At 56.0% G+C, this 70030-nt stretch overlaps 2 protein-coding genes across 7 annotated transcripts; one reads left to right on the top strand and one right to left on the bottom strand.

The window, feature by feature from the left end:
- Window positions 1-11536: 11536 nt before the first annotated feature.
- LRP3 (LDL receptor related protein 3) lies at window positions 11537-23642 on the top strand. 3 transcript variants are annotated; one of them, XM_065925759.1, is made up of 7 exons: window positions 11537-11909; window positions 13800-13847; window positions 19128-19302; window positions 20631-20845; window positions 21265-22381; window positions 22616-22748; window positions 22965-23314. In XM_065925759.1, the coding sequence occupies exons 1-7, from the start codon at window positions 11837-11839 to the stop codon at window positions 23166-23168; spliced, it is 1965 nt and encodes a 654-aa protein (XP_065781831.1). In that variant the 5' UTR covers window positions 11537-11836; the 3' UTR covers window positions 23169-23314. The 3 variants fall into 3 exon arrangements, with proteins under 3 accessions (XP_065781831.1, XP_065781829.1, XP_065781830.1); XM_065925757.1 differs by having other exon boundaries at window positions 11539-11909; window positions 22984-23642; XM_065925758.1 differs by having other exon boundaries at window positions 11539-11909; window positions 19164-19302; window positions 22984-23642.
- Window positions 23643-24641: 999 nt separating this feature from the next.
- Window positions 24642-40318, bottom strand: SLC7A10 (solute carrier family 7 member 10). Of its 4 annotated transcripts, none has more exons than XM_065925761.1 (11): window positions 40082-40318; window positions 30828-31032; window positions 28586-28737; window positions 27971-28096; window positions 27746-27899; window positions 26910-27033; window positions 26722-26825; window positions 26277-26373; window positions 25939-26088; window positions 25184-25361; window positions 24642-24899 (listed from the first exon to the last, which is right to left on the bottom strand). In XM_065925761.1, exons 1-11 carry the CDS (start codon window positions 40227-40229, stop codon window positions 24706-24708), a joined length of 1632 nt encoding a protein of 543 aa, XP_065781833.1. In that variant the 5' UTR covers window positions 40230-40318; the 3' UTR covers window positions 24642-24705. The 4 variants fall into 4 exon arrangements, with proteins under 4 accessions (XP_065781833.1, XP_065781834.1, XP_065781835.1 ...); XM_065925763.1 differs by having other exon boundaries at window positions 24693-24949; XM_065925762.1 differs by lacking the exon at window positions 26722-26825 and having other exon boundaries at window positions 24642-24949.
- Window positions 40319-70030: the final 29712 nt, after the last annotated feature.

Below are 70030 nucleotides of genomic sequence, written 5' to 3' on the forward strand. Positions count from 1 at the left end.
GGTACCTGTGATAGTCACATTCACGGTAGAGGAAAGTAGAATGGGGGTTGTCAGGGCAGTGGGGGCGGGAGGATGGGGAGTTATGTTTACTGCGTACGTGGATGCAGTTTGGGAAGAAATCCTGAAGCTGGATGATGGTGATAGTTTAGTGCCACTGAATTGTACACTTAAAAATGGTTAAAATGGGGAACTTCCCTGGTGGTCTAGTGGCTAAGACTCTGTGCTCCCAATGCAAGGGGCCTGGGGTTCAATCCCTGGTCAGGGAACTAGATTCCACATGTCGCAACTAAGGATCCCACGGGCCACAACTAAGACCTGCACAGTCAGATAAATCAATAAAAGCTTCTAAAAATGGTTAGAATGGCTCATTGACAAACAGCAAGGTCCTACTGTATAGCCCAGAGAACCATACTCGATATCCTATGATAAACCATAATGGAAAAGAATATTCAAAAAAGAATGTATATGTATGTGTGACTGAATCACTTTGCTGTATAGTAGTAATTAACAACATTGTAAATCGACTATCCTTCAATTAAAAAAAACTTTAAAAAGGTTAAAATGCCCCTCCAGGGACAGAACCCTGTGTCTCCTGCCTCTCATTTGTAGAAAAGCTTTAGCCTCTGAGACCCATTCTGAGTTCCAAAGAGCAAATTGAATCAAGGAAATGAAAAAAATACAGAAACAAAGGAAAATAGTTAGCAAGACAAAATTAATAATAGTTTAGCCCGAGAACAAAGTCAAGGACCTTTAGTTCCCTCCTCAAGGGCCGTAGGTAATATTCTGAGCCATAAACTCAGTTGTTTCACAGATACTAAAACCCCCTACCAGGTAGAAGTTGACTGCATGCTGACCACAAGCATGTAGACTCCAGACTGGTTGGAACCAGAAGGTTGATGAACCTGATTCTCTCAGCAGCAGCCAATCAGAAGAATGGCCACCAGCTGATCAGGTACCCTCTGACCCTCAACCCTAGTGTTATCTTTGAAACCCTTCCCCAGGAGCCTTTGGGGAAGGCTATTTTTCTTTTGAGCATGAGCTGCCCATTCTCCTTGCTTGGCCCCATGTGGAATGCCTTGCAAAAATGCTGTGCTTTCCCTCACCACAGCCTGGTGTCACTAGATTGGCTTTACTGGGCACAGGTGAGTGGACCTAGTTTGGTTTGGTAACACCAACCCTTCTTCCCCCACTTCCCCCACCCTCCCTGCTCTGTAACCAGGGCCTGCGAGCGTGGTGATTGGCTGATCTTAGTTGTCTGCATGTCAGTGCTTGCATAAGTGGGACAGGGAGTGTCACTAATAGACCTCTGTGCTTCCAGCAATGGCTGGGGGCAGAGCATCCTCAAAAGGAGACTGTGGCTGGGACCAGGAAGGGAGAACCATCTAACCCTGGCAGCTGCCCACGTGGCAACAAACTTCCAGAGCTTGGGAACTTTTCACAATCTGCCACAATCTGTCTCCAAACCTTTGCCTCACTACCTCCTTGTATTCATATCTCAGCTTGAAGGCCATCTTGGTGCATCCCTCTGGCAGGCCATCGAAGATCCCTCCATCCTGATCCCACATCTTATTTTCCCTGAGGTACATATCTTCACCTGAGGGTGTTGTATTCACTCACCTGCATGTTTAGGGTCACTTCTCTGTTGGTCCTTGTATTAGTCACCTAGAGCTGCCATAACAAAATCCCATGGACTGGGGAAACTCAACAGCAGATATTTGTTCTCCCACAATACTAGAGGCTGGAAATCCAAGATCAAGGTGTCAGCAGGTTTTCTCACAGCTTCCCTCAGAGGAGGAGGGTGGGAGAGAGCAGTCCAAGATGCGTGAAGGCCATTATCTTGGAAGTGGCATCCATCACTTTTGCTATTCATGGAAGAGAATCACTAGGTCCAGTCCACCTTCAAAGGGAGCAGGGATGGGGACACTCAGAGGAGCATGACTGTCAGGAGTCTGGGATCATTAGGGACCACTGTGGACACAGACACCCTGATGCCGAGCTATGGAGAAAACTCTCATTGTGCATCCCCCACCATTTAGAAACCATAATAGGTGTCAGCATTCTTGGCAATAGCAAAACACTGCTTTAACAGCCTGAATGTCCCTCCGTATGAAATGCACATCCATGCATGCCAAGTTGCTTCAGTCATGACCAACTCTTTGCGACCACATGGACTGTAGCCCACCAGGCTCCTCTGTCCATGGAATTCTCCAGGCAAGAATACTAGAGTGAGTTGCCATGCCCTGCTCCAGGGCATCTTCCCAACCTAGGGATCGAACCTGAGTCTCTTGCATTGCAGGTGGATTCTTTACCACTGATTCACCAGGGAAGCCCATGAAATGCACACATAAGTATAAATAGAATAATAATAAGTTAAAAGAAATTGTGTTTGTTTGGGTCCTTTGAGAAGCAGCCACGAAGATGAGCTTAGATCTGCAAGGTAATTACTGAGGGAAATGCCTGAACAATAAAAGGGGAGGGAGCTGGAGAATGAGGAGACAGCCTGCAGGTCAGATGCAGACCTTCACCTGGGAAGGAGAAGTGGGTGGATGGCAAGAGGCTCTGTATGGCCAGGCTGAGTAACAGTTGCCCCTTAGAAGAGCCCCCATCCCACTTCATCTTGCAGCAGTGGAACGGCATTAGCACCCCAACTATGCTCAGCCCCTGGCTGGGAGCAGCGTGCAGGAAGTGTGGCATGGGACCTGTCCATTTTCATGGCTCCCAGGTGAATAAACTAGGTCTGAGCATATCAATGTGGATAGATCTTGTAGATATAACACTGGGTGGAAAGCAAGTTGTCAGAGAATAACCACTTATGTAAAATACAAAATGGAGAGGGTGAGACGAATCGAGAGAGTAGCATGACATACACACCCTATTGTGTAAAGGAGCTAGTGGGAAGCTATTGCATAGTATAGGGAGCTCGGCTCGGTGGTCTGTGATGACCCAGAATGGTGGGATGTGGGGGTGCGAGGGAAGCTCAGTAGGGGGGGATGTATGTATACACGTGACTGATTCAGAAGCTAACACAACACTGTAAAGCAATTATATTCCAATTAAAAAAAGAACTCAGAAAAAAACCAAATATGATACATTGGTCATGGGTATATACTATGTAGTGAAAGTATAAAAATGAAGAGTAAATATATACAAGACTCAGGCTGGGTTAGTGATGGGGAATGGGATGCGGCAGGATTCTCTGGAGGTGATGGCTGATTCCAAGGGATGCTGGGTGGACTCCTTTCCTCTGGAGGGGATTTATGGAATGAAAGATTGGGGACATGATGAAAGAGTAGTTCTGTAGGCAACCCGAGCCAGGCTGTCACCTGCTTCAACCCAAGTCAGTCAGCATCTGCTAATCACCTACTAGGTAGGTGTGGGCAGAATTGCCCTGGATGATTAGGATATAAAAGGTAGTTAATACCTCTAGGAAGGAACGGACAGCTTAAGGACACATATAGCCATGAAAATAAGCTTGTAAATTACAAGAGGAGGATGTGCTCAGTCCCAGAACCCTGTTTAAGATATAGAAGAAGCAGTGAGGTGGGAGAGAGTTTTATCTTCCTCTGGGAGGATAGACAGAGGATTGTTGGCCTGGGTTCTGGGTTCTGAAAACTGAATAGGAGTTTTTCTGAAGGGAGTTGCAGTTGGATAATGGCTAGTATTAATATTTACTGAGTGCTTACTCTGTGCTGGGTACTGTTGTGAGTGACTTGCAGGTATTAATGCTTTGAGCTCTTACAATGATCTAGAAAGGTAGGTACTGTTGTGGTCATATTTACAGAGAAGGAAACCAAGATTCATAGCACTTACACCTGCTTACGTGGGGAGTCCATGGGGAGACAGGTTGAATTCTCCGCAGGTTGACTCCAAAACTTCTGTGCTTAATCATGTCCATCTTCCTGCTTGTGGGATGTGGGATGCGTGGAATGACTTCTAGTGGGACTGGGATGATCCTGATCAGGGCTGTTGCATCCTGCCATAAATACTTGCTGTTGTTCAGTTCCTCAGTCATGTCTGATGCTTTGCAACCCCAAGGACTGCAGCATGCCAGGCTTCCCTGTCGTTCACTATCTCCTAGAGTTTGCTCAGACTCAAGTCCATTGAGTCAGTGATGCCATCCAACCATCTCATCCTCTATCACCCCCTTCTCCTCCAGCCCTCAATCTTTCCCAGCATCAGGGTCTTTTCCAATGAGTCAGCTCTTCATATCTGGTGGCCAAAGTATTGGAGCTTCAGCTTCCACACCAGCCCTTCCGAGGAATATTCAGGGCTGATTTCCTTTAGGATTGACTGGTTTGATCTCCTTGCCGTCCAAAGGCCATAAATACAATTGAACCACAATGCTAGGATCCTCCTCCCTCTTCAGTTCTTCTCCAGTGTTTCTCACTTGATTGAAGAGAAAAATCTTTGCTTTGAAGCTGGTATGTCTTTTTTTAAGTTTTTTTTTTTTTTTTTTTTTTTTTTTTAATGTGGATCATTTTTAAAGTCTTTATTGAATCTGTTACAAGAGAGCTTCTGTTTTATATTTTAGGTTTTGGTTTTTTTTTTTTTTTTTCGACACAAGGTATGTGGGATCTCAGCTCCCCGACCAGGGATCTAACTCATACTTCCTGCTCTGGAAGGTGAAGTCTTTACTGCTGGACCACCAGGGAAGTCCTGAAGCTAGTGCATCTTGAATGCTCTAGATTACTTCCTAACTGTTCTCGGTGGAGAAAATAGGGATGTAGGCAAAAAAAAAAAAAAAAAAGTGCAATGTTTTGTTTGGATCATGGATCATAGTTCCTAAGCTATGGCTAGAGATCTGGATTTATGTTCAGGGTAATGATGTAAGATTTCTTTCTGAAGCAGTAACACTTAAGTATATCTCTTATTTTAGGATGAGCTGACTTAAATACAACTACTAAGTTCATAATAAAGGCTCACAACCCACCACGGTAGAGGAGGGGTCCTCCTAGCTGGGGCGAGTGAGCAGCGCTGCAGTAGGCTCCGCATTGTCCCCCAGGAGCCCTTTGAACTCAGCAGGGAAAAGTGGCCTCCTAGGAGCCACCTTGGGCCCCTCAATAGGCTGCTTTCATCTCCCGTGCGTGCTGGAAGGGAGCTGAGTCTCCACTCTCTTGACTTGGACCATGAAGAAGACACTTTGGCTTGTAAGGGCTCGTCCCCATGGCTTTCCTCGTCTCTCCCTCTGCCCTTGGTTTCCCAGAGTTGTACACCTACCTCAGGACTCAGGCTTTCAACCTGTCACCTTCATTCCTGTGGCAGCAACAGAGATAAAGAACAAGCAGTACCTGTTTACCCACCTCGAGGTTCTGATGTACTTTGCTCCATTAATAATTTAGTGGGGTGGACTGAATTGGATTGATTTCCCCCCCAAATCAATATACAAAATGACTATTGTTTCAGGGTACTTCTGAGTGGTTCAGCAAGGCCGAGGGGGCGCTTTTTGATTGAAAATTGAAACTGCACTCCTTATTCAAAATTACTGTGGAGAGGGTTATGTAAACCAAGGGGGTGACCTGGCACTAACATTTTTATTGCAATAAAAAGCCTTTTTTTTTTTTTTTACAGCATACTATCGCTGTTCCAAGCTTATAATTTGAAAATTGCTGCTCAATACTGAAGGTAAAATGATTTTGCTGCTGCTGGTCTATTAAAGTTGGAAGAACCAGCGGCGGCCTGGAGAGTGTCTATAGGTAGATGCACTTTGCTGCACTCTGTCCATTGCCAATATGCCTGCAGATGCAGCAGGCGGGGCCCCTGGGCTGCACAGGGTGGAGCAGGTACTCTGCTCTGAGCTTTGTGAGGTTCTGGGAGGGTAGGGATGCTGGGAAGCACATTAAATCCAGAGCAGCCACTTAGGCTGGCCACCTCACTCCACAGAGCCCAGGTGGAAATGTTACAACTCGGAATTTTCCCAGTTTTAGTACTTAAAAAAAAAAACCTATTTATTTATCTGGCTATGCCAGTTCTCAGCTGTGGTACGAAGGCTCCTCAGTCTTCATTGTGGCATGCAGGATCTTTTTTTTTTTTTTTTTAATTGTAGCATGCAAACTCTTAGTTGTGGCATGTGAGATCTAGTTCCCTGACCAGGGATCAAACCCAGGTCCCCAGCATTGGGAGCATGGCGTCTTAGCCACTGGAACACTGGGCAAGTCCCTATTTTTAGTATTTTTTATTTGTGGTCAAATGCCTATTACACAAAACTTACTGTTTTAAGCACTTTTAAGTGTACAGTTCAGTGGTATCAAGTACAGTCATGTTGTTGTGTAACCATCACCACTACCCATCTCCAGAACTTTCATTTTCCCAAAGGGAAACTCTTTACTTGTTTATCAATGACTTCCCGTTGGTTCCTCCTCCCCCATTCCCTAGCAACGACCTTTCTACTTTCTGTCTCTGTGAGACTGATGGCTCTATGTCCCTCGTATAAGTGAAATCACACAGTATTTGTCCTTTTGTGAATGGCTTGTTTCACTTAGCATAATGTGCTCAAGGTTCATCCACGTTGAAGCATGTATCAGAACATCCTTCCTTTTTCACTGAGTAACATTATATCTACACCTAGAACTATATATTACACTTTACTTATCCATTCATTTATTAATGGGCACGTATGTTGTTTCTGGGCTTCCCTGGTGGCTCAGATGGTAAAGAACCAGCCTGCAATGCAGGAGACCTGGGTTTGATCCCTGGGTCAGGAAGATCCCCTGGAGAAGGGAAAAGCTACCCACTCCAGTATTTCTGCCTGGAGAATTCCACGGACAGAGGAGCCTGGCAGGCTACTGTCCATGGGGGTCACCAAGAGTCGTGGTGGTCACCTCGGTTGCTAAACTGAGGGACTAACACTTTCCCTTTCCTTATGTTATTTCTACTTGTCGGTTATTGTGAATAATGCTTCCACGAACATGAGTGTACAAACATTTCCTGGAGTTCCTGCTTTCAATTCTTTTGGGTGCATACTCAGAAGTGGAATAGCTGGATCATATGGTAGTTCTATATTTAACCTTTTGAGAAACTGCCAAACTATTTCCCACAGCAGCTGTACCATTTTACATTCCCATCAGAAATGCACAAGTGTTCTAACTTCTCCGAATTCTTGCCAACACTTGATATTTTCTTTTTTTTTTTTTATAATAGCCATCTTAATGGATATAAAGTGGTGTCTCATTGTGGTTTTGATATTTGTAGTACTTCTAAGGCAAATAAACCTTAACTCTCTTTCTCTGAGGCTATTCTTTCTCTTCTTGCTTCTTTCCTGTCCTTCTACCAGCTAATATTAAAGTTGTATAACACTAGCTGCCATTCAGAAGTCCCATAGTTGCAGGTTTTCCTGTTAGTTTCTACCTAAAAGGCTGAGATTTTAAAACATCATTTGAGAAATATGGATTTTGATGTATATGAGAGCAAAAATGCGAAGAAATAGCAAAATAGAGAAGGCACTGTCTTGTGAGGCTCCTCTGCTGGGTCCCAGAGGGATCTTACAAAGCATTCAAGGGTTGTTTCTGCCCAAAGACAGACTTAAATGCAGACAGAACAACCCTCCCACCACTGGCTCCAGCGAGTGGCCATCCTCAGGGGCTTGGAGCGCTTCTCTCCAAGGTGACCCTGGACATGTAGCAACAGTTGGTACCTCCACACAATGGAGGGGCTGCTCACAGGGCTAAGAACATCTCTCCAAATGCTCTCCTCCTCCGCTTCTTGACTGCTCTTCTGGCCAAGAAGGAAAGGTAGACCTTAGCTCTGGCTAAGGTGGAAACCTTCTGAGGCCAGAACGAGTTGGGTGGAGAGGGGGCTTGGAGAGGGTGGTAGGCAGGGCTAGTCCCCACAGGATCATAAAGCTCAGGTTAAAAACTTCACAGCGTGCCTTGGTGCATTTTCTGTAGCAAGCATGATTCACTTTGCATGTTAAAAACGTGAGCTGTTAACTGGGAGGCAGGGGACCATGTAGGCGGCCCATGGGAGAGGAGATGGTGGCTGGGACCAGGGAGCTGGCCATGGTAATGAAGAGAAGTGGGTAGATTTGATTTGAGATACCCACATTGTGGGGTTGAGCTATCAGGGCTTAGTGATGGATGGCTCTGGGGGGACTGGAGTAGAATATACTAATCCAGCAAGTGATGCTACCATGAACCGAGATGGACACAACAGCAAAGGTGCAGACGGCAGATTTGGAAGTGTCTGGACAAGGAAAAGCTTGCCCCCCACCATTGAAGGCACTTGCAGTAGACCTGGACCAAGTGATCAAAAGCCCTTGTTTCAGTTTGACTTGCCAAAGCCACATTTGGCCTTTGCTCCTCAAAACAATGCTCACTCTGCGAGATTGAGAAAGTCAATTACCAGCCAACTTGGCATCCTCTACATAGAGTCCAGCAACCATTGGGTAAGAGTGGGCTTGAGTTGTGTCTGCATTTCGGTGAGGGGGTTGTTCCAGAAGGGGATTTATATGGGACGCCTCCAAGCCCCTTCCTTCTCTCTACTTGCAGATTGCCGAAAGCTTCAGTGGCCCACATGCTGAAGCTCATGAGACATGTGAAGGCAACAGCAGCTTCCCTTCCTCCTAACTAGGAAGGTCAGCTTCCTGCCAGGAAGACCTTGATCCCCTGCCTGGGTCCCTCTGCCCCACTGCTTCCTCCTCTTCCCCAGCCGGTCTTCAGGTTCTTGGGGTTTGTTACTTGTATCACCCCTTTCCAGTACTAAATCCTCCACTAGTTGGAAGATTTGGTTGTGAGGGACACAGACCTTCTGGAGACAATCAAGCCAAGGTGGGATGTTTGTTAAAAAGTTGTGGGGGACCTGGTGACTGCAACCAGACTGTCAAGTCCTGCAGCAGAGATTAGGCTGCCAGGAACTACTCCAGAAGTAGTTAGAAGGGTTGCAAGAGATGACTGGGTCAGGTCTACACTGGAGACCCCTAGGGAGGCCCTGCCTGGGGCAGCAGCCTCTAGAGGGCGCTAGACCACCATGAGCCTAAACTGGAAAGGGACGTCAGATAGTTAAGGTCTCAATATGGGCAGGGACTAAGTTTGTGCCAGAAGACTCGGTAATCAAGATGTGTGTATGTGCACTAAGTCACTTCATGTCCAACACTTGGCAACCCCGTGGATTGTAGCCCACCAGGCTCCTCTGTCTAGGGGCTTCTTCAGGCAAGAATATTGGAATGAGTTGCCATTTCCTCCTACCTCCCCACCCAGGGATCAAAGCTTGGTCTCTTACACATCCTGCATTTGCAGGTGGGTTCTTTACCACTAATGCCACTTGGGAAGCCCCAGTAATCAAGATAAGTCACATATATTTTTAAATTTCGTTAGTTATTATTTTTTATTTTATTTTTGACTGTGCTGGGTCTTCGTTGCTGCACGTGGGTTTTCTCTCCTTGCAGTGAGTGGGGGGCTAGTCTCTAGTTTTCGTGAGTGGGCTTCTCACTGTGGTGGCTTCTCCCAGGTGGCTCAGTGGTCAAGAATCTACCTGCCAATCCAGGAGACCCTGGAGACTCAGGTTTGTGCTCTGGGTTGGAAAGATTCCCTGGAGAAGGAAATGACAACCCACTCCAGTATTCTCGCCTGGAGAATCCCATGGACACAGGAGCCTAGCAGGCTATAGTTTGTGGAGTTGCAGAGTCAGACACGACTGAGCAATTAACACACATACTCTTGTTGCAGAGCATGGAGTCTAGGTGCTCAGGCGTCAGTAGTTGTGGCACATGGGCTTAGTTGCTCTGTGGCATGTGGAATCTTCCCAGACCAGGGATTGAATCTGTGTCCCTGCATTGGTAGGTAAATTCTTAACCACTGGACCAACAGGGAAGTCCCAGACAAGTTATATTTTTTAAAATGTATATAAATGCAAAAAAATTCATGCTAAACAAATTATCAGAAGTTTACATAAAGTTAGGTGGTGGTTGTTTTCTGACCCTGCTCTACTGGGCAGTGGGAAGACTTGTTCCCAAATGACCGAAGGGTATCTGCTCTGTGGGTTTATGAGGGTTGACAGTGAGGTGTGAACAGATTGGGCAAACTGGAGCTTTATATCTAGCCATGCTTTTCCACTTGATTAAACATATTTTGTATTTGAGAAGTGTAGATAGGGGCTCATATTTTTCCATTCCCCACAAGCTCCAATAGGACTCCCCAGGGCACTGGTGTTGACCCTGGATTCCTCACATAGCTTTCAAAACATAAACTGAGGCAGAAAGCATCTTCAAATGGAAACAAAACTGCAGACTCTGCCTATCCCTACTTCTGCTGAACATTTTTGCCAAGCATAAACACCCATTACGGAGTGGTCAGCAGCCTGATGAAATTTTGAAACCAAATTACGGCAGGCTAGTGCTCTTTACCATAAATGAGTCATTTATCCTGTTATTTGATTCTTAAATCCTTTAATACATCTCCCAAGAAGTCCGCTTTGGAAAAATCACCAGAAGAATTAGAAGAGAGAGAGAAAAAGGGAAGACAGAAAACCTAAAAGTTGTGTTTTTTTTCCAATTTTTAAAAATTAAAATCCAGTTGGCCTGTACTATGAAAATGAGTTAGTTGAATTACAACGTCTACAATATTCTGTCTACAATGTTCACTAACAGAACACCGGTTTCTCTCTACCTTCTTTGCAAAACAGGGAACATCAAGGGGAGGCGAATCCTGAGCCTTGGCTTGGGGATGCAAGCAGGGAAGGTTATACCCAGCAGCCAGGACAGGGAGGGAACCTCTGGGGACCTCCCATTTCACAAGGTTCTCAAAAAAGGAGGGTTGGCCCCTTAGGTGGTCTCCTCTAACTGTTTCCCAGGGTTTCAGCTTCTACTGGGCCCATTCCCTTGGTTGACAACACTCCCGGATAGAAGAGGCTGGAAAACAGGCCTTCTCTCCATTTCCCAGTGCCTCTCGGGATGACTGCGTGGCCTCTGGGGCCCCGGGAGGGGTGGGTTTCCAGAGGCCTGTTAGAATGGTCGCCTGGTCACCAGTGTTCCCTCACAGGCCTGGCTCTGCGCAGAGCGATTCATCTCAGGGATGTGGGGTCTGCTTGGTCGCGGCCAATGACGGGGGCAGGTCCTCACACAGAAAACAGGCCTTAGTCCTGCGCCACCAGGGGCGGTCCTGCCCTCAGGTCCCCTTAGCAGCTCCTCGTAGCCCCTTTCTCTGCCACCCCCTACCCATCACCCCTCCCCTCCCCTCCCCTCGCATCTCAGCCGGCTCCGGGAGGGACCGATTCTTGGGTGGGGAGGAGGGCTGCTGGGAGCGCCAGGCTCGGGCCGGGAGGGCGCGCACTGGCCAGGGGCCGCCTGCGCGGAGCTGTCCAGCACCCGAGGCGGGGCGCGCGCCCCCCGCCCGCCCCGGCCGCCCGCACCCGCCCTGCCAGCGCCACTGCGGCTCGGCGGGCGCGTCACGTGGCTGGCGCGGCGCGGCCTTCGGGCTCGGGCGGGCCAGGGGCCGGGCGGCGGGACCCACAGACCCGCGGACGCTCCACCGGCGGCACCGGCCGGGCGGGCTGGGGGCAGCGCGGGGCGGCCGGGGGCGCCAGGGCCGGGCGGGCGGCGCGCCGCGGGGCATGGGCGCGCCGGGGGCCCCCGGGCACAGGCCGGCCGCGCCGCGGGGCCGGGGGCGCGGGGGCAGCGGCGGGCGGGGGTCCTCCCTGGCGGCCGCCGCTGAGCCCCCGCGGGGCCCGTGACGCCGCGGCCGATGTGGCCCCGCGTGCGCTGCGGGCCTGCACCGCCGCCTCACAAAGACGCCGCCGGAGCCGCCGCCCGCATCCGGGCCGCTGCAGCCTCGGGGGCCCGAGCCGGAGCCGGAGCCTCAGGAGCTGGGCAGGAGGCGGCGCCCGCGGCCGGCCGGCCGGCCCCAGCATGGAGAAGCTGGCGGCCGCTGGGCTGGAGGGGGCGCCGGGCGCCCGGGCGCAGCTCGCCGTCGTCTGCCTGGGTGAGTGGGCCGCGCGGCCCCGGCGGGATCGGTCCCCTGCCTCGTAGTTACGCGCCGCGCCCTGGTCGGACTTCGGGCGCCCCTCTCCGCTGGTTGCGGCTGGGGCTCCCGGGACGGGCACGGCGAGAGCTCCTGCCAGAGGCCGAGGAGACTGCGGCCCCCAGCAGTCTGGCCTGCTGGGGTCTTAGGCCTGGGAGGGCGACTCCGGCCGCGGAGCCCCGGCTTCAGCCGGGTTCAGAATAGCGTCCGGGAGCCCGGGTGAGCGGCGCGCGGGGCGGCCCACTGTGCGGTCGCCTGGGATTGGCGGGCAGTGACTTTCTGCCTGACTTCCCCGCTCTTAGCCTGGCGGCGATGGGCGATCCGGGCCTCCGGAGCTGCGGACAAAGGCGAAGCCACCGGGGCTGGGGCCGGTGGTCTCCTGAACGAGAAACTATTTCCTGCCTGGAGTGGGCTGGGGGCGGGAGCCAGCCGGAGCCGGGATCGGGATGCGCGGCAGGAGGCAGCTGCTAGAATGACTCCTGTCTTCTCTTTGTGTCTTCTCAGACCCAGCAGGGCAGGCCTCAGCAGCCCAGGGCGATGTGTCTGGGGAGGGCCAGGGACCCATCCAGCCCTGCCAGAGCTTTTCTGTCCACCTTTCCAGGGCCTTGTGTGCGGGAGAGGGGAAGCAAGGGGTTAAATCCTCTAGCCACATGGCTCCTTTATTTACCATGATGAAGGAGGGAGGCCATTATCTAAGCCCGGGGTCATTAGGGGACACCCTATGGTGTCATCAGCGAAGGCTCTGTAATCCCAGCAGGTTTGTTGAAGCCACTGAAATGACAAAGTTAAAAAAGAAGCCTGTTCATTTTAGGGTGCACTCTCCTCTGCCCCCAAGAATCTAGGAGCTGGGGGAATGCCCCTGCCTTAGCTGCGTGAGCAGATCTCAGTGAGCTTCATGGCCCCCAGAGTGCCCCATCCCCAATCTGTCAGCGTGGTCCCATGCTCCTGAGTGCCTGGCTTCCCCCAGGGTGCAAGGCAAGGGGCAGACCCTTTGGCCTCCCCCAAGGCCCTCCCCGCCCAGCAGAGGCTGGGTGTCCTGCCAGGGGGCAGCTGGCTCTCTTCTTCACCAGACATGGGCTGACCCCTGTAGAGATGTTCTCTGCTTCCCTTCGCATCCTTGGTGTTGGGGAAGGAGACACCCCGAAGCTCAGGAAGTTGAGTGTGCCTACGTCTTCTGCTCCCATAACTGCTGCAGGAAAGCATTCAGTGAAAGCAAAGGGCAGATCCCATGGTGGTGGGTACCTGAAGGGGTAGGTGGCAGGCAAGTTTTTTGCCTCTCTTCCCAAGGTCAGCACGGGGTAGTGAGGAGGACCTTGAACCCTGGTAGCTATAAGTGCCTGTAGAATGGGGGTGATCAGAACTGCTTCCCTCCCTCCCTGGCTGGCTGGCAAGGCTCCTCAGAGGGAGGAAGCCCTACAGTGTGGTAGGAGCCCCCTTCACAGGCAGGGCCCCTGCCTGGGTTGAGCAAGGCCCGGGTTGAGCAAGGTCTTTCCCAGAAGGATGGTCAAGGCCCGTGGGTCCCAAGCCCGAGAAGATACAAGCAAACCCCTTCCCACGTGAGTTAGAATTCCCAAGCATGGGGAATGGCGGGAGTGCTCTGGGGCAGCCAGGCTTGCACCCTGCTCTCTCCCACTATGAGTGTTTGGGTGAGTCCTGAGGTCCCCTGGGGTTCTCGTTCTGCCCATCCCAGCAGGACTGTAACAGTGCTCTGGGCCTTGCCCTTCGAGATGAAGAGAACCAGCCTGGAGTTTGGGCTGTGTTGTTTGCACCCCAAGTGTTTAAGCCCCAAGAGCTACCCCCTCTCCTCCTCCTTTCCCCCACACCACTGAACCCGCTTTGTGTTTCCCACAGTGAACATTGTTCTCACCGGGCGGTTCAGCAGCGCCGTTCCTGCCTTAGGTGAGTAACACGCTTCTCCCCTTCCTCCCCTCCTCCCTGCTTTCCTGCTTTAGTGACCTTTGAGTACCAGCCTTCAGGATCCTGGCTCCACCCCTGAGGTCACCTGGCCTTTTTTTTTTTTAATCTCAATTCCTGGGCATCTTTGCATCACAAAGGCGTTTTGTGGCATTGGGCAAGCTTATACCTCTCCGAGCCTCAGTTTCCTTTTCTGTAAAATGGGTGCATTTAACCATGAAGCCTGGTTAAATGGGCCAGTGAGGTAAGGTGTTCAGCATGGCTTTTGCACGTGGTAGCCTCATACCACTAGGAAACTGTCATCGCCTGCACACTTGGCAGGCTGTGCTTCCTATAGGCAGTGGGGATCCCAGAGAACCATAGGGCACCATAAGATGCCTGCCTGCTTTAAAATTACACCTGGGATTTAGTTTAGGAAGGTATGACTGAGTGACAACACAGAGGCCAAAGCCATTGATGGAGGAATTTGTTACTTATGTGTCTCTCGAGGAGGGGACATGCCATACCACTTGGGGTCACTTGGGCAACACCAGGTCTAGTCAAGGCAGACAGAAGTGAGGGGAAGGCTTTTTGGCCAGAGCCTTGATCGAAGTTTCGGTGAGCAGAACAAGACAGGGCAGAGAAAACATCTTAGGGCTGGCTAGTTTGTCTAATCCCTAAGGGCTCTGGGCTAGCGGGGTGGTCTGTCTGTGCCTGCTACCTGACCCTGGGATGAAATATTGGCTTGGTGTGTGAATTAGGTAAGAAGGCTGTAGGGGTTCAGTCTCGCATCAGCCAGTCTGCCAGGGAAAGACCAGTTTCAGGGACACTGATTTGCAGGAGAGACGTTAACACTTCGGCTGATGGTTTGGCCCTGTGACAAGTAGGTGCCAAATAGACACACGGGATTTAAGAAAACACAGTTGAACTCCGTGGCTGCCTCCTGCCTGTCAGAGCTGGTCTGTCCATCCGCTGGCCGTCTTCATGCTTGGGCCTCGTGCCGAGCACAGCAAAGGCTGCCAGGAGCGGGTGCCTTCAGGGCTGAGGCCATCAGGGGCATTTGCCCTTTGCTGAAGGGGCTGCCAGGGGTTAGTGAATGCATAGGCCCAGGCCCTGGGTCCCTTGGTGCCAGAGGAGACATCTGAGAAGGGCCCCTGGAGTCTGTGGGAGGCCAGCTGTGTCCTGAGCTGTGTCATGGGGCAGGAGGTACCTGGGATTTTTATTAATAGTTCTGTTCTGCTCAGGGCCTGGCTGGCAGCAGAGACCCACTGAGGCAGCTCAGGGAGGCGGGGGTGGGGGTGGGCTGGGGTGGGCTGTCTCCTGGTCGCTGTCCCTGCGATGGGGAGGCTCAGGATTCACAGAAGCTGCTTTCAAAGGCTTGTCTCTCCGATGCATACTCTCAGCCTCCCTTCCCGTTCTCCCTTCAACCAGCTCCTTCCTGCCCCTGCAGCCTGGCCTCCGCTGCTGACCGCACTGGCTCAGGGCCTGGCCTCGCTCAGCGTTGAGCCGGCCTGAGTCCTGCCTGACGTCATGGCCCCCACAGCTAACCACGCAGTCTCCCCACCCCAATTTCCAGGACCAGACGGACTGGCCTCACCTGGGTCAGGCATCCGTGGCAGCCATGGTAGAGAGGGGTCGCAGGGTGAAGGGGACAAGGGGGTGGCAGGTCTTACACATGCGAGTCCCATGCCGGGCCCCCTCGTGTGTGGGTGGGCATGTGGCTCCAGACATGTCTGCCCCGGGTTCGAAAAGAGATGCTCCAGGGACAAAGTCCATCTGTAGAGCCAGGAGAGAAATCCATCCAGGTTCAGCCTCCTGTTCGACTGCCAGCGGGGTTCAAGCTGTCTGTGCCTGCCCCCCCATCCCCACCCCCGGTGTCCTGAGGCTGCACACGGAGCCTGTGTGGCCACAGGGGCTGGGCTGAGCTGAGGCTGTCCTAGAGCCCCTCTCTCACCCTCTAGCATTGCTGAGAGAAGTAGAGACCAGCTTCTGGCTGCCACAGTGCCTCCTCCCACCCGAAGCGCTGTGCCTCCGCACTTTCAGGGTTTCCTTGCAATTCCTGCTGTAAGGAACCTGGGTCATCACTGTCTCACCTGCCGCTTCCCCACCCTCACTGGGCTCAGTCCCTTCGCAGGGCCCAGCTGGGCCACCTGGGGACCTCACAGGCTTTTGCCTCTCAGCCCCCATCCTGCCCCAGCTTGTCAGGCACCAACTGGGTCGGATAACCCACCCCGTCACCCCAGACTCTGGCCACTGTGACCCGGGTGGTGAGTCTGGGCAGCGTCTTCAGGGTGTTCTCCGCTCATCTGGCAGCGTTGCCCAGGCACTCTGCTGGGGCTCCCGGCTCCCAGTCATTGAGCACACTGGCAGGTTGTCCAGAGTGCTGGGAGCCCCTGGAGACCAGATCTGCATGCTGTATGTTTTCAGGCTTTCTTATGCCCTCTCAGGAGTATTTGACATTTCTCTGGACCAGGAAAGAAGGACGCTGGTCTGAAAGCGCTCAGTCACCCCTTGCCCCCTTGAGCAGGCCACCTTGACCTGAGCAAAACTTCTCTCCAAGTGAACACAGGTCACTTCCAGTTAAGCTCAGACAGACTTCTCTGACTACCCCTAAATACCCCCAAGAGCCTCCATCCTGCGTCAGTATCTCCCAGCTCCCCTCACTACCCACCCCTCATCACACACGCCGTCTCTGCCCTCACCTCCCACGGGTATCCCCCCTACTCACCCCACACGCACGTCTGCCTCCAGACTGCCGCTTGCCCACATCTCCCAGCCACCCTGAGATGAGCGGCACCCTCTGACTGCATTTCCCTGAAGGGCAAGCTGGGGCCTAGGGTGCGACCAGCAGTGTGGACTTCAGGACTGGACTGGATTCACGAAGGTCTTTCCCCTACCTGCGCCTGGGTGCTGGGGTGGCAGTGGGATGGGAGTGAGGTTGCCGTCACAGAGAAGCCTGGGGCTGGTCATCTGAACTGGTGATGCCCTCCAGGCCCACGGCCAGGCAGTGTCCAGTCTAGGGTCCTGGAGGGACTCCAGCCTCCCTTTCCATCCACGGTCACTCTGCATGGGCCAGGACGACAGCTGCAGTAACTGTGGTCTCTCTGCCCACCCGCCCTTGCAGAAGAATTAACAGTGACTCAGGGACATTGCTGCCCCCAGTGGGGAAATGTCTGGGGCGTCCGAGGGGCACTTGGGGTGAGGCATGTCTGGGGAAACATGTTGTCAGGGGATTGTTGAGAAGCAGTGTCTGGTTACCTGCTCCTGACGAGGCTGGTGGTCTGGAGAGAGAGGCTTCTCCATGTCATGAAAGAGGGCCAGACGTGGGTCCCTGCAGGCCTGGCTTTCTCTGGCCAGTGTGGGGGAGAAACCCGGCCTCCACGAGGGCTCCATCTTGTGGGGAAGGCCTCTAGGCCACAGTGGATATTGCTTTGCCTCAGGCCTGTCCTGGGGGCTGAGCGGACGGGGTGACTCCCACATTGGCTGATGGAGCATCTGACTCCGGTGTAGCGTTTGCTTCAGAGACTCACTGTGGGGGGAGGATGTGCTCCTAGCCCTGCCTAGGGACCCCCCACCCAGCATCCCGGAGGAGGAGGAGCCCTGACCTCACAGCTGCCAGGGTCCCCAGGTCAGCATCTGTGAAGCCCACAAAGCCTCACCCATCCAAGGAAACAAGTTGCTTAGGCCCTTGATCACCACTCTGGTTGTTTAGTCCTTACCCTCCTGGATTGCAAGAACGCTGAGGCTCAGGGGGCTGACCTCCCAGGCCCTGGTGAGTGCCAAGTGGGGAGCCCTGGCTGGTAACTCACCAACCCGGGGCTGTCAAGGCTCTGATGGCGACCTGACATGGTCCGCCTTGCTTTAGGGGTGTGGGTGTTTCTCTTCCAGCCCCTGATCCTCCTGTGAGCCATTGCTGGGGGTTAACCCCATGTGGGTCACAGCCTTGGATCACCCGAACCTCCACGGGTGGAGCATGGGAGGCTGCTGGAGGGCTTTCACTCTTCTTTCTGCACTTGAGTCTTTTGGGATTCCAAAGAGTCTTGTTGAGAGCCAGCAGAGAGACCCTGCTTGCAGGGCAACAGTCAGGGGTCAGGGAGAGTGGAGAGGTAGGTGGTATCGCGGGGCTTGGGCAAAGCACTGTGATTTGTCTCCCTGGGCCTCAGTTTCTCCATCTGTATAATGGGCCTACCTGTGCCTGTGCCACAGGCTGTTGTGAAGATCAGATGAAGAAGTGTGGTGAGGGGCTGTGAGGGGCTGGGGCAACCAAGTTCAGAGCCTTGCTTGGTCCTGTGAAGGCCAGGGCACACCAGGGCAGAGTTTGCCACCTTTAGGCTGGGTGAGCTTGGCTGGGTCGCAGAGGGCACGTGTAACTAATGAAGTGGGTATAATGAAGCCTGCGGGGCTGGGCATAGAGGCTTTCATCACCCGTGCTGGCCTGAGTGATGCCTTGTGCTGACACAGTGGATGGTTGACACAATGAGAGGCCCAGCCCACTAGAGGACCAGGGTGGGCCCTGACTCTGCCACTTACCCGCTGTGTGGCCATGGGCAACTCACTGACCCTCTCTGAACCTTGGTTTCCTCATCTGGTTATGACATCCCCCCTGGTGGCCTCCCACTCACACTCAGGATAAAATCTAAATGCCACACAAGATGCCATCAGACCCAGCCTGTGTTTCCAGCCACCTCAGGATATCGGCCCCTCTCTTCAGGCCTGTTTTATAATCTTCATTTCGCCCAGGGAATCTGCATAGTCTGTCTGCTCCTCCCCTGGTCTGCGAGCCCCACAGAGCCAAACTTTTACCTGTCTTATGAGCATGCCTAGTACTGTGCTTGCCACATAGTAGGTCCTCAAAAAGCATGTGTTGAATGAGGCCTATATGAGGCCAGCCCTGGGGTGGTGGGTTGGCAGGCAGGGAACCATAGTGGGTCTGCTTATGGTGGGCCACCAGGTCTAGGGCTGCAGGATTCTCCACTGAGCTGAGACCCGAGGCCAAGAGGCCTTACCTGTGAGGTGCCAAAGGGAGCTGGTGGGCTGGCTCCCAGCCCCGCGGAGGGTAGGGGAGAAGAGCTGGGCTCTGGGGCACAGGGTGGACTGTCCCGAGTCCATGTGGGTCCTCCTCTCCCCGTGCCATACATACCACTTCCCTGAAGTCTCACGGCGCGCCCATGCCCTTGGCCATGACCACCTTGGCTGGCCTTGATCCCACCTGGGAAAGGCCTGTGCTCGGGTCCTGGGCTGGGGGGCTCAATGTCCCCCTCCCTCACTGCCCCCTCCCACCCAAAGGTGAAGCCAGCACCTCTCAGCCTCCTCTCCTGACAGCCGCCTGCAGCGGGAAGCTGGAGCAGCACACCGCACGCCGTGGCGTCATCTACAGCCCAGCCTGGCCTCTCAACTACCCGCCGGGCACCAACTGCAGCTGGTACATACAAGGCGACCGCGGGGACATGATCACCATCAGGTATGGGGGCACGGGGGTGTCAGAGGGACTCGATGTGGGCCTGCACATGCTGCATGTGTGATGGTGTGTATGTGAGTGCCTGCGACAAGTACAGTGACCAGATGTGTGTGTACATGTGTGTGTGTGAACACACGTGTGCTTGTGTATGTGTGTGAGCCCAGCCTGAGCAGGTATGAAGGACACGTGTATGTGCGTTTGTGAGCACATGTGTGTGTAGGCGTGGAGGGCATGTGTGTGAGATGTGTAGGTGTGCAAATACATGTGTGAGTCTCTGTGTGCACATGTATGAGTTGTATGCATGTGAACATGTGAGTGTGGGTCTCTGGGGCTGGCTTCCCAGACCTGGGCCTCTCTCATGGGCTTGTGGGGCTGTCCGTCACCTCGGACCTGCCAGGGAGGGGAGCCCTGGGACTGGAGGGCATGGCCAGTCATCTGTGAGGTGGCAGGGGTGTCCTGTCTGTCCTGCAGGGGTGGCTTGAGGCCAGGCTGGCACTGAGCCCAGAGCGGGTTTGCCCCCGGGCCCTTGGGGCCATCTCAGCAGGAGAGGGAAGCAGGGAGGAACCAGGTGCTCAAGCTGCGGGGATGTGGAGGGAAGCAGGGTGAGGTGATCAGATGGTGGAACCGAAATTGGAGCCCTAGATGGGGATGTTTGGCTGGGGTCTCACTCTCATAAATGCAAAGCCTGGAAGACCCAGACGCTCCACGTCTCCAAGGCCAGAGGTGTGATGGGAACACAGCAGGGTCTGTCCCTGTTTCCCTGTGGCCACTGGGAATCTCTTCAAAGACGCCAGCCTCCTCGGCCACTTCTAGAGTACTCCTCAACCCTGCTCACCCACAGCCTGGGCCAGTGCTTCTCCCCAGGGGATGAGCTGTGCCCCAGCCCAGGCCTGCCCTGTGCACACGGGTCCCCTCTGTGCCCTGGCCTGGGATTTGTGCCGGGCCTATTGCAGCAAGGCCAGCACAGGGGGATCTGGACCCTTGTACCTTGCCCTTCTGGGGAGAGTGTAAGTGGAGGGAATTGCCTACCATGGGACTCCTGCCTCCACCTCCATGTAGCCTTGGGTTGGGGCACCATGTGTGTTCTGACGGAGGGTGGAGAGGCAGAGAGGAGGACTTCACAGAGCTGCCTGGGGGCTGACATGTTCCTAGTTGTCCACATTGTCCTGATTCTTCATGGAGCCACTCTCGGACCCCTGGGGGCCTGCTGAGCAGCTGGGAGTGGAAGAGAGAAGGGATGCTGGGTCTGGCTGTCCCTGCTGTGAGTTTAGGCATGACCTGCTGGTCTCTGACCACCCACTCACATCTGCGGTCCTCCCTGCCCCCTGCAGCTTCCGCAACTTTGACGTGGAGGAGTCCCACCAGTGCTCCCTGGACTGGCTCATGCTGGGCCCTGCGGCCCCGCCCCGCCAGGAGGCCTTCCGGCTCTGTGGCTCTGCCATCCCGCCTGCCTTCATCTCCGCCCGCGACCACGTCTGGATCTTCTTCCACTCTGACGCCTCCAGCTCCGGCCAGGCCCAGGGCTTCCGACTCTCCTACATCCGAGGTAACACCAACGGCAGGGCGCGCCTATGGGCTCCCCAGGGGTGGGGGTGGCACCCTCCGTCTGCCCCCTCCCTGCAGGGTCTCCCCCAGTACCCAACTGTTGGAGCCCAGTGTTGGGACAGGAACTGGTCACATTGCTGCCTCGGGGTGCCTTGAAACCCCTCAAGATCACTGACCCCACTTTATAGACCCTGGCTCAGGTCAGGAACCGAGGCTCCCTGGTATTCGAGGCGTCTCTGCCCCTCAGGTGGCTGGGGAGAGAGAGTCTAGGGCCCTTCTCCTTGGGTCCTGCCTCTCCCTGAATCCTGCAGAGGCGTTGCTGGGAGCAGGGGGACCTCCCGCAGGCTGCTGGCCCCAGGCCCCATGAGGAGGGTGGTTCTGCTGTCCCTGACTGTCTCCACCATGCACCTCACCCTGCAGGGAAGCTGGGCCAGGCATCCTGCCAGGCTGACGAGTTCCGCTGTGACAACGGCAAGTGCCTGCCGGGCCCTTGGCAGTGCAACACCGTGGACGAGTGTGGCGACGGCTCTGATGAGGGCAACTGCTCGGCGCCCGCCTCGGAGCCGCCAGGCAGCCTGTGCCCCGGAGGTACCTTCCCCTGCAGCGGGGCGCGCTCCACACGCTGCCTGCCTGCTGAGCGGCGCTGCGATGGCACTCAGGACTGCGGCGACGGCTCCGACGAGGCCGGCTGTCCCGACCTGGCCTGCGGCCGGCGGCTGGGCAGCTTCTACGGCTCCTTCGCCTCCCCAGACCTGTTCGGTGCGGCCCGCGGGCCCTCGGACCTTCACTGCACATGGCTGGTGGACACGCAGGACCCGCGGCGCGTGCTGCTGCAGCTGGAGCTGCGGCTGGGCTACGACGACTACGTGCAGGTGTACGAGGGCCTGGGCGAGCGCGGGGACCGCCTGCTGCAGACGCTCTCCTACCGCAGCAACCACCGGCCGGTGAGCCTCGAGGCCGCCCAGGGCCGCCTCACCGTGGCCTACCACGCCCGCGCCCGCAGCGCCGGCCACGGCTTCAATGCCACCTACCAGGTGAAGGGCTACTGCCTCCCGTGGGAGCAGCCGTGCGGGAGCAGCCGCGAGGGCGACGCGGAGGACCCGGGTGAGCAAGGCTGCTTCTCGGAGCCGCAGCGCTGCGACGGCTGGTGGCACTGCGCCAGCGGCCGGGATGAGCAGGGCTGCCCCGCCTGTCCCCCGGACCAGTACCCCTGCGAGGGGGGCAGCGGCCTGTGCTACACGCCCGCCGACCGCTGCAACAACCAGAAGAGCTGCCCCGACGGTGCGGACGAGAAGAACTGCTTCTCCTGCCAGCCGGGCACCTTCCACTGCGGCACCAACCTGTGCATCTTCGAGACGTGGCGCTGTGACGGCCAGGAGGACTGCCAGGACGGCAGCGACGAGCACGGCTGCCTGGCGGCGGTGCCCCGCAAGGTCATCACCGCCGCGCTCATCGGCAGCCTGGTCTGCGGGCTGCTGCTCGTCATCGCCCTGGGCTGTGCCTTCAAACTCTACTCCCTGCGCACGCAGGAGTACAGGTGGGCCGGAGCCTCGCTTCCTCCCTGTTCCTGGAGAGAGGGCCTGGGCTCACGCTTCCTGCAGCTGTGGGCCACCCACCCGGGGCTTCTCGGGTCTGGGCCCCTCCGGATGCCGGGATGGAGGGAGGAGGGCCCACATGCTGCCGCTGGGGGGCGCCCCGTGGGAGGCGGGAAGTGCGACCCCCACCCTCGCCTGGCCGGCCTGCCATGCTGCCCTTCTGCTGTTGCCTTCAGGGCCTTTGAGACCCAGATGACACGCCTGGAGGCTGAGTTTGTGCGGCGGGAGGCACCCCCGTCCTACGGGCAGCTCATCGCACAGGGCCTCATCCCACCCGTCGAGGACTTCCCGGTCTACAGCGCGTCCCAGGTGAGCCGGCGAGCGGGTGACCCGCCCCCAGCCCCCGGCCCGCCCAGCCGGACCTCAGAGAACGCGGGAGACGGGGAGGCCCAGGGTTTGTACAACCGGGCTGGTCCTGGGGTTGAGGGAGGTGGGAGATGAGGCCTCGGCCGGGTGACAGGCCAGGGGAGGGGACACGGGGGCCCCTCGGCGGGGGTGGGGTCGTGCTGACCGCTGCCTCCTCAGCCGCCGCCCCACCCTCCAGGCCTCGGTGCTACAGAACCTGCGCACGGCCATGCGGCGACAGATGCGCAGACACGCCTCCCGCCGCGGGCCCTCCCGCCGCAGGCTCGGCCGCCTCTGGAACCGGCTCTTTCACCGGCCGCGGGCGTCGCGCGGGCAGATCCCGCTGCTGACGGCCGCGCGCACCTCCCAGACGGTGCTGGGTGACGGGCTCCTCCAGCCGGCACCGGGGGCTGCCCGGGAACCCTCGGCACCCCGAACGGACACAAGCAGCCCGGGGGCAGCAGGGGAGGGGCCCCCCGGTGCCCCCAGCCACGCCTCGGAGGTGGGACCTTCCGCGCCGCCCCCCTCGGGCCTGCGGGACCCCTCGGAGTCCAGACTGCCTGACAAGGACAGAAAGGCTGGCAGGGACCCTCTGGTGGACAGCCCAGCCCCTGTGGACGTGCCTCAGGAGTCCTGCTCGGGCCAGGACCCTTACCCCCCGGCCCTCACTGCCGGTGGCACCCCTGGCCCCCACCCATCAGAGCCACTGGGAGTCTGCAGGAGCCCCCCGCCACCCCGCTCCCCAACGTTGGAGGCCAGTGACGACGAGGCCCTGCTGGTCTGCTGACCCGCCGGACACGCTGATGACCGCCACAGCCCGGCTTTGTAACCAGGGAATACACAGTCATTTCTACCCTGCCTCCGCGTCCTTCTTTCTTATGGAGAGGCCCACCCGGGAGCCCTGCCAGCTTCCTGTGTCAGCACCCTGGCCCCCCCGGTGGGCATGGTGGGCAGGGGACTTGCTGGGGCTTGAAGGCGGGAAGAGGGTGGAGTGGTGAGCCCCTCGCTAGGGCTCCAGTGTACACAAGACACCTGGGGGCGTCCCCATCTGCCTCCCCCAACTCCATTCTGGGAATCCTTTTCCAGAGCAGAAGGAGGGCCAGGGCAAGACTCCCCAGAATGTTTCCTGTGGCTTTTCCCTCCATTCACCCTGTGGGGCGCCAGAGCTGTCCCTGGACTGGACGTGGCCATGGGTACGTCAGACCTAGTCCACAGTGAGCGCTCCCGTGGCACAGGCCCCGGAGAAGCTGGGTCAGGAGGCTTCTGCCCCCAACCTCGTGCCTGTGGGGTCAGTGTGGGCCCGGTCAGCTTGATGCCAGGCTGAGAAAGTGGGCACGGAGTAGAGAAAGCTCACGAGATCTCTTACAGGCCCCAAGGCCCCCCAAAGATGGTGCCTGATGCTTTCTCAGAGGGCAGAGGCTGAGGCACCAATTGACCTCAGCCAAACCCATGCCATCCTGTCTCAAAGCCTGTTTCCCCACCTGTGAACCAGGCCAGGCCATTGAGTCCTGACACTCACTCCATGGGGATTTATGGGAAGAAAGGCAGTTCTGGCGGGGACCCCAGGCTCTCCTGGGTGGCTGAGCCTATAGCAGGGTCTGGGGGAGAGGGGCACACCTAACCAATTCTCAGTCCTCCACGTCCCTGTAGGGCAGGGTTGGCCCCGGACCCCAAAGAGCCAACCCCAGAGAAGGAGTGTCTGGCTCAAGCAGCAGAACCCCCAAAAGTCAAGAGCCTCCTCCCGAGCCACCTGCTCCAGCCAGTTCCACACATGCCCCCCCACCCAGGGGGACCCAACAAGTTCCTGAGACAGGTGCACCACCAGCCCTGTTTTATTCACAGATCTTTCCAGGAAAAGCTAGTGGGGCAGTGATGACAGGGGACCCAGTCCACATCTTCAGGGCTTCCTTACCAAGCCCTTCTAAGAGTCAGAATTTTTCTCCAGGAAAAAAAACATTTTTTTTTTTTTGCAAAAACACCTCCTCAATAAACAACATGTAAACAGAAACAGCTGCTTCAGGCTCCACAAATGTCTCATTGTGTCTTCAAGGGCTTGTCCGTGGCAGGCAGTGGGGAGGGCTGGCAGGGGCCATTTTCCTCCTCTTCTGGGGAGCCCTGGGGGTAGACCACGAAACACAGCTCCTGGCCCCAGCGTGTCACTGACTCTGAGGACAGACAGACAGACCAACACATGGACGCTGGGGTCTGACCCCGTGGGACAGGGGTCCTCAGGGAGCTGCTCTCTGCACGTGGGACCCGGACACTTGAGCCACTCCATGGGCAGACGTCAGGTGGTGGCTGGGCCCCGTGTGGCCAACTCGGCTGCCGGGAGATCCCCGCTCTAGGGCAAACCCCAAACAGGGTCCTATCTGCAGGCCCTGGGGAGCTGCCCAGCTCACCTGTGAGTCTGTGCACACACTTTGGTTTGCTTCTCCAGAACGCTCCCAGGAAGAAGACGGGCACCCCCGTGAGGATGATGATAACGCCTACCCCACACACCATGGGCTCCGAGATGAAGCTGAAGACCAGCAGGAATGCCCAGAAGACCAAGTATGCCACGGGGACGAGGAGGTTCACCTGGGGGCAGCAGGCGGCAGTGCAGGGTACACCCCCAAGCTCTCTGGCCCACCCCCCATCCCTGGGGGTCTCGAACCATTTCCTGGGAGCTGAGACCTAGGGGCCCAGCTGGCCCAACTGTTGAGGGTTTGTCAACTTCAGCGGCTCTGAGCTCCCCACAGCGACTGTATGTGGTCTGGCCGCTCGCACTTGGCTGGAGGTGAATGATTTTCAGTGTTCCACATTTCAGGCACTGAGCACTTACTTCTCTAGCTCATGGATTGATATGCAAATGGGAGGACTTTTCTCTTAGCTCGCTTTTGGGGTTTCTGTTTTGTGTGGGCTCGTGGAATCCTCTGTGACCGTGTCTTAGCCTTATTTTCCTGTCTGTGAAGTGGGAGTATCCACAGCACCCACCTCACAGGGCTGCTTAAGGACTGAATATGCCAGTGCACACAGGGCCCCAGGCAGGGCCGGGTACATGGCAAAGGTTGGCTTCCCCATTGCTGCCGTCGCTGCCCCCGGTGCCCAGTTGGGTAAAGGGGTGGCCCTGACTACTTCTGGCACATGAGCCAGCCAGTCCTTCCCCAGGCCTCACCTTGATGGGCCTGTGGAGCGCCGGCCGCCTCCAGCGCAGCACGAGCAGACCCAGGATGGTGACACCGTAGCAGAGGTAGTTGATGAAGGACACGTAGTTGATGAGCGTGTATGTGTCTCCCACGAGCATGATGACCGCCGTGGCCCCGCACTGGGAGAGGACCGGGCTGAGGGCTGGCTCCCACCTGCCTCCTGTCGGCCCTGGGCCGGCCAGCTCGGGCCAGGACGTCGGTGAGCCCGGTCCTCCCCTCCCACAGGGCCAGGCCTCACCCTCTGCCACCACCCAGCCTGCTGCGGGGCCCTGGCTCCCCGCCCTGCCAGCCTGGTCCCCCAACTTACACAGACGAGGAGGGCGGGAATAGGGGTGCAGCGTCTGACATGGATCATGGCTAGCAGGCTGGGCAGATGCCCCTCTCGGGCTCCAGAGAAGCACAATCTGGGGGGTGGGGATGGACAGGTGGGAGCCATGAGCCTGGCCCGGGGCCTCCCCGCTGGCCAGATCCCAACCTCCGCTCTGGACCTGATGGCCCTCTTGAGCTGTCACCTCTGATCGCCTGCTCCAGCAGCCCCCACCGGGCAGTTTTTCCCTTCATCCAGCCTGCCTCCCTCCTGCTTCCTGTTCCTCAGAAGTGGGATCAGATCTCTGTTCCCCGGGAGTTCCTCGTCCCACCTTCAGGCAGGCTCCACCAGGCGGGATTTCCCTTCCTCTGGCCCCAGCACTGCTCCCGTGCACCAGGGCAGCTGCCTGACCTCACCCTGACCACCCTTCCTCCAACCCGGTCACCTGGAGGAGGTGAACAGGTAGCCATTGATTCCTCCAAAAGTGGAAAGTGCCACAGAGACAGGCATGACCCAAGAAAAGTAGCCCAGCAGCTTCTCCCCGAAGGTCTGGGTGGGCAGAGAAGAGCAGAGTGTGAGGCAGGGTGGGGGCTGGGCAGGAGCCAGGGACCAGGCGGGGAGCCCCCCACTCACCACGGCCACGGCGTTAGAGGCCAGCAGCTCCTGGGGGGACATGGCAGTGAAGTAGGCGACATTGGTGAAGGTGTACACGAAGGTCACCAGGGGGATGGAGATGAAGATGGCACGAGGTAGGTTCCTGGGGACAGTGGTGGAGCGTGTCAGCGTCGGTCCTTGGGGGGCTGGGGTGGGGCCTCAGGGTGGTACAGGTCTTTGAGCCCATCTCCTGGGGGGCCCTGGGGCAGGGGAGAGGACAGCCCTGCAATCTGTCTGTCTGCCCACCACTCCGCAGCCCAGCCTTGGCACAGCCTGGTGGGAGGAGGAGCCACTAATATCCTGGGGGAGGGGGCGGATCTAATGTCGGCACATGAAAAGAACGTTGCATACAGCCAGAATCAGCTTTGAAGATCCTCAGAGTGTCCTTAGAACTCAGTCCACAGGCCAGGGTCCCCTGGGACTCCCATCAGCACCGCCTGCCCCCCAGTCCCAGAACTGTTCACTGTCAAGGTCCCAGCCGAGCATCAGACAGAGCCGTTGGCTTCTTTTCTAGGGACCATGTTGTGTGCACATGTGTAATTTTTTGGCCAAGCACATAACTGGATCCGTTTACAGGGAGACAATGAGACTCAGTGTTTCTGAGACCCAGCGAGGGGCCGTGACTCATCCACAGCCATACAGAGCAGGGTCAGGCTGGAACACAGGCCTCCCAGCTGCCTTTCCAGAGCCGCTCGTGGGGATCAGCAGTGCAGCCAGGCCGAAGACCAGCCCGGCCGGCCATAGGTGACCGCGGGCCTGTGCCGAGAGGCCGCCTCTCGCACCCCTTCCCAGGGCTTGGCCGGTGCCCTACTCACTTTCGAGGGTCCACCAGCTCCTCTGTGACGTAGTTGAGGAAGTTCCAGCCGCTGAAGGCGAAGGAGCCCTGGAGGAAGGCCAGGGCCAGGTGGCCCACGGATGGCGTCATCCAGAAGTCGAAGGCGTTGCTGGGCCTCAGCTCCTCAAAGTGTCCTGGGGGGTCCAGAGGCCAAGGGTCAGAGCCGTCTCCCCAGCCCTGCGCCCAGCCCCACGCCCGGCCCTACCTTGGAAGATCTGGACAAAGCCCACGCCAATAATGAGTGAGAGGGCCAGCAGCTTCCCGCCAGTGAACACGTCCTGGATGCGCGTGGCCCAGCGCACGCTCGAGCTGTTCACCCACGTCAAGAGCACTGGGGAGGAAGAACAGGAGGGCGGGTGGGTGAGCAGGCACCCGAGGCCGAGCCCCTCACGGTGGGCCACGGCCAAGTCCAGCCCCTGATGCAGGACAGGGTGTCCCGTGCAGCAGTCAGAGTGCCAGAAGCCCACCCCGAGGCCAGCTTCACAGGGGGCCGGCAGCTGGCAGATGCTCCCTCCCAAAGTCCTCCCACAGGGGACTTCCCCAGCGGTCCAGTGGTGAAGACTCTGCCTTCCAGTGCAGGGGGTGTGGGTTTGATCCCTGGGTGGGGAGCTGAGATCCCACAAGCCTCCAGGCCCAAAAGCCAAAGCATAAAACAGAAACAATATTGCAACAAATTCAATAAAGACTTTAGAAATGGTCCACATAGGGACAAAAAAAATTTTTTTTTAACCCGACAACACAAAAGACAAACCCCCAAGTCCCACCCTGCAGGGTGGGCCCTGGGGACAGAGGCCCTACCAACCCCACGACAGGCACTCACTCAGGCAAGCCATGGAGAGCGCGCGGGAGGCGGCGGCCGGCGGGATGCAATTGGGGAACACGGGCTGCAGCACGTAGTTGGAGAAGGTCATGGAGATGACGGCCAGGCTGGTGGGGTACATGATGAGCACGGCGCTCCAGAGCAGCAGGAAGCTGGAATGAGCCAGGGCCCGAGTGGGGCGGGCCTCTCGGGACCCTCCCGGCCAAGTGGGCCCAGGTGTGGGGAGCGGGGCTGCACCCTGAGCCCTGGTCCCCAGGGCTGCTGCGGGCACCCAGAGGCCGGCTTCGGTCCAGGGAGGCAGGGCCCACCTTGTCGAGGTCTCTGCTCTGTTGATGAACTGTTTCAACGGAGATGGTTGTTCAGCACACACAGCTATGGGCTGTCTTTGGGCAGGCGTGGAGAGAGACAAGGGAACCAACCCCTTTTCTAAGAGCACCACGTCCTAGGCCACAAGCTGTTCCTGAGCTGGGCTGGGCTTTCCTAGGACCTCCAGTCCTGGCTCCAGAAGTAGTCCCCGGCAGAGCCCTGTGGCTACAGATGGCTGACTCTGAACGGTGAGCTCCAAGGGATCGGACCTTGTAAAGCACCCTGGTAGGGTGGGAAGGATTCAGGTCCCTTCTGCCTGAAACTCCCCTCTGCACTCCCACGTGGGAGTGACCTGGAACCGTGGCCAGGAACAGTGACCTGTCCGTGGGGGCTCTGGCTGCACCCAGGGCAGCGCCTGTCCATGGGGGTGGTGCTGGCCCCCTGTCCATCCCACCTTGAGGGCGGGCACTGCCTTATCCAAGGATACCAGTGGCCTCTGGGGCACCGAGCTCCATGGCTTCCTCTTGGTCCTCACCTTTGCTCTGCAGCCCTGCTTCTTTACTCCTTGCTGTACACAGGCCCCCCACGCCCCACTCCTTTCACTTCTGGGACATCCTAGCTCCCTGGCCCCCCTCTCATACTGGGTGCTCCCCACTGCCCAACCACCCACCCACCCACTCGAAGTTAGGTGTCCCTGGGGTGGAGCTTGGGCCCTCCTCTCCCATCTTCTCAAGTATTCCAGCCACACAGCACGATTCTTCTGCTTTTGTGGGTCCCAGGCCCCTTTGAGGACCCCCTCCCCAGAGGAAAACACCCCTGGACACATGCAGAGGGGTGTGCATGCCCCGCCACGCTCCATCCTCTTAAAGGCTGCTGACCACATCGCTCAGAACCACGCTTTAAATTCTTCAGCCTAGACTTCTCTGTGCTCCAGATCCCCCACCCAAGGCCTGACTGAGTGTCTCCCGGGTGTGCCAAGTGACAAACCCCAGCCTGAAGTCTCTACCTCCCAATCAGGAATGTCCATCAGTGGAGTCTTGCCAAACGCCTCCTTCATGTCACACCGACCACCACGTCCCCCCAATTTGGACTCCTAAATGGTTCTGGAATCTTCCTGGACTTCAGCATGGCTCAGCTAGACGGAGCTTGGGTTCCCCTCCACCCACAGGCTGCCCAGTCCCCGCCAAGCCCCGGTGTCTGCCGTGGATATGACCTCGCTTCTGGCTGCGGAAGACAGCGTGAGCTCGCCCAGGCCACCACCCTCTATATGTGCGCCCCATCCTTCCTCACTGGTCGGCCAAAAACACCCCACCTCCCCCTTCAAGCCTCAGCGCAAATGTGCTTTCTCTGGCAGCCTTCTCCGGGTGGTAGGCAGCTATTCTCTTGGCTACTGGGCAGCTACCTCTTACACTTTCAGAGCAAGGCTCCTCCTGGTCTTGATCACATCTGAGGGGTTTCCCTTCTGCACTGTAAGGAACCTGAACACCGGGACAGACCCTTTTATCACCGCGTCCCGGCCCTCGGCAAGCAGTAGGCGCTTAGCTAACATTCACGGTGACTAAAGGAACACTAGAAGTTATTTAAAGGAAAGCTCTTGAAGAGCGTTAATAGGAATATCACGCCCCTCACTGCTTGCCTGGATGCTGACATCATCTAGAGGTTTCCATAGTAAGGCCCTTCTCACCTGTAAACACCTGGGAGGGAGGCGGGGCTTATTTAAAAGGGGCCAGCTAGTGTCTGGCTGGAGTGGCATGGGCTTTGGTCCCACACACCCTGGCCTTAGAAGGCCATCCAACACTCCCTCCTTCCCTCCACCCATTCCCGTGACCTTCCCAGGATGTGAGAAGCAGAAGAGGATACTGGGGTTCGAGGCCCAGCAGGCCATCGGTTCTGGAGAGGCTGTCCCCACCCCCAACTGCTGGAGCCCCACACTTACCCAGCCAGGCCCCCAAAGATCTCGGTGACATAGGCGTAGTCCCCGCCAGACTTGGGGATGGCCACTCCCAGCTCCGCGTAGCAAAGTGAGCCCAGGGCAGTGATGCCTCCACCCAGGACCCAGACGAAAAGGGCCAGACCCACGGAGCCAGAGTGCTCTAAGACCCCTTTGGGGGAGATGAAGATGCCCGAGCCAATGATGTTTCCTGTAGTGGGGAAAGGGAGGGAGGCGTCAGGTCTGGGGTGCCTCTAGCAGGCCAGCCTCTCTGTGCAGCTCCAGATGCTGCAGTGAGGAAGGGAGCTTGGGCTACTCCCTGGAGGTGGGCCTTGAGGCATGTGGATGCCATGGGCGGCTCAAACCCTGCAAGCCCCTTTCTGGCCACCTCATTTCCCCTCCCCAGTCCCTGGCATAGGCAGTGACACCTTTGTCTGTCCAGACAGGCTCCCTGCCAGAGATGAGTCCTGTTCCAAGTTCCTCTGCCTCTCAGTCCCACGAGGTGGGCCAAGCCCAAGCAGTGGCAGCCACGCTGGTGCCTCCCCACAGTGCCCAAGCCTAGCCCCTCAACCCTGGCCAAGGCCTCCAGGTTTGTCGGCCTCCAGGTTTGTCAGCCACCTCCTTCCTCCCGGCCTGCTGGCAGAGCTGGTCACTTAAAGCAAGACCTTGACCATGATACTGTTGCCACTTTCTTATTGGCCGAAATCCAAACTCACAGTGCCTTGGGGACTGGCACCTCCTCCAGGAAGCCCTCCTTGACCACCTGGTAAGGCTCCTCCTCCCACTTCACAGCCCCAGACCCTGCTCCATACTCTCTTTATCTTCCATCTCTTTCCCTGTCAGAGAGCCCTTTGCCTGCTGGGCTCCTCCCTGACCTAGGACCCAGACTGTGGACACAGACTCAGAAGAGATCTGGTTTCCTGGTGTTCTTAAAATGGTTCAGCTTCTGGGCAAAGGGCGGTGGGGTGAGGGAGAGGACCTGGTGCATTTTCAGGGATGGCAGGACTCAGTTGGCTCAGCCTGGGGTCTGGGCACAGATGCCTCTCCCTTGGGAATAGCCCACTGGTTGCAAACAGGAATTACTGCTCAAATCCCAGGACCACAGTGGGAAATCCTGGCGGAAGCTCAGAAAGCCAGGAATCTCTCCTAGCGCAGGTCACCTCTCGAGTTCTGCCTGCACAACAGGGGTGTTGTGAGGATTCAGTGAAGTACTGTATGGGAAGCCTCAGCGCATTCACAGCTGCATCCAGATGTTCTTTGCATCTTTGGGTGATTCTGTGTGTACTGTCTGAAACCTTATCTGGGGCCTCCAGCACATAGTAGGTGGTCAATACACATCTGTTGTGTAAATTACGGGATGAGTGAATGGCCTGAGGTCCCAAATGGCACCCGTGCCCCGATGTGAGCGACCAATGTTCTCATCTGTGAAGTGGGGGCAGCTGTCTTCACTCGGCCCTCCCAGAAGAGGACTCTGGGCAGGAGCAGCGGGGGTGGTTGGCATTCTAGGTTTGGGTGCCAGTGGAATCTGGCAGGTCATGGGTCACAAAGTCTGGCCTGCCCCTGGGCCAACTCTCTTGGAAGGACGGGCACAGGTCTGGTTGGGACTCTCTGTTGACTCGTGGGGTCTGGGAGCAGAACAATGGGAGACCCTCAGAGAGCCAAGCTGCGGGCTGCAGAGCAGGCTCCCAGAATGAGCAAAATGCTGAGGGCCCACTTAACCCTGAACTCCCTGGCAGTTAAGGCAAAGAGGATAATGTTCTGGGTGACCTTGGCCTCATCATCTGTGCTAATGAATCCAGACACATCACTGGTGATGTACACTAGGGGCTGCCCAAGAGGAGACAACCCCAGAACCCACGGGGCATGGGCTTCCCTGGTGGCTCAGCTGGTAAAGAACCCGCCCACCAATGCAGGAGACACAGGTTCGATCCCTGGATCAGGAAGATCCCCTGGAGATCCCCTGGCAACCCACTCCAGCATTCTTGCCTGGGAAATCCCATGGACAGAGGAGCCTGGCGGACTGGAGTCCAAGCGGTTGCAAAGAGTCAAATACGACTGAGCACGCAAGCGTGTACACACCCACAGGCCACATGAATAAAAATGTAACACTCCTGGGACCTGGGCCTCAGCCCCTCCACAGATGGCCCCACCTGCCGGACCCAGGTGGGGAGCGCACGACCATGAGGGCAGAGTCTGCTGGCTCCACCTGCAGGGCCCCCAGGCGGGTCTGGATGAGGACACAGCTGGGGCCGCCCATCTGCATGGACTCCCTGTCCACAGTCCTACCCCACCTCCACCCGGTCGACACAGATTTCCAGTCTGGACAGCCACGATGCCCCGCTTGGCTTTCTAGTCACATCCCAGGAGCCCTAAATACATCCAGATAAGGAGGAAGGAATTCCTGTCTCCCAGCCTGCCCCCAGGTAGGCTGTGTCCTCAGCTCGCTTCCAGGGGGAGAAGGGCCACCTCCTTAACCCACCATGGGGCCCGGGGCCTCGGTGGGCTCTCGGGTTTCTAAAGGGTCTTTGAGTTCACTCTGTCTGGTAGTAGAGCCTCTGTTCTCAGGATCTGGTGGAGCAGGATTTGCCAAAAGCCAGGGAGGTTGGAAGCCAGCGGGGGTTGGGTGGCCTTGGAAGGAGCTGGGTGCATCCAGGGCCCTGAGCCACGCGCCCCCCACCCCCACCCCCACCGTGGGGACCCCCACCACCCTGCACAATTCAGCCTGACAGGGCCTCACCAGGGTAGCCCTTGGGGAAGCCACACCTGGCACCTTGTCTCCCAAGGCTGGGATCTGAAAGGGACATAACACTAGTCATTGCCCACTGGCTGGAGACTTGGATGCTGGGAACTGGGGGATGGACGGGTGGTGGAGATTGCTGTTGTTTTAGACATGTGGCCTCAGGCTACAGTGCAGGATTTCTCCCCACGTGGCTCAGAGGGACACGTGTGCCAGCAGGTGTCTCTGAGGTCTTTGGGGCCCTCTTCCTCCAGGCCTGGACATACTCCAGTCTCTGCCCCGGGTCTGTGCTGGAAGGTGGCAGAAAACCCCATTGAGGTCCACTGGCTGCTCTTGGTACCATGTGGGTGGGACGGGGCTATGCAAGGAGCAAAAGGGCTAGGTGAGGGGCAGAGGGCAAGGAGGAGGGATGTTGCTGAGGGGGGCGCCTCCAGAAGTGGATGATTAGGGGTGTGGAGAAGGGACCACAGAGCCAGAAGGGATGCCTGCCTATCGCTCCTGGTGGTGGTGGGTTCAGGCCTCCCTTCTCAGCCCCCATGTTCAGGCCTGGAAGAATCAGCTCTGCCAGATTTGGTGAACAGCAGTGGACAAGTCTGGGCTTCCCTGGTAGCTCAGCTGGTCAAGAATCCACCTGCAGTGCGGGAGACCCCGGTTCAATTCCTGGGTTGGGAGAGCCCCTGGAGAAGGGATAGGCTACCCACTTCAGTATTCATTGGCTTCCCTGGTGGCTCAGGGTGCCCACAATGCGGAAGACCTGGGTTTGATCCCTAGGTTGGGAAGATCCCCTGGAGGAGGGCATGGCAACCCACTCCAGTATTCTTGCTGGAGACTCCCCATGGACAGAGGAGCCTGGCAGGGTATGGTTCATGGTTGCAAAGAGTTGGACACGACTGAGTGACTAAGCACAGTGGACAAGTCCAACCTTCGGGGGACCCTGCTCTGGAGGAAGTGGAGGAAGGGCAGGGACCATGGAAGGTAGGATGGGCTGGGAGATACTGCTGAGCACCTGGTCAGGTGTCTCACTGACCGTGGGCTGGAGTAATGTGTGTTCCGAGGCCTCCACGTTCCCATTCACCCAATGGGACGGCTGTTCTGTGGTCCCCATGGGTCCTCGGTGGGGCCAGAGCTCCCAGGAGGGTGGTGAGGATGACTCCCCCCACCAGAGGGCCCCCCGCCGGCCCTCTTCCCTCAGCCCGAGCTGGGTGGTTTTTATCACATTAAGATGTTTGGCCTGATGGGGCTTACCCAGCTCCGTGGAGGAACGAAGAAAGGGCCATTGTTCCCCCGGCTGCCGCAGTGCGTGCTGACCTATTTCTGGGAGGCAGTGGCCGACTATGGAGGTCGCCGGGGTAGACCGCAAAGGTCGTGCCGGTGGAAGGGGCTGGCTGTCCTGGGTGTGTGTGGGGGGAATGTGCAGAGTCTGATTCAGGGAGGGGTCGGGGAGGTCCTCTCACCCCCCACCCCATCCCCGGAACAGGAGTCAGCTGGGTGACCTCAGGCCTGTGCTGCCCCCTTTAAGCCTCAGTTTCCCCTTCTGCCAGGAAGCGCCATGGGGCTTGGGGGGCAGCAGAGGGCTGGGGCAACCCTGACTTGGGCAGGATGGATGTGTCCTGCACAGCTGCCAGAGGACATACGGTCTGCTCGGGGCCCTCTGTCCTCCCCTGTGGGAGGTCTCTTCCCAGTTCACTGGCCTCCAAGAAGCAATGCCACCTCCAGGAAGCCATCCCTGCTCTCCCACCATGATCTCTATAATATGGCTCCTCCTCCTCTCCCATGGTACCTGGAGGATGACCAGGAAGTGATTACTTTACTTGCCACCCTGGGTGGACCCTGCATTCTCAGAGGGCAGGGACTATGCCCTGACCTGCTGAGATGAGGAGTTTGAGCCCCCTGAAAGGACGGGGAACCCCTGGGGCCTAGGTCCTCTTACACACGCCTGCCTTTTCAGGGAGCATGGCTATGACAGGGCTTCCTCCTGCTGCACTGGCCTGCTGGCCCGACAGAGAGCAGCTCCGGGGCTCCTGGGCCCTGTCAGGGACTGGCCATGGGCCAGGCCTCCTTCCCTTACACTGGGCAATGAGTCCCAGCACCTCCCCATTAGGATGTGACCCGTGAGATTTCTAGGGAAGAACTCAAAATTCCCGCTGGTAAGCCCCAAGTGTCCTGGGACTGTAGGCAGGGCCAATGACTGGTTGAGGACCCCTAAACCTGAATTCAAACTCTAGCTCCCTCATGGTGGGGGGCTGTGGACAAGGTGCTTCACTCTCTGAACCTTCTTATCTGTAAGATGGGGAGATGAGGGAGTGATGTGGGTCTGTACTCATTCTGTCTGCTACCTCAGAGGTCCTGGGAAGTGTTTATGGGCAGTCCCTACTGCTGTCTACTTTGGAGACACCCAGCCACCCAAGCTGGCCTATGGAGACCTGAGCCCCTTGGGACCTCAACACCCTGGGGTCAGCAGCCAGAGCCCTGCTTTGGGGGCCTTGCTATTGCTCTGGGTGAAGCCTCTGCCTCCCAGTGTCCTGGTGGTGAGCACGTGTCAGGCAGCCCTCTGGGGGACACAGGTGCCCGCTGAAGTCATGGCAGAACTCCAGGGAGGTGAGCGGGGACATCTCCAAGACATGCCTGAAATTGCCAATCAGCCAGTGTGTACCACGAGACTGACCCACTTTCCTTTTGAGAGAGTGATGAGCAGAAGGAATGAACTCTCTTCCCTGGACCTGCTCATCTCACAGTCTTTCAAGATCAATGAATGGCAAACCAGGCCCCCAGCTGCTCAGGCCCCAACTTGCTACAACCTAGACTCTACTTGGCCACATCTTTCATCCAGTTCATCACAAGTCCTTTGGCTCAATCTTCCAGACATGCCCAGGACTGAACCTCCTCTCAGCACCTCCATTAGCATCACCCTGCTGTCCATCACCATTATCTCTTACCCGGGTGACTCCTGACTGGGCTTCCGACTTCAGCCCCTGTTGCCGCAGCCTCTCCCCCGCAGTAAGCCCCAGGCCATGTCATGCCATGCCATCCTGTTCCATTCCATCCTATTCCACCCCACACCATCCCTCTTCTGCTCAAAGCCCTCCTCGGGCTCTCATCTGACAAAGAAAAAGAGGCAAGGTCCTTACTGTGGCTGCAAGACCCACACAGACAAGACCCCATCCCATGCCTGACTCATCTCCTATCTACAAACCTCTCTCTATCTTCTCACCTTAGCACATAATCATGACCCCGTCAGCTAAACATTCAGCTGCTTTATCTTGTTTGCTCTTTGACTGGAGCTGGAGCTGCCTCAGCCCCCAAGGGTGTTCCAGAGGACACCAAAAGCATCTGACCCTGGGCTGGTGCCAGCCTCAGCTCTCTACTTCCCTCATCTGTAAATTGGGGCTATGGTGAAGCAAAGACAGGCTGGTGGGCAAGGGTTCTGAAGAGGACAATCCTGAGCAGCCCAGAATCTCCAGCCCTGGAGACATTGGAGGGACCTGGCCACAGCTGGATGCATAGGTACTGGCTCCTAAGGAGATGGGGTTCACAAAGGAGACCCCAGAGTCCCAGAACACACTTGAGCCTGATCCACAAACATAGTCTGGATAGTTGAGTCAATTGGAGACAGCGGAGGCCAGGACAGCCTGGTCAGCAGACCCAGGTGATTCTCACTTTCCTGAACCTGGGCACAGTCCCTCCTTGGGCATGAACTGGGGAGGTAGCTGTTTGCGGTCCCTGAGTCAGGACAAGGAATCCTGTATATACAGCCTTGGGTGGGGGTGAGGAGTCACAGGAGATTTCTCTGTCCACCTGTTTGTCTATTTATAGTAGAGTGAGGAGTTCAGTAAATCTTGGTTGGATGAGCTCCCAGCTTAATCCTCAACCTTCCTCTATCATGGGCTCTGAATCTGGCTCCGATTTTGCCCTGCACCAGAGCAGTGTGAAGAAGCGCGCTGGCCTGGGAGAGGAGTCCAATTCTGGTTCCAAATATCAAGTCCACCCCTTGCAGCAGCATCATTTAACTTTCAAGAGCAGTTTCTATATCTATAAAGTGGGTATGAAAATCCCCATCTTGCAAAGTGGGCAATCACGTGAGATAAAGTGAGACTGTGTTTTCATAATGTAGCCAGGCGTGTTTTTCTGAATAGATGGATGTAGTGATGTCTTGCATAGTTCTGGCCCCAGAGGACTCTTTCCTCCAGGCTGGCTCATTTCCCTCCAGCTGTGCTTGCTTCAGCGGTCCTAAGCACATTTTAGGTGGAGTCTTTTTCCAGCCCAAAGCCCTACTCAGCCTGAGGGAGGGGCTGCAAGGGGAGAGAATTACAGGTTCTTCTGGGAGAGTTTATTTGGAAGTTTTGGAGATAAGAAGAGTAGCTGCTAATAAACAAGAAAGATTATGAAGAAGGCTATAAAGTTCTCAAGACTTTTTAGGCTAAAATAGGATACTTTGCAGACATTCTTCACTCTGACCAGGCTCCCAAGAGCAGGAAAGTGGGATAAGATGTGGGAGATGGGGCCCCTGGAACAGTGAAGAGGGGGACCTTCACGGTATCAGGTGGGAGATGGTAGTGCAGTGATTCAGCCCACACCTGCCTCGTCTGTCACCTTCTGGAATAGGTCCATTCTCCCCTTGTCTGTTTTCTGCCCAGTCTAGCCTCCTGCTTGCTGAAACCCTTAAAACTCCCCAAGTAGGGTTATAGGACCACCCCTGAGTGTCCTGGGCTAGAGTCAGATCATCTGGGCTCTGTTTTTGAGTCTGCCACCCTTGGCTAAGTCACTCCTAAACCCCAGTTCAGTCTTCAAGGCCTGAGGCCAAGGGAACAGTGGCCCTGGAACAGCAAAAATGGCAAGAAAGGTGGGGAAGCTGTGAGGGTAGACCTGTGTTGCACAGAAAAACTCCTACTGAGCTAGCCTCATCTTCTCCCACCATCACTACCAGGGCACTCTCAGGAGGCGAGATGAGCCAGCAGCCTCTGCCTGACTTAGGGGAGTGGGGATGGGATACGGGGAGAAGGCAGAGTAGGTCTATGCTTGAGGATGCTGGGTTTAGCTGAGGCAGCCCAGGAAGAATCACATCTCTCTCTGCCCCTTCTGGGCACTGTAGCTGGTCAGCCTCTGGACCCCCTGGTCCACCCATGATGTGTGGGCTTCCTCATTCTGGGGGCACAGCTCCTGGAGAGGGTGTGGATCAGGGCAAAGCTCAAGCCAGGACCCTGACTGAATCCCTGGAAGGAGCCTATCCTCCCAGCAGACGGGCAGGGCCACTCGAGGTCAAGCAGGGCTTCAGACCAGATCAGGATCAGCTCCTAGAAGATACCTTTCCAGGTGCAAGGGGGGTGAGTCAGAGCGGGACCTGCACAGGGGCTGCGTCCTGGGGCAACTCTCAGTGTGAGTGTGGGGGTTGACCAAGAGCTAGACCCCAGCCTTGGCCCAGGAGCTCCAGTGTGGGGAATGGCGGGGGCAGAAGAGGAGGAAGTGAAGTCCCCAGACTGTCCTCCTGAGCCCTCAACTTTTTCCATCTCCAGGGATCTGAGGATGAACAAGCAGCTCCCACTGACTGGGGATGGGAAGAATGAGCAGGTGATAAAGGGAGAGCAGTCAAAGTCCATTCCATTCATCCTTCCAGTCCTTGTCCCCTGGGACACTGGAGATGGAGCAGACTCCTCCCACAAGGGTGTCTGTCTGGGGCACCTTGTGTGGACACTGGTACAGGTCTGGGTTAGCCGCTTCCTGAGGTGTCAGTGTTCACGACTTGGGACAGAAGGAGGGAAATCCTACCACTGTTTTCACTGGGTCCTGAGCCCTCTGCCTACCCAGAAGTCCCCATATGGGGGCAGGATGTATGCGCTCATTCTCAGGTGGGGAAGCTGGGCCAGAGAGGACAGAAGTGGGGTCCCAGCCCAGGAAGCCTCTCTGCAGGTGGGGTCTGCCCACCCCAACTTAGCCATCACTGCTGCTCTGCCCCCTGCGCCAGGGTCCAGCTGCCAATCTTGGCACTAATTACATACTCTGAACCGATTTCCACTCTGGGCTGGTTCTACCTGTCCAGGCTACCCACAGTCCCTCCTGCTTTGGAAGAATCAATCATTCATACCGTATGGCGCCTGGACCCTGCACACCATAGGAACTCTGCTCGAGCAACAAGACCCAGAACTTGGGGGTCTTAGCAGAAGGCCAGCTTTACAGAGTCCGCACACTTGGCAAGGCTCCTGCTCTCAAGGCAGGACCACATGTTAGAGATGATGACTGAGGGTAACTGCCCTGCAGAAGTTCAGAGTAAAGAAATAAGGACAGCAGGAGGATTCCAGCAGAGGATGGGACCTGCACCTCGTTCGAGCGCATAAGTTCCGGGCACTCGGAAACTCTGCGGCTGCTGTGTGAGGGGAGACGCCGCATGTGCCGCGGGCGTGCATCCTTCATCCATGGTCCACTGTCGCGGACCGCTAGGCGCACTTGGAGAAGGGTGCTCCTTGTCCCAAGCCGCTGTCCGCCTCAGGCCTCACCGCCCCAGGCACCCGCTCGCCCCAGTCCCGCTCACCGATGATGATGGTACAGGCGCTCACCAGCCCGATCTCCTTCTTGAGCGCCACCCGCTCCGAGGCGCCCGGGCCGGGACCCCGGCCGGGGGAGGGCGAGGGCGCAGGGCCCGGGTTCCCGCGCCCGCTCGGCTGCGTGTGGCCGGCCATGTCGCTGTCCCGCCGCGTCCCCGCTCCCCGCGCTGTCCCGTCGGTCCGACCGGCCGCCTGTCCGTCTGTCCGTCCGGCTGTCGGCGCGCGCCGCCCTAGCAGCCGGGACAGCGCCCACAGGCGGGCGCATGCGCGGGCGCGGGGCCCGGGCCCTGAGCCCCGGCGGCCGGGGCCAGGGAGGGGCGGAAGGAAGACCGGCCGGCAGCCCCCTCCCCCACCTGCCTTAAAGGGAACTCCCCCCCACCACTCCCCGTGGCTCTCCCTCTCCCAACCCGGGCCTGGAAGGAAGGAGAGAACTTGGGGCAGACTTAGGAAGAACTTCCCAGACCCAAGAAGGCTTAAGAAGTGGGTCTTCCCGCTGCCTGAGTTACAGCCATTCCTGGGGTGGGGGTAGGGGAGCAGGGCTCAAAGGCAGGGCTGTCCCTGCCCTCAAGGAGACTGAGGGAAGCTGGCCAACATCAGAGCCGTCTGTGTGCTGAGATCCACTGTGCGCCAGCGCGGCCGGACCCCTTAGATCCTGGCACGGGTCCCTAGAGCGCGAGTGCCAGGAGAGGGATGGAGGTTGGGCCCATTCTCCGGGTGGAAGCTGAGCTCCCGGGATAGTAAAGGCAGCTCACAGACCGCGTGACTCGCGCCGGGGCGCAAACCCTTCCCCATGCCGCCTTGGCCTCCAGACGCTGGGTGGAGGATGTAGGAGCTACAGTTCTCCGAGGGGTAAAGGTTGTGTCTGGGATCCCATCGAAGGGGTCAGGAGACCCTAAGCCCACGCCATCAAAAGTCTGGGGAGACTGGGTCGGGGTGAAGACTCTGGAGCCCTCAGTGGTCATCCAGAGGGGACCCAGTGCGTCGTGGGGGGACCTGGAAGGGCTTCGGCTCAAAACCCCAACTTTCCTCGCTCTCCCGCCCAGCCTGGCTCTGCGCGGAGCCTGGCAGGTTCTACCCGCAGACGCCTGGCCACAGGTGAGAATTCGGGCTGGTGCACCAGAGATCGGGCCTCTGGGGAAGGCCCCGCGCAGTCCAGCCCGCACCAGGAGACGAGGCCACCTCAACTGCCCCGAAGACGCCGAGAAGGGGGCCCTGGCCTCTGGGGTTACAAGCGGGGGTCGGGTGTGCAGGGTCCAAGAGAGGGTGCCGCCGCCGCCTCCTCCTGGAAGCCGTCAGGACTGCGTAGCCGGGCCCGGCGGAGCAGACACGAGGGGGGCCGCGTCGGGGGCCACCAGGGCGGCGGGAGGGGAGAGTCTGGCACGGTGCGGCCGGCGGCGGAACAGCCTTTGTCCCTCTCTGGCGGACGCCGCAACGCGCTGCCCCCTGAATGTGGATGAGGCCGCGCCGGGCGACCCGTGTTCCCCCAGCCCGCGGCCTCCGACGGGCGGACGGGGGTGGGGCGGATTCTGGGCCCGGGGCTGGACTGCGCGCCGAGCATCGAGGTGCGAGCGCGGCGGTGCATGGGGGTTGCAAGCCAGGGGGGGCCTTCGAAGCTGAGGGTGGGGACCTGGGAGTAGGAGTGGGACGACCCTGGCGGGACGCGGAGGGGGAGGCCTCCGGCGGGGCTTCAGCCCTCGCGCTCCCGTCGGAGTCCCGCATTCTTGGCGCCCTCCGCCTCCCGCCCCAGAGACGCGTTCAGCGCGGACTCTCTTAAAGGAGCCTCGCGCGGGTGGTGGAGTGAGGGCAAGCGGCGCGAGCTCTGGGGATTCTTTAATTGTCGCGGGTGATGGGGGCTGGGGTCTGACCTGTTCGACTCTCCGCACCCAGCTGCCCTTGGAACGATAAGGTCTGTTGGGATTGGGTCCCTCCGGGGTTGGCATGAGCCTCACGGGCCAGGGGCCTGTGGTTCTCCAAGGTGAGCTTCTCATGGTGCCTGAAACGTGGAATCGGTGTTTCAGGAGGTGGTGGGGGGCTGACCCTAGGGCTCTGCGCAGGATGGAATTTGCATTTTGTTTTCCAGGCCCACAGTTCAGGAGGTCATTTTAGTGGAATACAGCAGAACTTGCAAACCCTGATGGGAAAAAATGTTGGCAAGATTGGTTTACCATCCAAATGACAAGGGGTATGTAAGGCCCCATGTTAACAGGAGGAAAAAATAGGAAACTCATAGGATGTTCTCAAAAGGTTCAGAAAACAGTCTTCCACCATTAAACAAACCAAAAACTCTTAGCACATTAGAAATAGTAAGGAGCTTTCTCAATCTGATAGAGGTATCTTACCAAACCGCCAAACCCTTCAAGAAAAAGAAAACAACAAGCAAAACCCTTACAGTAACTTCGTGCTCAATGGTGAAATGATTGCTTTCCCTCTGAGACTGGAGAGGAGAAGGAATGCTAGTTAGCACTCTTTCCTATACAGTACTGGGCTGGTGGTCCTCCCAGTGCAATAAGGCAAGAAAAAGAAGTGATAAAACACAACCTTTTAATGACCAAAATGTGAAATACAGCACCAAATGCTGTTGAGGATGTATAGTTACAATAACTCTTACTGGTTGCTGGTGGGAGTGCAAAATGGTACAGCCACTTTGGAAGATAATTTGTCAGTGTTTTAAAAACTAACATACTCTTATCATACAACCCAGCAATCGTGCTCCTTGGTATTTACCCAAAGGAGTTGAAAACTCACGTTCACACAAAAATCTTCACATGAATGTTTATAGCAGCTTTATTCAGAATTGTCAACAGTTGGAAGTAATCTAGATGTCCTTCAGTAGGTGAATGGATAAATAAATTGTGGCACATCCACAGTTTAGGATGATAGAATAATGTGTGCTATGCTTAGTCACTCAGTCATGTCTGACTCTTTGCTACACTGTGGACTGTAGCCCACCAGTCAATATGTGGGCTATGTCAATAGGATTCTCCAGGCAAGAATACTGGAGTGGGTTTCCATGCCTTTCTCCAGGAAATCTTCCCAACCCAAGTCTCCTGCACTGTAGGCAGATGCTTTACCGTCTGAACCACCAGGGAAGCCCTTAAGAGAATAATACTTAGCACTAAAAAGAAATGCACTATCAAGCCATGAAAAGACATGGAGAAAACTTAAATGCATGTTATTAAGTGAAAGAAGCCAATCTGAAAAGAATAAAAAAGGTATGAAGATAGGAAAGGAAAGCATACTACTGTCATATGTAACACTGTTGGATAGCAAATCCAAAAACATTTATACTATATGAAACATTTATGTTTATAACTTAAGGTTAATCAGGTAATTTAGCAAAGTGGCTGATTCTAAAACATAGATGAAGAAGAACAAAGCTGGAGGACTTACACTGCAGTTAGGAAGACAGGTGCAAGGATAAACAAATCAACTAGGAACAGAATAGAAAATGAGAAATAGACTCATTCATTTTTGGATTCCTGTTTTGTTCCCACAAAGTTGACATCACAGAGCAGGGGAGAGAAGTGGGACAGACGTTTCAGTAAATGGTGCTGAATCAATAAAGTATCCGTATTGGAAAACAAACAAACAATCCCTTCATCTCTGCCCTGCACTGTACCCTAAAACCAAGTCCATGGATGTGCCCATGAAAGCAAAATGAACTCGTGAAAGGTAAAACAACCAGGCTGCTAAAAGAAGACTTAGGGGAAAGAATAGATTCATTGCCTTACCCAGGACACAAAAATCACGATCAATAAAGAAGTGATATATTTGACTCCATTAAAAATACAAACTTCTGTTAATCAAAAGGCATGACTAAGAGAGGGAAAAGTAAGCCACCTTTGAGATAAGTTATTTCAGTACATATATCCGATAAGGGACTTGTATCTTAAAAATACAGAAACTACAGATTAGTAGGAAAAAAGACTTTAAGTAGGTGCTTCACGAGGGAGGATGTCCAAATGGCTGGTAAACTCTTGAACAGGTGTTCAGCCTCATTAGTCATCAGGGAAATGCAAATTAAAAACCAGAATGAGCTACCACTGCATGTCCACCAGAGTGCGTAATAGTAAACACCACTGTCGCCAAGGATGTGGAGGGAGTGTGCCTTGGTACACCAGCTTGGAAGCCTATTTGGCAGTATTTCTAAACTGCTATGGGCTTCCCCGGTGGCTCAGCTGGTAAAGAAGCTGCCTGCCAATGCAGGAGACACAAGAGCCATAGGTTCGTTCCATCCCTGGGTTGGGAAGATCCCTGGCAGAAGGAAATGGTAATCCACTGTGTTATTCCATGGACAGAGGAGTCTGGTGGGCCGCAATCCCTGGGGATCACAAAACGCCAGACGCAACTGACTGCCCATGCACGCAGGCACTAAGGCCCTATGGCCCAGCATCTCCATTCTGTATCAGACACCTGCCAGCTTCCACCTCAGGTCCTCCAGCCTCACCTTGCTGGGAAGGCCTTGGCTACTCTCTTTTCCTTTTCAAGTACAACCTGCTGACACCTTCCATCACCCTTACCCCCACCCAGGTCTTCTCTGCTCTCCCTTGAGGTCTGAGACCACGAGGGTTGAAACCAGTACCCACACATTTGTAATCAAAAATGCAGAGGAGTTAACATACTTGGGCCTAAGTTTTGATGATGGCTGGTGGTAACCAGTGGACAAATTCTCCGTCATTCCTCATCCTGGATGGACTGTGTGAGTCCTGTTCATTATAAACCCTCTTCCAAGAGGGTTCCACCGGCCCAGCTCAGATGCTTTTGGCAAGTTGTGGCCAGTTCAGAAACTCACCCTCATATTGGCTCTCTTGTCTTCCCTGCCTCACTTCCCTTCCCCTCAGTCTTTTGTTTTTTTTTTCTTCTTAAACTATATTTGGCTGTGTATTAGTTGCGGCATGCAGGATTTTCGTTGCATCATGCGGGATCTTTCATTGCAGTGTGTGGATTTTGTAGTTGCAGAGAGCAGGCTTAGTTGCTGCACAGCATCTGGGATCTTAGTTCCCCAACCAGGGATCAAACCCACATCCCTTGCATTGCAAGGTGGGTTCTTAACCACTGGACCGGCTCGGAAGTCCCTCGTTTTTAAGTCTTTATTGAATTTGTTACATATTACTTCTGTTTTATGTTTTGGCCAAGAGGCATGTGGTGTCTTACAATCCACACCCCCTGCATCGCAAGGCGGATTCTTAAGCACTGGTCCACCAGGGGAGACTCTACCCTCACTCTTGATTCCCTGTGATTTCACACTCTGGTTAAGAAGTACCACCTAAGCTTTTACCTCAGGCTCTATTTCTGGAGAGCCCAGGCAAAGATACACTCCCAGGGACCTTTCAGAAACAAAGATACAACTGCACTGCATGATGTTTATAATGTTGTTATTATTTTTAAAAGAACTAACTGTTTTATTGTTTATTTTTTGACCATGCTGTGGGGCATGCAGGATCTTCTCTGTTCAGGGATAGAACCTGTGCCCCCTGCAGCAGAAGTGGAGTCTTAACCACTGGGCCACCAGGAAAGTCCCTTTAACACTATTTATAACAGCCCTCTTCGAAGTAGCCCCAAACAGGAAACCATTATTAGTAGCATGGATAAATATGTCAGAGTACATTCAAATCCTGGAGTCCTGTACTGCAAAGGAAATGAACAAATTACTACCATGCCCCAACCTGGATAAATCTTATAGACATAATATTGAACAAAAGAAGCTGATGACATAACATTCTCAGCAAAACTAATGTATGATGTTATAAGTTAAGACAGAGGTGCCTTGGAGGTGGTGATTGGCGAGGGGCAAGGGAGGGAATCTGGGGTGTTGTTTGTGTTCTGTTTCTTGATCTGGATGCTGGTTGTATGAATATGTTCAGTTTGTGAAAATTCGTCAAGCAAAACACTTAGGATGTGTGCAATATTTTATATGTCGGTTGTGCTCACTTCAATAAGAATAGGACATTAAACATGTCTTTTGCAGCATCCCTGGATGGGACAGGATCTGAGTTGGGGTGTCCTTGGGCCAGTTCTTTTTCCACCAGCTCCTCAAGGGTGCTGAACCTGCTCGATACCTCCATACCTGTTCTGGCCTTAACCCCTCTTCTCCTGCTACTTACATTCCAGCCTAGGTGGCTGCTCAGGCAGCCTGTTTCTCCTTGGTTTCTACCATCCTGATCCCAAACCACTCCCTAAGTCTCCAGCATCTCCTTGTGGGTGCTTCTAGGGGGCCTCTCTGTTTCTGTCTCACGGGGCTGTCTCCACCTCTCCCTGTTTTCTGTCTGCAGTCTCTGCACCCTCCCTGGACAGCCACTGCCCATGGCTAGCCCTAACACTGGTTGGACCAGGGCAGGAGTCCAAACAAAGGCTCCACATATATATGCGTAAATATTTCGTTTAAATTCCAGCTCCTAAGGTCATTAGGGAATAGACAATGAAGAAAGCACAGTTAGAGGGAAACCAAGACACTGTCCTTGGTGATCTGAGGCAACCAACTTTAAGTGAAAGCGTTGTCTCTTCTAGTTTCCCAGGGCAGGGGTTATGACTGCCCCCCATGCACATGTACACACACACACACACACACACACACACACACACACACACACCCCACTCCTTAGCCCAGCATCTTCTGGCCTTGGGAGGGGGGCCCTGGTATTACATTTGTTCCTCTCTCTCAGTTCACCTTTGTTCAGCTAGTTACCAAACTTTAAAATAATCAGTGAGACTGAAATTAAAAACAACGCCTTTGTATTCTGGGCTGGTGACATTCTGGCTTTCCGTGGTGTGAAGGTCCATGGCAGGGACCCCTGTGCCCAAAGCTGAGGGCTCAGCCTGCACATTTGGTGCTTCTAGGATGATCACATGAAGGGTGTGTCAGGACACCAAGCCCTCACCCACTCTGCGATCCCTATCTCAGTCTCCACTCCCAGAGCTGTGACTCCTCCAGCCTCTACACCAGCCTCCCCAGTACTCTCCACCACCCACTCTTTCCCCCAGGATTGCTCCAAAATGCAAATCAAATCCCTCTCCCCCATGCCAAAGTCTCCCTGCTCAGTGCAGCCGTGGGGGTATGGATCAACCCCCCGCAGAGGTGTTTCAGCAGGGAGGCCATTATTATTATTATTTTTAAAGAACAGGTTTCTTTTTCTTTAAAAAAATTTTATGTATTTATTTTTGTCTTCACTGGGTCTTCGTTGCTGTGCTTTCTCTAGTTGCAGTAAGCAGGAACTGCTCTCCAGCTGTGACGCACAGTCTTCTCACTGCAGTGGCTTCTCTTGTTGAGGAGCACAGGCCCTAGGCATTCAGGCTTCGGTAGTTGCAGCAGGCGGGCTCAGTAGGTGTGGCACACGGGCTTTGTTGCTCCAAGGCATGTGGGATCTTCCTGGACCTGGGATCGAACCCATTCCCCTGCCCCTGGCAGATGGATTCTAACCACTGGACCACCAGGGAAATCCAGGGAGGCCATTTGGCTAACAGTCCAAACTGGGACCCTTTTGAAAAGGCAAGGGGGTGCTATTAATAATTAAAGCAGGATGAGAGGATGTTAACCGGATATCTGAGCAATCTGGGATTCGCGGTCACCTTCTTTAAAGCCACTGTGCCAGGCTCTGCATGCTCAGATGTCGGTCCCCATCTTGCCTTGCCCATGCTGTCTGCTTGGCCTGCACCCCCTCGCGCAAGCCTTCCTGCTCCTGTGTCCCTCGTGAGTCAGCCTGCTCACCACCTTCTCCAGGAAGACCTCCTGGTCCCCAGGTGGGACATGTGCCTCTTCTGTGCCCATCTTGCACCTCTGCTTACTACTTCCTTCCCTGCTGGACCAGATGCTCCTCAGAGGCAGTCTGGCCTTACTCCCAGCACACAGTAGGTCCTCCATGTGGATTCCCAGGCATCTGACCTGGGAACTCAGAGATACAGCTTCCAGTCCCAGTCCTGCTCCCGACTTCTAAGCTGGATGAGTCACTGACCCTCTATGAGGGGGAGGGAGTGGGGACCGGTCATAATCCCCCAGTGCCGCAGATGTTCTGGGGGGCAGTTTGCCCAGGGCCTGGAGTTCCTGGGCCCACTGGTTGGAAGAGGGAAAAAGAGGGGTAGGGTGACCTGCTGGGGAGTCTGGGACTCTTGTGTCTCTTCCTGTGTCATCCCATGTCCTCCTCTGAGACCCCCATAGGCACAGCCCTGTGTAGCCCCCTGTTGGAAGTGGTGAGGGCTGTGGGTAACAGGGACCAGTAGAGAACATGAGAAGCTGTGGCTTGGGCCCCTGCTCTGGAATTGGGCTCTCCACTCCCTCCTGGTTGTCCCAGCCCTAAATCTTGCCAGGTGAACTTCCTGGATCAGGAAACCGAAGCCCCCAGCCTTCTCTCAAGGACACCTGCCATTCCAAAGGACGCCACCAGAGGGCAGCCTCCTGACCCTGGGGTGGACCCTGTAGCCTGCCTCCCTCTCAGACACCAAGGAAATCAGGACCCGGCGAATCCTGTCCTAAGGGGTAGGGACGGGCTTCTTGGGAAAGGAGCTAGCCTCTCTTGGAGTCAGCTGGGAGCCAGGGAAGTCCTTCCCAAGGGCTGTGCCCGCTTCCTCCTTCTGCCGCCTGTCCTGGCCCTAGACATGGAGGCGAGGCCCCGGGGGCCGTGGGTGCCGGCCTGGGTCAGGAAACTCATAGTGAAACCAGAGAGATCTCGTAGTGAAATTCATTCCGCGCAGCACACCTGCCTCGGGGCAGGGCTGGGGCAGGTCGGGAGGCGATAGAGCCTCTGCAGTGGCGGTGGTGTGGGGAGGGCCCAGGGCCTTATCTGATGGGCCCTGGCCTTTCTCACAGCGGAGTGGAGCTGCCCTGACAGGCCGACCACAGCCTGGTGGGCAGGAGCGCTGTGGGCACCGTGGGCCCAGCTTCCCCACCTGCCCAGTACGCAGGGAGGCAGTGAGCCTGAGAAAGGTGCGGGCGGAGGAGCGGGCGCCGCTGGAGGGGAGCGGGCACCGTGGGCCTGGGCGCTTAGGCGGGTCCCTCAGAGGCCTGGTGCCTCAAAACAGAGAAAGGTCAAAATCAGTTACTACTAAATATTGGGGCAATCTAGGCATGTACTTGTAACAAACTAACGCTTTTAACATGAAAACAAGAGTTTGCGCATCACCAGATACTCTAAATTTGAGACACACCAGCCCCTGGGACACTGCAGGATCTTATGATTCCATGGGCAGGGACTGTCCTCAGTCTTGCAGGCAGCTTAAGGGCCATGGTGGAATGTCATGGGGGAACCTCACAGAAAGTTTAAGTATGAGACCCTGGACAGGACAGCTCTCTGGGTGCCCCCCACATGGATCCCCCCCATCCTGGGGAGCCCTCCCTGTGTGGGAGGGTAGGGGTCTGCCTCCCCTGGGTTGTGAGGGGTCATTCACTCTGGAAACACAGGTCCATCTGCTTTTCCAGGACCTTGTGCAGGTGGGCCTGCTGGACCCTGGTGCCCACAGAGGAGGGTCTGGAGAGCAGCTGTCTCGATGTCAGAGGGATCTCCCCACCCCTAGCCTTTGGGTCACCCTCCTGGGACCACCCCTTTGGGCACAAGGCCTTGGCCACCCTGGGTGGGCTGGACTGAGATCTGCAGTAGGGGAGGGCCTGAATCTGACCCCACCCTGTCTGTTCCTGACATGCATAGGTCTGGGGGCCTCGGGCCCACTCAGCTCCATCCCAGAGGACCTCAGGACCAGCATCTGTTGGAACTCTTTCCCAAGAGGAGGATGGAACGTTCTCTCAGGCCCACCTCACAGGGAGGAAGATGTGTGAAGTGAGGACTCCCAGGGCCTCAGCCGACTCCAGGCTGCCCATGGGGTCCAGGTCAGCCTGGCTAAGGGTGAGTCGTGCCAAGAGGGAAGGGGGCCAGGCCACGGGATAGATTCAGGGTGTTGTCTGGTGGCGGGAAGATGGGAGTGGAGCCGGCAGTGTGTTGTCTCCCCATTTTTAAGGTGGAAAACCTGTGGCATGGGGTGGAAATAGTCACGTAGCTGCTAAGTGGGGAGCTGGGATAGTCAGATGCGGAAACTGCGACCCCCCGGGAGGCATGGCCCTCCTGGTCCTGAGCTGCTCACTGGAGCCCGTCCTGGCATTCAGCCCAGCCTGTCGATTCACTGGCCTTTTAATAAGGAATGTTATCATGTCTTCTTGCCACCCCAGAGTAAAATTCTTAGGTAATGTAACCTACAGTCAAATTTAATAAGAATCAACATAATGCCCTAACTTTAAAACTAGAGAGAAATAAAAGGGATGTAAATGGTAACTTCACGATGTGTGGTTGATTTGAAAAATGCTTGCGTATGACCTCCAGAGGACTCAGTTACCGGTTGTGCAGAATCATGGAGGCTGTGGCAGCTGTAGACCAGACTGGGCTCGGAGCATCCTTCCAGGTTCAGATGGCTGCAGGAACCACAGCTTAGGGATGGCGCATTTCCAAAATGGCAAAACAACTCTGTTTTTTTGTTTTATATTTTTTAAAATTTTTATTGGAGTATAGTTGGTTTACAATGTTGTGTTAGTTTGAGGTGTGCAGCAAAGCAAATCAGCCACACGCACACATGTATCCACTCTCATTTAGATTCTTTCCCCCTCTATACAGAACGCTGAGTTCCCTGTGCTACACAGCAGCTCCCCATAAGTTTTATTTAAAAATCTTTGAAGTTTATTTTTCAATTTTTGGCCATATCTCGTGGCATGTAGGATCTTAGCTCCCTGACCAGGGATCAAGCCTGTGCCCTCTGCATTGGAAGTCAGAGCCTTAACCACTGGACCACCAGGGAAGTCTGCGAACAGCTCTTGATAAACATCCAAATGAAACAAGGACATATTTTCCCAGGATTGTCATGCTTGTTGCATCCTAGGAAATTCTGTATTTGGAAACCATGTAAAACCAAAGCAGGTTCCAGACTTCTCACTGTTACCAAGACAGTCTTCACTTTCGCCAGGAATTCCTCAGCCTTGGTGCTACTGATGTGCCATGGTGCATTGTGGGATGTTAGCAACATCCCTGGTCTCCATCCACTAGAGGTCAGGAGCACTCCCACCCCAGGTGATGATCAGAAGTGTGACCAGACATCGTCAAAGGTTCCCTGAGGGGCAGATCCACCCCTACCTGAGTGTCCCGTGTGATATTCAGACGCTGTGTGGGCACGGGACGACTTGCCGCTGGGCAGGATGGCTCCCACACCCAGCCCCATCCCCACTCACCCCCACCCCCGCCTCGACAATGCCTGTAGCACTCTCATTGCATGACACCCAGTGTTTCCCTCCATTTCTCAAACACCCCATGGGAGGAGCGCAAGAACTCCGAGGGCCTCTCACCCAGCTGGTTCTCTGATCTGGAAGGGTAGCCAGGCCCCTCCCAAAGAGAAGCCCCTTCCACTTTCCCGCAAACACTTTAAGACCTGTGTACGGATTTCTCCCTTGGGCCCAGTCACCACTCCCTCCCCGGCTCCTGCAGGGACAGCTGACCCATCCCACCCCATGGCCACCAGGGCCCTGTTGCCCCAGCCTCGCCCACCTCCCCCTCATGCCTTTCCCTCCCAGCAGCTCGGGGTCTTGTCCTTCTCAAGGCCCTTTCCTCTTCATTACCCTGGAATTCTATCCACATCCCTGGTGTGGAGGAGCTTTCTCAGCCTAGGGGTCTTCTCCAGGGAGCCCTCCACCAGAGCCTCTCCCCAGCATCACCTGGGCCAGTATTTCCTTCCACGTGTCCCAGCCCCCAGGGCCAGCATTGTCACAGTATGACTCCCAAGAAAGAGACGTGGCTGAGACTGCAACTCAGTTCAAGCCTTGTTTCATCTGCTGAGGCCTCCAGTGCCCCCCCAGAGACTGGAAGAGGTGCCTGTCGAGGGGCAGCTCTGGGAGGGCAGTGGGTTACAGCCTGTGGGGTGGGGGAAGGACCTGGAGTCTCCCTGCCCAGAGCTTCTGCCCCCTCTCTCACAGGACCCTGGAATCTCTCTATCCACAGGTGTCTACTGGGGAAGGTCTGCTCCGGTCCAAAGTGGGGCTAGGGCTGAGGACGAGCACTGGGGAGGCAGAGGTGAGGGTCCCGCCTCCAGTTCAGTTCCTGGCATCTACCCCTTGAGGAACCAGAACTTCCAGCCTTTAAGGTGTCCCCGGGGCATGGGGCACCACCTGGGGTGGCCTTCACCTCACTCCTCATCTCCCCGAAGCCTGCTTGTCCCTGAGCGAGGTTCATGCCTAGCAAGTGGGCCAGGGCTGTGGACGGGGCAGAGAAGGGCTGTGGCCACGCCTACCTGGCCACCTCTCAGCCCTTGGCAGAGACTGCATCCCATCCCGGGGGTGCTCCGGCTTCTGGGACACCTCCTCTGCGTGGTGCAGGTGGAGGCAGCTCAGGGAGGGTGCGCGGGTGGATGAGGCCATCTCCAAGCTGGCTGAGCTGGGTGCACAGCGCCGAGGGATGCCAGATCCTGGGAGGATATGGGAGGTGAAGGTGTTACTGGCTCAGTCGTGCCTGACTCTTTGCCATCTTATGGACTGTAGTCCACCAGGCTCCTCTGTCCATGGAATTCTCTAGGCCAGAATACTGGAGTAGGTAGCCATTCTGTTCTCCAGGGGATCTTCCTGACTCAGGGAACACACCTGGATCTCCTGCATTGCAGGTGGATTCTTTGCCATCTGAGCCATCAGGGAAGCCCTATAGGAGGTGAAGGCCCTGATACCCTGCAGTCTGGGAAGGGAGGCACCAGCAACTCCTGTCTCTGTCAGCTCCCATTGGGTCTCATGCTCCCAACTGGGGAAAAAATAAATGGGGAAAGTGACCTTTGCCCTCCTCTCCTGCAGGAGAGGGCCGGCAGTATACCTGAAATGGGTCCCTCCAGTCCACCGAGTCTGGGGTTCCGGGGCGCAGGCAGGCCCCGCCCTGTCCTGCTGGCCTCGCGTGCCCCATGCCTCAGTTGGTAGGGCTCAGACACCCCGCCCCCCAGCCTTTCCCCCAGTTCCTCAGGCTCCGCTCCGTGACGCAGGCCGCCTGGCCCCGGCTCAGCTGAGGTTGTTCTTGGCCAGCGTGGACGTACCCACTCCGGGGCCTGGCCTGGCTCCCAGGCCCCTTCCCCTGCCCGGAGTCCTCAAGGGTCACCACCCTCATTCGTGCAGGCCTTGCTCAGGGGCTGGTTCTTCTTGGGCTTCTGGTCAGGATGGCGACCTCCTGGGTTCTTGCTGCTTCTCGACCTCGGTCTTGGGCCCCCGGCCTGGTTTGTGTTTGTCAGGGGGAGGGGATGGGCAGGGAGCCCAGCATGTCACTGCAGCCTCCCCCTTGAGGCCTCCCTCCCCAGGGGCGACTAGCTGGTCATGGTGCACCTGGGTGGGGGTGGGGAGGCTGGAGGGTAGGAGCTGGCCCTGGTGAAGACCCTTTGCCTAGAGGGCCCAGGGACACCCTAGGGGCCCCAGGTGTCTCTGTGACTGTGCGTGGGTGGGAGGAGCCTTGAGAGATGGTGTGAGAGTGAGCGTGTGGGTGTGGGCCCAGAGACAGGGATCGTGAGAACGTGAGTGGGTGAGACCGAGGGCTGGGGTGCCCCTTCTCCCTGGGACCTCCCCCAGGAGAGAGTTCAGGGAATGGGGGAAACAGTGCATCAGGAATGCTGGCCACTAGGTGTCACCAGGAGCCCATGGGACAGAAGAAGTCCCTTTATCCGCACCCCCCCCCCCCCAGGCTTGTCCCCCTTCCCTTGATCAAGGGGTGCTTTCTGGTCTGTCAAGACATCTGAGCACCCACTAGCTGTGTTTAGCCCATGGGGGTGGCATCGCCTTGTCCAGGAGGAGACAGTCTCCACCTCCTGCCCGTATCGATCCAGGCTGAGGACAGAGCTAGTGAGTGGTGGGGTGGCAGCACTGACTCCTGGCCACCTGGGCCCCTCCCTGGCCCAGATGCCTTGCTGCGGGGGAGGGAGCGCCTTCCTGCTGGCCCGTCCAGGTGAGCGCTTTGCCAGCAGGCAGGCCTACCTGCCAGGTGAAGGAGGAGGGTAGAGTCCCACTTGCACCTGCCCGCCCCTGTCCAGCTCGGCAGTTAGATTCCCACAGCCCTACTCTGCTCCCCGTGGGCCTAGTTCCTAGCCTCTAGACATGCACTCACTTGTGGACCGCTCAGCGAGAGTGAGTGGGACCCACTCACGTGTGCCTGGTGCTGGGGATTCAGCCATAGACGACGGCTGGACTCTACCCCATGGAGCCTGCAGGCTACAGAATGCTAAAGTCAGCAGTGAATGAACCAGAGAATTTGCGGTGGGGATCCTGTCACAGGGGAAATCATTCATGGAGGAACTGGGAGGGTCATGGGCAAGGAGGGCCCAGGGAGGGCTTCTGAGAACAGGTGATGAAGAGGATCAGTCGTGCGAACACCAGAGGGAAGAGCATTCAGGGTACCTGGAACAGTATGTGCAAAGGTCCTGAGGCAGGAACAAGCTGAACCTGTTACTAGCGAAACACCTAGGCCTGTGTGGATGGGTGAAATGATAAAGGGTGGAGGGTGGGAGAAAACAGACTACAGAGGGCCTCAGGCTACGTTGCCTTCTTCTCCTCAAGGACATGCAATATGGAGAGGCCCTCGGGGGCCAGGCAGTGAGGCCTTCATGCTGGGATGTGGCTGAAGGGCTTGTTCTATCTGGGGCTAGTAATGGCTGGTGAGGAGTGGAGGCCACAGCTTGTGGTGGATCCAATAGGACCCAGTCCTCATATCTTTGTAGGCTGAGAAGCAGTTAAAACCCTTGAGGGCCTTTCCCCGCTGGTTGAGGGCTCCCCAGGGCAGGACAGGGCTGGTCTGTCTCCAGGCTCCGGGATAGTGTCTTCTTGGCTGGGAGCAAAGTCAGAGGGAGTGGGGCAGAGGGAAGAGCAACAAAGTTCCTGTCTTGAGTCTCTCCACTGCTGAATGAATGAATGAATGAACAGGGATGAGTGGGTCAAGGCTGTCCCCCATCCATCCCAACCTGGTCTGGCCAGGGCAGGACCAACCCTGGGCCTCAGCGCCCATCCCCCTGGAAGAAAGCCAAAGACCTGAACAAGGTGTGTCTGCCCCAGAGGTCCCCAGACCTTGTTGTGCTCTGATTGGTCTGTTGTGGCCACACCCCCTAGGAAATTACAGGGAAGTGGCCCCATGGGGAGCTTCTGGGGCCAGTCTAAGCTAGAAGTGGTGGGCCAGGCTGGGGCCAGGGTGGCTAGCCGCCACCCACCGCACCTCTGGCCCTGCTTTACCTCCCTGTGAACCATGTTTTATATCTAGCAAATCACATTTTATGGCTTCAGGCAAACACAGCAAGGCGTGGAATGCAGGCGACGTGGTATGCCCCATGTGTTACGTGCAGGAGCTGGGGACGTGCGGGAGGATGCCAGAAGCCACGTGGCAGGGGGAGACCGGCAGTGACTGTTCTGCCCCTCTGGAGTGGTGGGGGGAGCCGGTGGGCTGTTGGGTGGAGATGCCCTGTTAGCAGGTTCTCCCCGTGTCAAGGCCAAAGCGGTGAGGTAGCCCCTCCCTGGGAGCCCCTCACACACATACCCTTTTGTTGGAGGGCATGAACTCAGCCCTTGCTAAAGGGCTGGGCCCCAGGGGACCCCCAAAGCTGCCCAGCTCTGAAGTGGATTCCCCTCTCTTTATTGCTTCTTCTGCTTTCTAAGAGGTATTTAGGTCAGAACCCAACCTAAAGTGACATTGTACACCTGGCAGGAATTGGTGGGGTTAAAGCCCAATGAATTGTTCTGAATGCAGATCTGACTGAGACACACTCATAATTAGACTCCCAGAACGGAAAGGTCAAAATCAGCCTGGAGATTTAAAGTATTTTGGGATAAATCGCTTCAAAAGCTCAATGCTTAAAAGCAATGCTCTTTTGAGAAGGAAGGTGAGAAACTGGGAGCATTGACTTTTGGGAGCCCCTGGAGAGACCTGAGGAATCCCAGGCTTCCTTAGAGCACAGTTTGAAAACCATGTGTATCAACCCACTGCTTCTTGCAGGGAGGAATCTTTTGCCGCGAAGGGGGCCCTTTGCCTGACGATGGCTTGTAGAGTCAGTCTGCAATACCTGATGTTCCCAGCAGGGGCCACTGCTAGGGGACCCCATTTGCATCATGGAGCTCCAGACCCCAGGGGGCCACGTGTCTCTTCCTGCCTCAGTGCCAGTGACCTCCAACCTAGGTATGCTCTGAGTCAGGGGCCACCACATGCCTTCCCAGTGGACAGAGCTGCCCTCTGGCCATGATGCCAGCTTGGCCAGGGCTGATCAGAAGCCTTCAGCTCTGGGCCAGCTTCCAGGGCCAGGGCCACAGGGACTGGTGAGGGTTTCTGGCTAAGCCCTGATCAAGCCATTCCAAGGGACAGCTGGAGTGTCTCTCCAGGCAGTGCTTGGAAGGGGGCCAGCCCAGCCTCGGGCCTGGGCCAAACACATGTGAGTACATGCACACACATACACACACAATGCACCCACGTGCACATGATCACACATGCACACAACTGCATGTTCACACATGTACCCCGTGCACATAAACAAACACAGGAAAAACACGTGCTCACATAGCAACAAGCACATGGATGTACACACATGCAGATACACACGCACACACACACAGGCACGCACACTCCCCTCCTCTCTCTCCCCAGGCACCCTCAAGGATAGATGCAGAGACACCTTTGGGGGATTTCCTGGTGGTCCAGTGGTTAAGACTGGGCTCCCATTGCAGGGGGCATGGATTTGATTCCTGGTTGGGGAACTAAGATCCCACATGCCACATGGTGCGGCCAAAATAAATAGATAGCTAAGTAAGTAAGTAAAATCCCCTCCATACAAAGATATGTACACACTCATATAATCCAAAAGAAAAGGAAACACCTTTGGGTCCAGTCTGTTAGGGGTGAATTCATTTGGGCGAGGTGCCCCTTCACCTTCTCGGTCGTGGGGGCTCCCTCCTTCTGGGCCAAGGCTGGGTGGGTGGGTGTGTGCGAGATGAGTAAGGGGCAGTCAGAGTGTCTGGCCACCCCCGGTGGGCTCTGGGCACAAGTTGGGGATGGGAGTGGGGAGGATTCACTACATTTTCTGGGGTGGAAGGGAGCTGGAATGATGCCTGCATCCCCTAGAAGCTGGCTGGGCTGGGGGCTGCCTGACTCTGGGGTCAGCAGGTAAGACTGGGGGAGACCTTTGAGGGTCACTGCAGCTGTGCACCCTCCCCCAGGAAGCCAGCCCGGCCCTTGGCCAGCTGTTCTCTTGAAGAAGATGTCGGGTTTTTTGACTCCTCAGTTCCCAGCTCCCCCAGGCCTGTCTCATACCTGTGAGAGCTCTGGGTGCTGGAGCACATAGCCGCCAGGTCCCTGCTGTCCTCCTGGCGACACAGGCCCAGGCACGCTGGACCATCCGCTCAGGCATGATAACCGAAATCCCTTGTGATATGACCACTGGTCCCCTGCCTGTCGAGGGACCTGGCGCCGTGAGAGGGGCTGTGTAGCCCCCTGCCCCTCATCCCCAGAAGCCTGTTCTGGGGTGGGCTCTGCTGCATCCAGCTTGCTGACCACCAGCCCATGCCCACAGCTCTTGGCAGGGGACAGAGTTCTGTCACCTCCCCCACCGGATCAATACCTCCAAGGCTGTTGTCAGCAAATCTTTGACCTCCGACCCAGCGATGCACTGTGACCCCTGAACCTCTCAGCCTTTCCACCAATCCTTGGCCTGGTCTCTGGGGTGGATGAGGGGGTGACCCCTGGCTGTGAGGGGCGGGAGTAGGAGGCCCTGGGTCTCCACGGCCCAGCCTCTTCCCTTCACGCCACACTCAGGGCTGTGGTCAGCGGCGGGCCCAGGGCAGGCGGGGGCCCTGCTGGGCAGGGGAAGACGGCTGGGCCCTGGAGCAATAGGCAAGCAGCCAAGGCCTGTGGATGAAGGAGTCAGACGCTCTTTCTGGGGCCCAGGGGCCTTGGAGGTCCAGCCATCAGAGAAGGGATTCTGGGCTTCCTGCCTTCCAGAGGCCTCTAAGGCATCTCCCTACCCTGATCCCTGCAAACTGCTGTGTAGCAGGTGGGGGACCTGAGGCTCAAGACCCCCACCCTTTCACTCTCTGACCCTCAGCGTGGTCCTGGCTAAGAAGGGGCCTGGAACAGGAAGGGCAGCTATGGATGGCTTGTAGCCCACGTTGGCCCCACGGCTGGGGCACCTGCCCATAAACCTCTAGGGGATGGAGGGACCCTGGCTTCCCCATCCAGCATGTCCCCTCCCTGCTGCCGTCCCCCTGACCTATCTGTGTCCCAGATCTGTGTCTCAGCCCTGAGCTAAGAGTGAGGTAGAGGCTGAGCAGAGGCCCCTCCCAAGCTACCTGGACCCAGTCCCCTTCGACTCAACCGGGAGTGACACTACCCTGGCCACCCTGTGCCCCTCACCCAGCCTGCACCAGCCTGGGGGTTATATAGCCCATTGTCCCACTGAAATCCCCCATGGACGCTGAGAGCCCTATCCCCTGGGGAGTCCTGGGCTCCCAGGCAGACACCGCTGTCCCCAGACTCTGCCCCCAGAAGGTCTGGCCAGGACAACAGAACCTGCCGGTCACTCACCATGTGACTCTTACCTGGTTGCCTTTCTTGGCACCTGGAGTGTCTCCACACTGGCTCCTGCTTCTAAAAGGGGACCCACTCGCAACATGGGTGCTCTGAGGGCCGTGGAGCCCAGCAGCCCTCTGTCCTGGGTCCATCTGGGTTTGCAGTAGTGGGAGGGATTAAGGATGGCCCAGGAACTCCAGCAATGAGACTCCCTCCGGGCGGGAGGAAGAACAGAAAGGAAGGGTGAGGAGGAAAGAATGGGAGGGAGAGGAGCAGAGAAGGAGGATGAGCGGGGGCCACCATCTAAGGTGGGAGATGCAGGTGAGAAGCGTGTGGAGTTGGGGAGTCAGAGAGGCAGGGAGAAAGAGCACCCGGAAGTGGGCTCAAGTGGACCTGACTCCAGGTTGCCTCCCTGGGGTATTGTCAGGTGCCAGGAGAGATGGGCCAGACTTGGATGGAAGACTGGTTGTGCTGGCCCAGGCTGGTAGCTGCGTGGGCAGTGAGCCCTGAGGTCGGTGGGTGGGGTGGGGGCGGGGCATCCAGGAGGCCCACCACCCGCACTTGCACTGGCCATGCCTGGGGTCACCGTTTGGCCCCCAGCTCCTTCTCTGCTTGGCACCCGGACCAGTCAGGTGGGAACAGCCTGCCCACTCCCCCGGACCCCAGCCAAAATGCCCTGGCCCGGAGGAAGGAGCAAGGACAATAGCAGTAGCTGTGTGACCCCTCTTCGCACGCCTGTAACTGAGCTCGAGTGCCTGCTCACCCCACCTGGGTCCTGGGGCTGAGCCTCAGAGAGAAGAGTGGCTCACACAGGGCTCTCAGGACTCGAACCCCAGGCAGGGAGCTCAAGGCCACAGGGTGGGGAATCCCGCTGTGACAGCCACCGCTCTCTGGCTGGCACATGGGCCCTGCAGGCCTGGCAGAGAGGGGAAGCGCGCCCCAGGCTCCCCGGCTTTGGGCAACATCTGGAGGGAGGGGGTGGGTGGATGCCGAGAGCGCCAGGACCTTGGTCTCTGAGGCGCGCCCTGCCTGCGCTGCAGCCCCTGTGAGGTAACCGCATGGGGAACCCAGGTCCTTCAGGACCGCTCCCGGGGCTCCTGGGCGCCCCGCGGCCTTGCAGACTCTGCACCGGACGCCGCACCACCCCCGGGCGTGGTCAGGCCCTCAGACATGGGGGCACTCCACACAGACCCCCACACCACACACAGACACACACACCCCACACAGACCCCCACACCACACACAGACCCCCACACCACACACAGACACACACACCCCACACAGACCCCCACACCACACACAGACACACACACCACACACAGACACACACACCCCACACAGACCCCCACACCACACACAGACACACACACCACACACACACCCCACACCACACACAGACACACACACCCCACACCACACACAGACCCCCACACCACACACACACCATCACACCACACACAGACCCCCACACCACACACAGACACACACACCACACACACACCCCACACCACACACAGACCCCCACACCACACACAGACCCCCACACCACACACAGACACACACACCCCACACAGACCCCCACACCACACACAGACACACACACCCCACACCACACACAGACCCCCACACCACACATAGACCCCCACACCACACACAGACCCACACACCACACACCACACACAGACCCCCACACCACACACAGACCCCCACACCACACACAGACACACACACCCCACACAGACACACACACCCCACACCACACACAGACACACACACCACACACAGACCCCCACACCACACACAGACCCCCACACCACACACAGACACACACACCACACACACACCACACACAGACCCCACACCACACACAGACCCCCACACCACACACAGACACACATCACACACACACCCCACACCACACACAGACACACACACCACACACACACCCCACACCACACACAGACACACATCACACACATACACCATCACACCGCGTACAGACCCACACCACACACAGACCCCCACATCACACACAGACCCCCACACCACACACAGACCCCCACACCACACACACACCCCACACCACACACAGACACACATCACACACATACACCATCACACCGCGTACAGACCCACACCACACACAGACCCCCACACCACACACACACCATCACACCACATACAGACCCACACCACACACAGACCCCCACACCACACACAGACCCCCACACCACACACAGACACACATCACACACACACACCATCACACCGCGTACAGACCCACACCACACACAGACCCCCACACCACACACACACCATCACACCACATACAGACCCACACCACACACAGACCCCCACACCACACACAGACCCCCACACCACACACAGACACACATCACACACACACACCATCACACCGCGTACAGACCCACACCACACACAGACCCCCACACCACACACAGACACACACACCCCACACCACACACAGACCCCCACGCCACACACAGACCCCCACACCACACACAGACACACATCACACACACACACCACACACACACCCCACACCACACACAGACCCCCACACCACACACAGACACACACACCCCACACCACACACAGACCCCCACACCACACACACACCATCACAGCACATACAGACCCCCACCACACACAGACCCCCACACCACACACAGACCCACACCACACACAGACACACATCACACACACACACCACACACACACCCCACACCACACACAGACCCCCACACCACACACAGACACACATCACACACAGACACACATCACACCACACACAGACCCCCACACCACACACACACCATCACACCACATACAGACCCACACCACACACAGACCCCCACACCACACACAGACCCACACACCATACACAGACCCACACCACACACAGACACACACCACACAAACCCCACACCACACACCACACACAGACCCCCACACCACACACACACCATCACACCACATACAGACCCACACCACACACAGACCCCCACACCACACACAGACACACATCACACACACACCCCCACACCACACACAGACACACACACCACATACAGACCCACACCACACACAGACCCCCACACCACACACATACCATCACACCACATACAGACCCCCACACCACACACAGACCCCCACACCACACACAGACCCACACACCATACACAGACCCACACCACACACAGACCCCCACACCACACACAGACCCCCACACCACACACAGACACACACACCATCACACCACACACAGACCCCCACACCACACACAGACCCCCACACCACACACAGACCCCCACACCACACACAGACACACACACCCCACACAGACCCCCACACCACACACAGACACACACACCATCACACCACACACAGACCCCCACACCACACACAGACACACACACCCCACACAGACCCCCACACCACACACAGACACACACACCATCACACCACACACAGACCCCCACACCACACACAGACACACACACCCCACACCACACACAGATCCCCACACCACACACAGACACACACACCCCACACCACACACAGACACACACACCATACACAGACCCACACCACACACAGACACACACCACACAAACCCCACACCACACACAGACCCACACACCACACACACACCATCACACCACATACAGACCCCCACCACACACAGACCCACACCACACACAGACCCACACCACACAAACCCCACACCATACATAGACCCCACACCACACACAGACACACATCATACACAGACACATGCCATACACACACCCCACACCACAGATCCCCACACCACAAACAGACACACACACCATACACAGACCCCCACACCACATACACACCATCACACCACACACAGACCCACACCACACAAACCCCACACCATACATAGACCCCACACCACACACAGACACACATCATACACAGACACATGCCATACACACACCCCACACCACAGATCCCCACACCACAAACAGACACACACACCATACACAGACCCCCACACCACATACACACCATCACACCACACACAGACCCACACCACACACAGACCCACACCACACACAGACACACATCATACACAGACACACACCACACACACACCCCACACCACACACAGACCCACACCACACACAGACCCACACCACACAAACCCCACACCACACACCACAGACAGACCCACACACCACACACAGACACACATCATACACAGACACACACACCACAGACAGACACACACCACACACAGACACACACACCACACACAGACCCCACACCACACACAGACCCACACCACACACAGACACACACACCACACACAGACCCACACCACACACAGACACACACCACACACAGATCCCCACACCACACACGGACACACACACCACATAGAGACCCACACCATACACAGACCCCACGCCACACACAGACACACACCACACACGGACCCCACACCACACAGACAAACACACCACACACAGACCCACATCACACACAGACACACACCATACACAGACACACACCACACACAGACACACACCACACACAGACTCCACACCACACAGACACACATACCATACGCAAATCCCCACACCGCACAGAGACCCCACATCACACACAGACACACATACCACACACAGACCCCACACCACACACAGACACACACCATACACAGACACACACCACACACAGACACACACCACACACAGAGACCCCCACACCACACACACACCACAGGCAAGCACACACATTACACACCAACCCCCATACCACACACAGATACACATACCATAGAAAGACACAAAAACCACATGCATGGACCCCCACATCACACATACCACACACTAACACAGACACCACACAATGCCCATATCACACATAGCAGACTGATACAGATCACAGACATGCACCATACACAGACCACACATCCTACACTGACACACAGGCCACACTGACGTGGCCCACGGACACCACACGCCACTCAGTGACACAGCCCACAGACACACACAGACCACGCTCTGACCCCCCCTCACTTGCCACGTGTCCTGCGCCACCAGGCACCCCGACTCCCAGAGTCAGCCCTGCCAGCCTGCGGGAGCCCTGGGGCCACACCGCCCTTCCCCCACCCCAGAGGCGCCTCAGTCTCCACTTGGCAGAAGCCAGAGCTCGCGAGGACAGGGTGTCCTCGGCTGAATGCCTGAGGGGAGAGATTCAGAGGGGACGCCGGGGCTTCCAGGGAGACCTGTGCAGGGCGGGGACCTGTGGGTGGGGGGAGTTGTGCCTTCAGGGGTGGGGGGCTGGTTGCTGAGGCCTGGGGCTGAGCGAAGTCCCTCCTCCTCTCCCATCTCTCTGCAGTCTCAGGGCAGGGTCTGTCCCCTCCTTGCCACCCCAGGGTGTATGTGGGCACAAAAGAGGCCCTGATCTCTGACTCCACCCACACCCCTTCACAGTAGACTCAGGGTCAGCTGGGCCCCCACCCTGCTGCCCTCCTGGCTTGGAACTCCGCAGGGGCTCAAAAGGAGGGGTCCCCCCGTCTTGTGCCCAGAATGAGTGGTGTGACTTCTAGTGTCACTCCTGGCCTGGGCCAAGACCCCCCACCCACTCCAGGGCATGAGAACTTTCCCAGACCCTGAAGCCAGGCCAGTCTTGGTCCCCAAGCCTGAGCTGGTCAGAGCAGAGGTCCCATCTTGAAGAGCAGGGCCTCTGACACCTCTGACCCACTGAGTCTGCCTGACATTCCAGCGCTGGAGCCGGATTTTCTGCTGGAAAGTGCCCAAGGCTCTCCTGGGCCATTTGTGGATGAGTGGAGGGGGTGGGGCGGTGAAGGCCCGTGGGGCCCTGGTGGCGTGGCTCCCAGGAGGAGTAGGTTCTTCCCTAGTCCTGTGGGGCTTTTCCCAGAGGTCAGCTGTGGTGGGCAGTGGGGTTCTAAACCGTCCAGGCTGCCAGCCCTTCCTGGGCTGGGGCCCAGAAAGGCAGCGACGGGATAGCAAAAGGTGTAGCCGGTGCTGAGGCCTGGCTCATACGGTGGTTCTTTGGGCACAGAGGGCCAGTCGCTGACCCTGAGGGTGATCACTGTCTGCTCCAGCCAGGGCCCACCAGCCTTCACTGCCAGCAGCCTCCTGCTGAGTGGTCTGGGGGAGGAGGCAGCCCCGGGGAGCGCTGAGGGTGAGGGGCTCCTTCTCTCAGGAAGCCCCCCTGACTGGGTCTGATTGGACCCCAGCCCTCATCCGGGTCTGCAGCAGGCCATCGTTGCCCAGCGCCAGGCTGGCCCTTGTGGAGGATGGCAGTCCGGCCCGCTCTGGCAGGAGGCATGTTCATAGGATAGGATGAAAATAGGAAGTGGTCTCCAGTGCCAGGCGGGTGCCCGCCTGCCATTCTTCCTGGGTGTGGGGGCGGCTCCTCCCGGGAAGGAAGGGCCTTAGTCAGCCGCCAACAGCTGCTGGGAACCCTGCGTCCAGCCTCTGGGAAATGCTGCCGGCCATTCAGCTGGACTCCCCCGAGGCTCAAAGGCCCACTCTGCCGGGGCACCCATTAGGAATCTAACCATGTTGAAGTCTCTTATTCCAGTTCATCTTCCCAGGATCCCTGCTGGGCAGACTCATGTTACAGATGAGGAAGCCAAGGCCCAGAGATGTGTCCAGGGTCCTGCAGCCGATTACTGGCAGTGCCAGGATGTGAACTTAGAGTGGTTTAGATCCAGGGCTCAATTGTGGGGTCCAGCCTCCAAGGCCAGGGCCAGGGAGCAGCTGGGAGGGTGAGGCCAAGTGAGCCCTGCTGGGTAGGGAGTCATCAGGGTGGCCTGAGGCTTGGAGTCCAGGGCTGGCATTGTCCACCTCCGGTGCCCTCTGGGTTTTTAAAGTCACTCCTGCTCAGCATCTGTTGAGAACCTGCTGTGGGGTCTGTGTTGCACCAGGCACTGGGAACTCAGTGGTGAGCGAGGTGTGTTCAACCCCGCCTCTGGAGAGCTGACATTCTGTGAAGAGGCAATGATCAACCAGTAAACAAATAAGAACGTGACGTAACTTCAGCTTTTGATAAAGGCCATGAAGGACACCCATCAGAGTGATGAGGGAGATGAGAGTGGCCTTGGGGTTTTAGCTGAGGGGGTCAGAGGTGATCTCTTCCCTGGGAGGTGACACTTGAGCTGAGACCTGTATGACAAGAAGGAGCCAACAAAATGACTCTAAGGGGGATGGGTGTACTAGGCAGAGGAACAGGGAGTGCAAAGGCTCTGTGGCAGGAACAGGTTGAAAGTCTTCAGAGGACAGTTCCAGGTTAACAGTGGTGCCAAGATGTAGGCCACCACCCCACCACCCAATGCAGATGGGCATGGGTATCTGTTCTAAGCTCTGTGTTGCCTGTCAGGGGAGCTATGCTGGCTTCACAGTGGGTGAATTCCTTCCTCTGAGGATTCCTATGTGGAGTACTGGAAATTTTCCTCCATATATTCCCGGAGGACAGGCCAGGGATGACAAGAAGTGATGAGAGCTTGACTCCACTGTAATAGATGGTTTCATCCACTTCCCTCTGTGCTTCAGGCTGACCTACAGGACCCCTTGAGCCACAGATCCTGAGATGGGAGCTTCTCAAAGTGGTCCTGGGGGTAGTTGTAGGCATTCGGGTCCTCTAGCTCTATTGAAGCCTTGCTGTGTCTAAGGGCAGCTGTGGTGTGGCTGAGTCTATGTACCACCTCTGATGAGTGAGCAGGGCACACTTCCTGGCCACCCACCAGGGAAAGGGAACCATGGAAGATTTGTGTGCGAAGCACAGGTGAGTCTATACTGATCCTGGGGTGGATGTCTCATAGGGAAAGAACACAGAAGTCCAGATAAAAATCATCTAAGATAGGGCTTCCCTGATGGCTCAGTGGTAAAGAATCAGCTTGCAAAGGCAGAAGACATAGGTTCTATGTCTAGAAAGACCCAGGAAGATCCCACATGCCTTGTCCAGGAAGGTCCCACATGCCTTAGAGCAACTAAACCTGTGCACCACAACTATTGAGCCTGTGCTCTAGAGCCCAGGAACCGCAACTACTGAAGCCTGTGTGCCCTAGAGCCCATGTTTCACAACAAGAGAAGCCACCGCAATGAGAAGCCCGCGTACCACAGCTAGAGTGTAGTCCCCGCTCGCTGCAATTAGAAAAAAACCCACGCAGCATCAAAGACTCAGCAGAGCCATCAGTTCAGTTCAGTTCAGTTCAGTCGCTCATTCATGTCCAACTCTTTGTGACCCCATGAACTGCAACACACCAGACTTCCCTGTCCATCACCAACTCCCGGAGCTTACTCAAACTCATGTCTATTGAGTCGGTGATGCCATCCAACCATCTCATCCTCTGTCGTCCCCTTCTCCTCCTACCTTCAGCCCCAGCATCAGGGTCTTTTCCAATGAGTCAGTTCTTCGCATCTGGTAATCAAAGTATTGGAGTTTCAGCTTCAGCATCAGTCCTTCCAATGAATATTCAGGGCTGATTTCCTTTAGGATTGACTAGTTGGATCTCCTTGCAGGTTTTTTTTTTAATATTTACTTACAGCACAGCCATAAATATTTTTTAAAAATCATATAAAATAGTTCATGAGCTTCCCACATAGTGCTAGTGGTAAAGAACCTGCCTGCCAATGCAGGAGACATAAGAGATGCAGGTTGGATCTCTGGGTTGGGAAGATCCTCTGGAAGAGAACATGGTAACCCACTCCAGTATTCTTGGAGAACCCCATGGATAGAGGAGCCTGGCGGGCTACAGTCCATAGAGTTGCAAAGAGTCGGACATGACTGAATTGACATAGCTCGCAAGATATTTCATAGGGAGTTCATGGAGTAGAGAATTTGCATCTGGTGAGGGGTCAGGGAAAAAGAGGTAGCAATGGAGTGGAGTACAAAGAGCAGGTCAGGTGGAGATGTAGGGAAGATGTGGCTGCACTCTGAAGCCAATGTGGCTCCAGGGCTAAAGGGGTCATTAGTGGCTTTTGACCTCACCCCCATGACTCGTCAAAACCACATACAGAGCTGTCTTGCTGGATTTCTCTTGCCGCTTTATTGTGTTCTTTTCTGGAATAGTTTCTGACCTTGCCTTTCACTGCTTTCCTGTCTCATGTGTCCATCAAAAGTAAGCCATTCTCCAAAAGGCCAGACTGGCCCATCTGTCCACTCTGCCCTCCACCATGATTGCTTTGAAGGCCCTCAGTTCTACTCCTGATCATGAACGCCATCTTCTCACCAGAGATCGAGCCCACTACTTGCACCCCAATTCTTTATTTCGCTTCAGTTTAGTGGAGTATGGACATAACTTAGTGGCTCAGGCAGTAAAGAATCTGCCTGCAATGCAGGACACCCGGGTTCAATCCCTCGGTTGGGAAGATCCCCTGGAGAAGGAAATGGCAACCCACTCCAGTATTCTTGCCTGGAGAATTCCATGGACAGAGGAGCCTGGCAGGCTACAGTCCATGGGGTCGCAAAGAGTCAGACATGACCGAGTCACTAACACATTACATGACATTAGTGGAACACAGGATTCTTGATGGAAAGTTATCTCCCTAAGCACCTGGAATATTTGATTCTCTAGTTCTCTGGCATCCACTGCTGCTGAGAAGAAGTCTGTTGTCAGTCTAACTGTCATTCTTTTGTGTAATTCCTCATTTCTTTCTGGCACTTTTAAGATTGTCTTTTGTTTTTAAAGTTCTACAGTTTTACTAATATGTGAATTTCTTTTTATTTATGCTTCTTAGGATTCAGTGTGCATCTTCAGTGTGAGGAATTATTCTTTAATTCCCGAAATTTCTCAACCATTAGGTCTTGAGTTTTTCCTGCTTTCACCTTCTGGAATTCCTATTACATGCATGTTGGACCTTCTTGGACCATTCATTTTATCCTTTAAGAGACTTTGTATCTTATTTTTCCTTGTTTTTATATCTCTGTGCTGCATTTCATGAAATTTTTTCAGATGTGTTTTCCAGTTCCCTCTTCCACCACAGCTAATTTGCTATATAATCCATCCACTGAACTTTTATTTTATATTGTGATGACTATTTGATATACTTTGAAATTTATCTGTTCTTTATTTTTAAGTAATATTTTTATTATGTCTTCCACTTCTGCTTCTATCTCCTTAGTAATTCAAAATTTCTATTATGTAGTTTCAAAAAATTGTTCTAATATCTATTAATACATCTACGATCTCCTGCTGATGCAGTGGCTTGCTTTCTCAGGTTCTTCATAATTTATTTTTATTGTGAGCTCATCTTCACCAGGGATTGTTTTTCTGTAGAAATTGCCCTGGGTGGAAGTGTTCATACAAAGTGGTTAGAAGTAAGTTTTATAGTTCTTTATCAGTTTTTGTGTTAATTTCTAGACTTGGGGCTGGATTGTGTAAATTTGAATCCCATACCTATTTGTATCTCTGGCTAGGGTTTTGTCTTCTCACAGATGACTTCTTTTTCCTACCCACTGTTCTAAGGAGGATGGAAAGTTTCATTTCTTGGGTCAGCTTTATAAGTCTACTTTGTTCAGGGCAGCCCTTTTAGGCCTGGGCTTTACGTGAGGACGTCAGTTCCAGCTTGCCACCTCAGGGAGTCCAGGACAAATATCCTGCCCCTGTATTCTGACAGATTCTGTAGCTTTCCCCAGCTTCTGTGGCCCACGAACCTGAGGGCCTTTAGATGACTCAACTCATGAGTCATGAGTCAACTCCCCTCAGTATATCTCCTGGATCTTCCTTTGAATGAAACCTCCCACCTTTAGCTTCCCCCTTTCCAGTTCCATAGCTCCTCTTTCTGACTCCAGATTGTGACACAGTGATGCCCAGAATCCCAGATGAGACCTGGAAGCACAGATGCTTCAAACACATCCTCCAATTCCCAGGAACCCCAGACTCTGATCAGTTACAGTCTTTTGAGTCTATGCTGTGCTATATTTAGTAGTTCAGTCATGTCCGACTCTTTGTGACCCCATGGACTATAGCCCGCCAGGCCCCTCTGTCCATGGGAATTCTCCAGGCAAGAATACTAGAATGGGTTGCCTCGTCCTCCTCCAGGGGATATTCCCAGCCCAGAGATCGAACCTAGGCCTCCTGCATTGCAGGTAGATTCTTTACTGTCTGAGCCACCAGGGAAGCCCAAGAATACTGGAGTGGGTAGCCTATCCCTTCTCCAGGGGATCTTCCTGACCCAGGAATCGAACTGAGGTCTCCTGTATTGCAGGTGAATTCTTTACCAGCCGAGCTACCGGGGAAATCTTTGAGTCTGTGACCTTCTAGCAAAAAACTGTAAAAGAGACCAAATGAGACCAAGAACTTTCTAGCCATGAAACCAGGGCCTTTTGATATACCTAGATCACCAGTTATCAACCTGGGACATTTTCATCCTCCTAGAGATCGGTTGGCAA

The sequence above is a fragment of the Muntiacus reevesi genome, chromosome 2 (assembly GCF_963930625.1).
Source record: "Muntiacus reevesi chromosome 2, mMunRee1.1, whole genome shotgun sequence".
In the NCBI taxonomy this organism is placed as follows: Eukaryota; Metazoa; Chordata; class Mammalia; order Artiodactyla; family Cervidae; genus Muntiacus; species Muntiacus reevesi.

Coding starts and splice junctions, on each gene's coding strand:
- LRP3 (XM_065925757.1), top strand. CDS start 11,837: ATGGAGAAGCTGGCGGCCGCTGGGCTGGAGGGGGCGCCGGGCGCCCGG. Junction 13,848..19,127: donor CAGCGCCGTTCCTGCCTTAG/GTGAGTAACACG, acceptor TCCCACCCAAAG/GTGAAGCCAGCACCTCTCAG. Junction 22,382..22,615: donor CTGCGCACGCAGGAGTACAG/GTGGGCCGGAGC, acceptor TGTTGCCTTCAG/GGCCTTTGAGACCCAGATGA.
- SLC7A10 (XM_065925761.1), bottom strand. CDS start 40,229: ATGGCCGGCCACACGCAGCCGAGCGGGCGCGGGAACCCGGGCCCTGCG. Junction 28,738..30,827: donor ATCTTTGGGGGCCTGGCTGG/GTAAGTGTGGGG, acceptor GGCTCATTCCAG/CTTCCTGCTGCTCTGGAGCG. Junction 28,097..28,585: donor GCTCTCCATGGCTTGCCTGA/GTGAGTGCCTGT, acceptor CTTCCTCCCCAG/TGCTCTTGACGTGGGTGAAC.